Source organism: Solanum verrucosum, unplaced genomic scaffold (genome assembly GCF_900185275.1).
Source record: "Solanum verrucosum unplaced genomic scaffold, falcon-dt-bn FXZP01000136.1, whole genome shotgun sequence".
NCBI lineage: Eukaryota > Viridiplantae > Streptophyta > Magnoliopsida > Solanales > Solanaceae > Solanum > Solanum verrucosum.
The window spans coordinates 1050187-1122275 of NW_026020145.1; the positions used below are offsets into that span (position 1 = coordinate 1050187).

General features: G+C 34.9%; 1 protein-coding gene across 1 annotated transcript; it reads left to right on the plus strand.

The window, feature by feature from the left end:
• The first annotated feature begins 10973 nt into the window (after nucleotides 1-10973).
• Nucleotides 10974-41757, plus strand: LOC125828018 (uncharacterized). The gene is made up of 19 exons (XM_049507324.1): nucleotides 10974-11341; nucleotides 14657-14798; nucleotides 27267-27489; nucleotides 27855-28011; nucleotides 28261-28397; nucleotides 28544-28647; nucleotides 28796-28891; nucleotides 29496-29589; nucleotides 31763-31883; nucleotides 31997-32190; nucleotides 32491-32594; nucleotides 32666-32721; nucleotides 34595-34684; nucleotides 34776-34875; nucleotides 35022-35126; nucleotides 35216-35288; nucleotides 39666-39829; nucleotides 40054-40111; nucleotides 41575-41757. The coding sequence occupies exons 1-19, from the start codon at nucleotides 10974-10976 to the stop codon at nucleotides 41658-41660; spliced, it is 2472 nt and encodes an 823-aa protein (XP_049363281.1). The 3' UTR covers nucleotides 41661-41757.
• Nucleotides 41758-72089: the final 30332 nt, after the last annotated feature.

Genomic DNA, 72089 nt, shown 5'->3' on the forward strand with positions numbered 1-72089 from the left:
TACCGGAGTCACTCCCATAATAACCAACACCTTGTAGACCTCATCGATGAACTCTTAAGGATCTTCATCAACCTTAGAGCCGTAGAATTTCGGAGGATTCATCCTAGTGAAGTCCCTCACTCTAGATGTTGTTGTACCCATATTTGGGTTCACTAGGACCACAACCTCTATATTGGCTTGGGTCGTCAAGCTTGATCCAACACTTGAAAAGCCATCCTAAACTCCACATTCGTCACTTGCTCAGCCAAATGGTCAATCAAAGTTTTGATGAGCTTGAGGAAGAGCTTCTTGACCTACATTGTCTCTTTCATTCCTTCTAGCAAATTCCCTTCTAGTAGTCATATCTTATAAACCATCATGTAAGCATTAGGAGAGAGACTTTATATTAGACTCTATCGCATAACTTAGAGTGAAGAAAGAAGTGAAGTTTCTTAAACACTCGTAGCCTCTCATTCATAAATGTAGCGCACTTCACACTTATGAACAAGACTGTACTTGACGTGGTTTTGAGACATCCTAAAACCATTCTAAACATTATGCTCTGATTACCAAGTTTGTCACGACCCAGGGGTACCCCTGGATATAACATAGCGTACAAGACCCCGAGAGGCCTCATACAAGCCACTTAGCTTTCATAAACAAGATAGTAGAAATGAGCGGAAATTTAAAACTTTTTCAACCCAATCAAAGTTTTATATCAAAAGCAGAACTTTATTACACTTTGTCTCAAAACCATCTAAAACCTGAAGATCTTGGGACACAGCCCATACAACGGTGTTCACAAACTAGAATAAGAAAACATAAGGAAATAGTGGTCAATCCTCGAATGTTATGAGGACTCACCAATCTTCAGGTCTTGCTTCTACTAAGATCCTAGCCACGGGGATTAGAATTGGTATGGCTGGACCCTACATTTGGATAAGAAATATAGGCAAAAGTATGCGTTAGTACAAAGATGTACTAAATATGATAGTTTGCATAAACAACATAAATATAAACATTAGACAACATAAGTCATAAAGCATAATCGATGCACATAATAAATCATCATAGCATAGGAGGAATACTTCTTGAAGTAACCTTAATTCATCCTTACTCATCATGGAAGGCAATTCAAGCAACAATCTAAGCCAATCATTCATCATAGCATTTTACATCTTTAGCTTACTTTTAAAGATTTGGGGAATCGCCTATTTGCCTAACTTATAAAGGCTCATAGGTATTCGCCTCTTGCCTTACATAAAGGATCATGGGTACTCGCCTATAGTCCAACTTACATTAGGATCATGGCTACTCGCCTCTAGTCCAACATCATATGACATTGGTATTCGCCTATTGTCTTTCTACGAGGAATCATGGGTACTCGCCTCTTGTTCAACTTCATGGAATAAGGGTAGTCACCTCTTATTCAATATGGGTACTCGCCTCATATTCTATCTTAATTTAGAGGTCGAGGGTAATCGCCTCTAGCCTCATCAATTTTGTAATCTTTTAACTTAGATTCATTTTAGGTGAGAAAGTCTTTCAACCTATAATGTGAGAAAGCCTTTCACATTGATACATTCATAAAGGAAATCATGAGGGAATAATCCCTTCCACAAGAATCACATCAACAATCAACAATCAACAATAATACATGAGCTTCACTCTCAAAGTTATTCACATCATAATTCATCATATATGCTTCAATCTCAAGGAAATTCTAATCATAAATCATCATATATACTTCAATCTCAAGCAATTCGTAATGTATCTTATCAATCCTATAAGAATACATCTAAACCCATAATTTCTCCTTTAATATCATAAAACTCATTTACATCAACTTTATCTAAAAAGCATGGGTTAGGCCCAGTACATGGAATTCATCATAATATCATAGAATCCACTCAATTCATGCATAAATGCTCATGATTCACTCAATTGAATCAACATATACAAAGACCCACAGCTTAGAAGAAAACCCTAACTCAATTTGGGGAATTTCTACTTTTTAATTGGGGAATCTTGAGCGCACCATGGATGAAAGGATTCCATGGATGAAAAGCCATCATACCTTAATAACAAAGCCCACAAATACTTGAGGAATGGAGACTTGAACTTGACCCTAACTTCAACTCTTTCTTCTTTTTCAATTTCTATAGAGAGAAATATTTTGGAGAGGAGAGCCCAATTTCTTTTGGTGAGTTTGAGAGAATGGGTGAATTTTGGGGTTAAAATAGCTTATATAGGTGTCCTAGATTTGGGTAAAATGGCTTAGCTTTGATTTAATTAAAACCAGAAAAGACCCGAAAGCCCTTAAACTTTAAAACTATCGAACCCACCTACGACTCCACTGACGTACCATGGACTGACCAACGGTCCATCCTAGTCAATCGTCACTAACTTCAGAGATTTTTGGGTCGACCTATGGTTCCCTAGCGACGAGCCGTGGACCCATCGACAGTTCGTGGGTCCTGGTCATGGTTCCTGCCCTTCACAATTTTCTTGGTGCCCATCCACGGACCCACCTACGGTCTGTGGTCTCATCCACGGGTTGTGGTTGGCCTTTATGGGATGGCACCTTGAAGTTCTAACATGTTATTGCCCTCTCTCGAATCTGAGGCGTTACATCATTCATCAATGAAGAAAGATAAAATCGTTTAGTATAGTTGAAGTCAAGGATAATGAAAATCATAAAGTAGTTTCAAATTCAAAATGTTAACTGTAATGAGATTAGATATATATTTTTCTTTTCAGAAAAATCGTGTATTTAAAGTTTTTTTACCTTTTATGTTTGTAATTTTTATCGTCCATAATATATATATTTTTCTTTTTGGAAAATGTGGCAATAAAAAATTGAACTAAAAATCGTGTTTTTCATTTTTTTTTCCTATTTTGTTTGTAATTTTTATTTTTCTTTTTGGATTTTAATATCAATCTAGTTAATTTAAAAATAAATTAAGATTATTATTGTTATTATTACTATTAAAATCAATATTATATAGATAGATTATTATTATAAATATTATTTAGATTTTAAATTAGTTTAGTCAACTTCTTGTTGTTGTTGTTGCTGTTGCTGTTGCTGTTGTTGTTGCTGTTGTTGTTGTTGTTGCTGTTGCTGTTGTTGTTGTTGTTGTAATGATACTGATAATAATAATTTTGTTATGCAATAAAATCAAGTTGAATCAACATATTAAAAGGCATCGTCTTAAATTATAAATATTATTTAGATTTTAAATTAGTTTAGTCAACTTCGTGTTGTTGCTGTTGTTGTTGCTGTTGCTGTTGTTGTTGTTGTTGCTGTTGTAATGATACTGATAATAATAATTTTGTTATGCAATAAAATCAAGTTGAATCAACATATTAAAAGGCATCGTCTTAATGAAAGACAACAATTGGGAGAATTTTGTGAACAATTCGCTTTGGATATCCCTAAAGCAACTTCAAAAGATAAGAAGCATTCTTCTAAGAACAAATCTTCCAAAAAGGATTATAAAGAATGGAAGAAAAGAAGAATTGAGAAGAAAGAAAGAAGAGTTGAACCTTATAAGGAAAAAAAGAGATTTTATAAACCTAGACGAAAATTTGACAAAGCAGATACTTGCCCCAAGTGTGGTAGATTTGGTCATTATGTTAGAGATTGCAGAGTCAAAGAAAAAATCAAAAATCTTGATATTGATGATAATATCAAAGAATCTCTATGCAAAATCATGCTAAATTCTGATTCAGGAAAATCAAAAGCAGAATATAGCAGTCATGAGGAATCCTTTACAAGTGAGGGTCTTAAAGCTCTACACCAAGAAGATTATATGTCATCAGATGATGATTGCTTGCCTTGTCAACAAGGATTAAGTTGCGAAAAGGAAGGGGAAGAAGATGATATTTATAAGATCTATTCCCAATTCAAAGAATTGAGCATCAATGTCATTGATAATGACAAAGTCATAGAGCTTTTACAAATTGTTAAAGATCCAGAAATAAGAGCTCAGATTATTGATAAAATCAGCAATACTTCCACTTCTCAAAATCATATTACAGAAGATGTCCCTACCAAAGAAGGTTCATACACCATGGTGGAAGTCAAAAATCGCATGTTAGAAAGAAGAAGTTTATAAGTTCTCCTACTACTATCAGTAATCTGAAGCAAGAGATTAATAATCTCAAAGAGGACATTCATCGTTTAAAAGAAAAGAATGTCACTATAGAAATTAGACTTGATAATATCGAAGGTCTTAAGGATTTAGGTAATAGCTGAGAATCATCTTCTTATGAAGAAGATAGTAAAGATCTTGATTTTCTAAAAACTCTTAATTTTGGTAATAATAAAGAAGATTTTTTACAAAGTTTGAGAGCTATCACTTCCCAAAAGTTTTATACTAAGATTACTCTTCTCATAGATTATAATTACAAAAAAAAGAGTTTACTGCTATAATAGACAATGCTGTTGATTTAAATTGCATTCAAGAAGGACTTATTTCTTCAAGATATTTTCATAAAACTACCCATAGCCTCAGATCAGCAAATGGTAGTAAGATGTGAATTGAATATAAATTGCCCAAATCTTTCATTTGCAAAGGAAAAAATTGTATTCCTCAAAGTTTTGTCTAAGTAAAAGATATTACTAACCAAATTATTTTGGGAGTTCCTTTTATAAATGATATGTTTCCCCTTACTTACTGGGATGATAAAAAAATCATTGAAACCTGAAATGAAAAACCTTTTATATTGGAGTTTATTACAAAACCTTTTACGATGATGATTAATGAATTATCTTCAAAATTGGCTTTAAAAAATAATCAAGTCAATTTTATAAAGGGAGAAATTAATAGCATTGAGATTGATAATATTCTTCAAAATCCTAAATTACAGGATAAGATTGTTATTTTAAAGAATAGTTTCTCCATTCATATTTGTGGAGATCATCCAAATGCTTTCTGGAATAGGAGAAAGCATGTTGTTAGCCTTTCATATGAGGATAATTTTGCAGATAATATTCCTACTAAATCAAGACCTTGCCAGATGAATTCTGATTATCTAAATTTATGCAAAAAAGAAATTGACTCCTTACTTCAAAAAGGCCTTATAAGGCATTCTAAATCTATGTGGTCTTGTACAACTTTTTATGCTAATAAACATGCTGAACAGGAAAGAGGTACACCCAGGTTGGTTATCAAGTATAAACCTCTTAATAAAGCCTTAAAATGGATCAGGTATATTGGATAGAGTTTATGATGCAATTATATTTTCCAAATTTGATTTAAAATCAGGTTATTGGCAGATTCAGATAGCTGAGTCAGACAGGTATAAAACAGCTTTTAATGTCCCTATGGGACAGTATGAATAGAACGTTATTCCATTTGGCTTAAAAAATGCTCCCTCTGAATTTCAAAAAATCATTAATGATATTTTCATGCCCTACAGTAATTCTATAATAGTTTATATAGATGATATTCTTGTATTTTCTTAATGTGGAAACTCATTTTAAACACCTTGATGGGTTATGGTGGTGTCCTGACCCAATACTGTCCAGATGATAAATATCATTATATTATTCAGTTCTATTCTGGTAAATGAAACGGTTCTCAGAAAAATTACGCCAGTATAGTGAAAGAAATTTTGGCTATAGTTAAGAGTGTTTTAAAATTCCAAGGGGATCTTTATAACCAAAAGTTTTTAATAAAAACTGACTGTCAAGCAGCTAAATTCATGTTTAATAAAGATTGTAAGCATGATGTTTCAAAACAAATGTTTGAAAGATGGCAGGCTTTATTAGCCCCATTTGATTTTGACATCCATTATTAAAAAAGGTTCAAATAATAGTTTGCCTGATTTTCTTACAAGAGGATATTTAAACTAATCTTTGTTTTTCATCTCAATGACAGGATGAGACCTTTATGGCCTCCACCCTCGACTAGGGGAAGAGGAAAAACAGGAATCGGAAGAGGTAATTTCCTCGCTCAAATGGGAAACCAGAAATTGATAGTAGTAAATATTGCTTCTACAAGTGGTCTTAATACAGACCGTCCAATGTACAAGGAATTTTTGGATTTTATGAAATCCCAACAAGGAAAGGATAATGTTCCTTAATCTTATTCCACAGTTCTCACAGATGAAGAGAACATAGAAATATTTTATCAAAATGATAAAAAAGAAGTTATACTTCTTCTAGAACAAAGTGATTTGCGATGGAAAAATGACCCTTGGCAAATAATGCACAGGTATCTGGATTCAGTTTCTTATACTACATCTTCTTATAAATATAGGATGCATTATGAGATGATACTCTCAGCAACAGGATCTGAGGAATTCCAGCATTTTTTACCCAGCTAATACCAAAAAAAATTATAACTTTTCAAAAATCATTATAAAAAGAGTTATGGCCCCAAAAGAATGGGGAATGAGCCTATCCATCCAGAGCAAAAGGTAGTAGTAAAATACAGTTACTGGGACTATATGGATAGCTTTAATAATGTTTTATTAAATGAAACTGCTAATAAAAAGCATTCTTGGTTTATAAAAATATGCTCTCATGTTTTTAATCAACCTATTCCAAATTGATTTTGTCAATGGTGGACTTTATATGATTCCTAAGTAAAAAATTTACCTTACAAAACACTATATTTTGAATGGGTGGATGTCTCCCCTAAACTCAGGAGTTTAGAACAAGATAATATATTCGTTAAGGGTGTGTCCTTAATGTATTTCTTTATAGAATTCTCAATCCCATGAATTATGAGATGGTCTGTAGAGGCTGATAATACCTTTAAAGGATTTCCATGTTTACAGAGAACTTTTTATACAAAGTTTTGGAACAAATTAATACAAAAAGATCTTGAAGGAAAAATTCATGGTCAAGAGATTATAGATTTAATAAATACAACCATGGACAAATACCAAAATTCAGAAAGATCAAAACCACAGTTAAATGATCTTAGTCCATTCGTTTGCCAGAAAGCTTCAGATGAAGAGAGGAATAATATCCAAATCAGAAGCCATAGCCATTTATATGGAGGAAGTATAAAGAATTTAATGAAAAATCTCGATATAGATATAAGGGATGATATATCCATGAACTCAGCTAGCCACACCAATGATGATGAAGAATCATGCATGGCAGGAGAAGCACAGAGTGCTAATAGCAATGAAGATATTGACATCGATACTCTTCTCCAAAGACTCCAAGACCAAGTGGAAGAATCTTCCAGCAACACCGCCTGCAAAGGAAAAGCAAAGGTGTAAAACAAGAAGGCCCAACAAATTGAAGGCCATATTTCAAAGTGGAAAGACCACGTCTGTTTGTCGGTCTTATCTTTTTCTTATTGGCCATTGTAAATTGTGTGGGCCACCTTATCTTACCGTTTTAGATTTTTTGACCTCTATATAAAGAGGCGAAACTCTCTTTAGTGAGGCAGGTCTTAGAACCTCTCTCTCTCGCTAGTACTACTTTCTTTGTAAATTTTTGAGTTTGTTGAATAATAAAAGCTTTCAGCTTGGTGTGTACATCATCCTTGTATGGAGTGCTACTTCAGGTACTATTTAATTTTAGTTTTTCTTTATGTGCTTAGCCTAAATGATAGGCTAGATCTTTTGTGTTGAACTATAGCATACTAGGTTACTATAAGAAATGGCGATTATGTCTATTGTTGAAACATATTGAACAGTTATACTTAGGTCAAGTCTAAGTGATCCAGGCAGGTTCTTGAAAGGCTGTCTAAGGAATCAGTTGGATTACCAGTTAGCCAGGAGGGCGTTAGGGCGGACCCGGATAGTAGAAGTTTTCATTAACTATTGTCAGGATTGTTTATACTTGTAAATGCACCTTGAGTAAAAACTGAACGATCCGTTGAAACTATGGTGAACAAGATAATATATTCTTTGAAGGTATGTCCTTAATGTATTTCTTTATAGAATTCTCAACCCCTTGGATTTTGAAATGGTCTATCGAGGTTAATAATACCTCTGAAGGATTTCCCTATTTACAAAGAATTTTTATACAAAGTTTTGAAACAAACTAATACAAAAAGACTCTGAAGGAAAAATTCATGGTCAAGAAATCATAGATTTAATAAATACAACGATGGACAAATACAAAAATACAGAAACATCAAAACCACAGGTGGATGATCTTAGTCCATTCAAACAAATTGCAAGGAACCTTCAGATGAAGAAAGGATTAATATCCAAATCATAAGCAATAGCCAATCAGAATTAAGCATGATTTTGCAAAGAGATTCTTTGATATTATAATCAATATCAAGGTTTTTGATTTTTTCCTTGACTCTACAATCTTTAGCATACTGACAAAATCTACCACACTTGTGGCAAGTATCTGTTTTGTCAAATTTTCGTTTCGATTTATAAAATCTTTTATTTTCCTTATAAGGTTCAGTTCTTTTTTCTTTCTTCTCAATTATTCTTTTCTTCCATTCTTTATAATCTTTTTTAGAAGATTTGTTCTTAGAAGAATGCTTCATATCTTTTGAACTTGCTTTAGGGATATCCAAAGCGCATTGTTCACAAAATTCTCCCAATTGTTGTCTTTCATTAAGACGATGCCTTTTAATATGTTGATTTAACTTGATTTCATTGCATAACGAGATTATTATTATTATTATTATTATCATTATTATCATTATAAGTTTTATTTAAATATAGAAGAATTTTAGTAAGGCTTCTCGACTTGGTTCTGAGATTGAGGTACAGTCAGATCTAGTACTACTTTTATTGGCTTTGTCTTTATGACTCCGTCTGATGAGCCGTGGTTTTTAGCCCGAAATTGAGTTTAATAAGTAGGGCGCTATATACCCGGTTAGAACTATCAAACACATGGGCTCAATAAAAGTATGTATTAGCTTCTTGACAGGCCCTTTGCTTGGGTAAAATAATTAAACCATGCAGTCTGAGAAACTATATTAAAATTCTTGCATATTTCGATTCTTATGTAGTTGGACTACCTCTAAGGATATTGACTTGTTTGATCTATGACTGGGCGGCCCACCGCCAGGCCAGTGATCCTGTATCGTTGGTATCAAAGCCTAGAAACTTCCATGGTATATATTTAATTGATGTGAAGAATTTCGGCATAGATATATTCTCTCTTTTATGGATCAAGCAGATATTAAATGCACTCGACTAGAAGAGGTAGATATACCTCAAAACCTTGATTTCTTAAACAAATGGATTATTCCGAAAGTTAATATTAAAACCATTTATGATTATGGTTGGTTTGATAAGATTTCTAATAAACAGTTGATTAAAACAACTGAACAATCCTTGGCGTTAAACTCGTCCGAACAAACTATTCGTTTATTAAATAAGCGTGATATTGAATTATATAAATCTCAGTATAAGTATTTGCATATTGGCATGGTTCAAAATGCATTTAAACCTTTAACTCTTAAAGGGTTACCAGAGACTTTCTTAGCTGCTCTACGAGATGCGAGGAATTTAAATTTTCATCAATCCTTGATGGGTTCGATAGAATCTACGGTGGCTTATGGTCCAGTTTATTTTAATGCTCAGCCCAATTTGCAGTTATCTTTGACTGATTCTAATATATTAGATGATTTAACCTTGAATATTAAAACGCATGGTTATAACTATGCACCTGGATCTGAATTAATTTGCTTGTCGTATAGAATCTACTATAAATTACTTGCTACTTTGAATCCTAGATGTAAGTTATATGATACATCTGATCAAACTATTTTAGTAGAAACTAATTTCGCCAAATCTAAGGTCACTACTAGAAGACCTATAAAATGGGAAGAAATTAATTTTCCTACCACTTGGATTTTAGATTTTGTTATACCCCCTGAGCAAATGACCGATGTTGTCACTAATTCTGAATATTCTCATATTAGTCAAAATTCTGATGGAAAAATTTGTATGCAGTTTGATGAAAAAAGTGTTCCTTATAGTAGACATTTTTTTGCTTCTGATAGAAGACTGGCTATTCAACATATTTCTCCAATAGAACCTTGCTATGGTCCAGCTAGAAATCGCGCTGCTTCATTACATACTTTATCAACAGTTATATCTGCAGAAAAACAAAAAATTAAAATTGATCCTCGGTTAAACATTGTTCAAACGAATGATAAAGCATCTGATATTTCTGATAAGGATATTCCTTCTGTATCCGAGATGGATTTTAATCTTAATGATACTTAATGATGAGTGAACATCAAATTGATTTTAGTCTAGGTTTGCTGGCAAGAAAATATATTCAAAATGAATTTTTAAATGAAAAATGGAACCGGTTTAAAACTTGGTTTATTAACACTTATAGTAAAGAAGATTTAAATAATATTTCTCAAGAGTTTTATGAAACTTGTGCATTACATAATCATATTATGTATTTTGTGCCTTGGTTTATAACCACTTATTTGCCTTTATTCATCAACGTTCTTGAACGATCTTACAAAGATGAATCAGGTAATATTATTCAATCCATTTATCTTCCTCAAGCTCCGTTTATTTTACCAAATAATACTGGCATTACTTTTACGGCTTTTCATAAATTTATTGATAATGATGTCGCCACAGTAAGTATAAATGAAATTAATCGTCTTATTTCACAAAATAATTATTTGGTTCTATATGTCAAAGTTATTGGTGAACATATTTGTTCTCTAAACAAAAAATTAGATAGCCTGTCTAATCTGATTGTTCAAATTGATAGTAAGCTAAAATCTGTTAAACAAGTTTCGGAACAGGCTTCTTCGTCAAAATAGCCTGATGTTCATATTCAAAGGCCTCCTGAGATTCAAGATTTTATTCTTAGACCTTTGCACGACCTTGAAAATCTTCTTGATAAAAAACTTTCTCAATTTGGTGTAAGTTCGAAACCGATAAGTCTCGCTGAAGATTTTGCAGATGAGATGGAAGCCACTTTTGATTTCAAAACTCAAATGGAAATGGAAGTTAATAAACTTCATGGATATCCAAAGAAGAATAGTGGTAATACTGCTTATGCTAGAAAACCTAGCATGCAAACATATTACTATCCCAGGCCTACTCCTCAAGATGTTTTAATAGAGGAAAGAGATTGGAATCCAACTAACACTTCTTATAGTGAAAGTGAGATTTATGAATGGAATCTTGATGGGTTAACTGATAGGCAGTTGACGATTATGGTTCATAGGATGCTTATGTATGATACTATCTGCAAAAGTATTAGTAACACTGACAAGACCATTTACAAGATGATTATTGCAAGATTTACCGATCAACTAAGAGGATGGTGGGATAATTATATGCCCTCTGATGCGAGAGCAGCGGTAATTAATGCTAAGGCAGTAAATGAAGGAGTTGATAATTTAGGCTTTGCCCTTGTTCAAAATAGAGAAGACGTTGTGTATACACTTATTTTGACTATTCTTGAACATTTTAGTGGTAGATTTACCAATCAATATGAAACCATTAGATCTCTTCTAAATGGTCTTAGATGTAGACATTTAGGTGAGTTTAGATGGTATAAAGACAATTAAGTCGGGTCATGGAACTTTCCGAAAATGGTTTAGAATTCTGGAAAGCCAAATTTATTGATGGCTTACCTTCTTTATTTGCAGAAAGAGTAAAAAAGACTCTTAGAAATCCTCAAGGAATTATTCCCTATAGTGATTTTACTTATGGAAAGCTTATTGGGGCTTGTACGCAAGAAGGCATAAATTTGTGCAATTAGTTAAAACTCTCAAGACAGCTTAAGATGGATAAGCTTAGAGAAAAGTCTCAATTAGGAGATTTTTGTACTCAATTTGATTTACCGGATGCTTCAAAAACCACCAACCGAGAAACTTCTAAATCAGAATCTCATAGATCTCATCATAAGAAAAGAAGATCTAGAAGAAGGACAATAGAAGAAAGAGATGAGCGTAGGACTCATCGTAAATCTCATAGATTTACCAGGAATAGGTCAAAGCGAAATCTTGATAAGATTAAGTGTTATAAATGAGGAAAATTTGGGCATATAGCTCTAAATTGTAAGCTGGAAAAGCTTAAGACTCTAGAACTTGATGATCATATTCAAGAGAAGATTTATAGTTTTCTATATACTTCTGGTTCCGAATCAGATTATGATGATTCTGAAGTAAGTTATGCAATAGAGGATGAGCAACCTGAGCCTTCTAAGGTTCATCAAGATTCGAATGATGCTTGCAAATGTCATGGTGATATTTGTCACTGCGAACATGATGAATTTTACAAGCTGCAATCTCAGTTTGAAGATATGAATATGTTCACTATCACTACTGATAATGTGATAGAACTTCTAAAAGAAGTTATCGATAATACTCTTCGTGAAAAGATCATTCAATTTGATGTTAGTAAAACTAGCTCTTCAACTAGTATTCCTAACGATAAAAGGGTTAAAGATGAGTTTAATTATTCTGCTCCTTACTCCTTGTCTGAAGTTCATAATAAACTCTCTTCTAAACAAATCATGATTATTCGTGATACCTCTTTTGATGATTTAAAAGGAGAAATTGAACATTTGAAGGAAGAAATTAAATTTCTTAAACAAAATCATATTATTTGTGATCACCGTCTTACTCAGATTGAGTCTGCTAATAGCAAAGGAAAAAATAAGGTTGATGAATCTAATGCTGAAGAAAATACTCTTGCCAACACTTTGAATATTGATCCGAAACAAAATATGTTTTTAGGAATGATGCAAATTGTTACAGCTCATAAATGGTATATTAAATGTACTATATTAATTGATAATATTTTTTCTATAACTGCATGGTTTAATTATTTTACCCAAGCAAAGGGCCTGTCAAGAAGCTAATACATACTTTTATTGAGCCCATGTGTCTGATAGTTCTAACCGGGTATAAAGCGCCCTACTTATCAAACTCAATTTCTGGCTAAAAACCACGGCTCATCAGACGGAGTCATAAAGACAAAGCCAATAAAAGTAGTACTAGATCTGACTGTACCTCAATCTCAGAACCAAGTCGAGAAGTCATACAAAAATTGTTCTATATTTAAATAAAGCTTAGATCCGTTCATGGTCTATATAAAAGAGAAGTTAGTTATCCGGCATAGATATAAATTTTTAGCCAGACATAGTCACAGCTTCCAGATCGGAGATATAAAAAGATTTAAAATTAAAAGTAGAGAATTAAATTACCTTGTAATAATGGCCAACAGGGCCGATGAAAAATATCAACAACTTTATTTACTTCCGGCGAACCTCCGGCAAACCGAGAGCTTTACAAACTAAGAGAAACAAACAACTTTAAAAAAAACTTTAATGAAGAGAGAGTGTTTTTCAACACCCCTCCTTCAAACTACAAAAGACCTTATTTATAGAAGAAAAAGGGATCTATCTACAGTGATCTACAGTGATTTACAGTGACCATGGGTCCCTTATCAATGGGTCCCAAATGTACAGTAACAGTTTTTCTATTGTGATTTAACAGTGTATCTATTGTTAATCAATAGTGGTCATCTTGTCTTTCTTTTTCAACTCCCTAAGTAAACCTTCTGCTTTAGACAACATATCTTCTGTCACGGGTTTCGCCGATTCACAAGACTGGGCCTCTTGAGCATCATCTACGATATCATCACTTGTTTCACTTCTTATTGAAGTGTCTGATTTTTCATAGTGAGTGATATTGAGGAGTAGATTCCTCCTAATTTCATCAAAATACTCCTTTATCATTTCTTCTTTATTTCCATCTTGAATGGAAATTCTTCTGGCAATATGTTTGACGGAGTTGTCAGCAATTATTCCTTTGTGAGGAATAGTACCATAATCTTGGATTCTTTGAGAAATAGAGTCCAATAATTCTTGGCCATATAATGATTTAGTCATGGGATCCTTCTTCATTAATTTATCCCAGAAATTATTATAATAAATCTGATATAAGCATGGAATTTGTTCTTAAGTAAAACCTACTTCCGGGGTCTATTTATGGATCCATGGAATCGAGAATTCTATGAAGAAATAAATTTGTTCAATTTGTTCTATATAACAAACATAATCTGAGTGGTATAAATCATTAAGGTCTGGTGAAACCTTAACCCAGTTTTTTTATAACTTTAAAAAGAGATCAGGTAAAATCTTTACCGTCGGTCCGTGGTATGACCACCAGTTCAAGAACCAGTTAGGAATTGGGTCAACAACTATATTTGCACATACCTTGATAAACCAAGTATGTTTATGCCTTTCATTGTTATAATAAAGGATTTTGCTGAAAGCGTTAATATAATCCCAATAAGTGAAATTGGTAGGGATTTTATTGAGGTTGATCTGCCTTTCTTTCATTGAGGATATACCCCAATCTTCAATTGATATAATCTGCTTTATGATCATTTTGGAGAAGTTATAAACGTTATCGCTGGTGTTATAACCTGAGAAGTGCTGAAATTCAACACTACCTGTATTCGTTAAAATAGTCTCGTAATACAAGCGGGTTTTGTATGACTCTCCTGGGAAGTATAATCCATTAAGTAAATATCGCTAGAATATCTTCCAGGGTTCTTCTTTTCTCTGTATCTCAGAGTTTTCAATAAGAAATATCATTTCTTTCTTTACTACCCTTGCATAGGATCTAATATCTTCAACATCTTCTTTCGCCACCGATGCAAAAATATCACTTTGCTTTTGAGATAAATATGCTCTCAATTGGGCGTATAATGGATTATTTTCTGGAATATCATCCAGATGTATCGAAGAAGTAGCTTCTTTTGAAAAGCTTGTTAGTTTTACCAAGCTCATTCCTCCCCTTTGTATAATTGGAGAGCTGGATGAGGATCCATATGACGATCCTGATGTTTTTGAGGAGGATTATCTTCCCCTTCCGCAAGTATAACTGCCCCTTCCTCTAGCCTTGGTTACCTAAGGAGGATCCATCCTGCAAACATAGCATTTAGTTTTAATCATCTAAAAGGTCATAAACTTCAGAACAATAAAATCTTTCATATAACTCTTGTTCAATCATGTAATTAGTGACAATATTCATCACCATTCCGTCTATAATTCTCCATAAAATACATTCCTGTAAATCTCTATTAAGAAGAACTGTCTTCAAAATTGTAACCAAAGTAATATCAGTAAAGAAGTCAAGAAAATCCATTTTTTTAAGAAGAAAGATATTCTCTAGATAAGAAGTCTGGGAGGGAATTATCACCTCCCTTTTTATAATGAATTTCGAAATCAAAAGGGGCTAATTGTGCCTGCCACCTAGCAAATATTAATTTGGATGCATCATGTTTAAAATCTTTATCAAACAAATATTTGACTGATTGAGCATCTGTTTTTATCACAAATTGTTGATTGTAAAGATCATCCTGATATTTTAAAACACATTTAACGATAGTTAACATTTCATGAGCTACCGTTGCATATTTTTTCTGAGCACCACTCCATTTTTCTGAATGAAACCGAATAAGGTATTCATTTTTATCATGCGGGTTAATCTGTTTTAATATTCCACCATAACCTTTATTGGACGCATCTGTCTCAACGATCTTTGGCCAAGCAGAATTAGCTAGGGTTAAACAAGGCAAAGATTTAACTCTTTTTTTAATAGTCTTTACAAGATCTGTGAGACTAGTAGTCCAAGGCTTCTTATGATCTTTTTTTAGTCTGTCGTATAACAGAGCTAAATCTCGAGACAATTTTTTGTAGAAGGGGGAAATATAATTTAAACTTCCCAGAAACCGCTGCAATTGCGTCTTATCTGTAATAATATCAGGGAATTTTGATGCGAATTCAATAGATTGCTGAATAGGAGTCATTTTTCCTTGACAAATCAAATGACCCAAAAATCTAATTTTTGTTTGAAAAGGACTCATTTTAGGTTTAGATATGACCAAATCATTTTGAATAATTATTTTCTTAAAAATGTCTAGATGCTTAATATGATGAAATCCAAATAAGGATTATTAAGCATCTAGATACCAAAATATCATCAATATAAACTATGATGAAATCCAAATAAGGATTAAAAATATCATTCATAATTTTTTGAAATTCCGAGGGAGCATTTTTTAATCCAAAGGGCATTACATTCCATTCGTATTGTCCAAACGGAACATTAAATGTCGTTCTATAAGAATGGTCTTTAAATATTTGGATCTGCCAATATCCAGATTTTAAATCAAATTTTGAAAAGATATTAGCATCATATAATCTTGATAATAAATCCCTTTTGTTTGGAATAGGATACCTAATACATTTTAAAAATTTATTTAAAAGTTTATATTTAATTGCTAACCTGGGAACGCCTCGTTCTTTTTCTGCTGCGTTATTAACATAAAATGCAGTACAAGACCAGGGTGACTTGGAAGGTTTTATTAAACCCTTTTGCAATAAATTATCAATTTCTTTTTTGCAGAATTCGACCAATTCGATATTCATCTGACAAGGACGTGATTTGGTAGGGATATTTTCTTCAGAGAAATCATTCTCATATGGAAGAGTTACAATATGCTTTTTCCGATTCCAAAAAGCACTAGGATGATCAGCACAAATATCAATGGCCATTTTTTCAGAAATGAGTTTAATCTTTTCCTGTACTTTAGCAGATTTTAAAGTATCGAATATATTCATACTAAATATCTCAAGTTGTAAATAATCAACATGCTTTTGTTTCATTTCAATTAGAACATTAATATCTCTAGAAATAGGCTCGGTGATAAAAGTATAACTAATATCTTGATTTTTATAAGTAGCAGAAAATCCTTTAGCATTTATATTAGTAAAAGGATAAATTGCATTTATAAAAGGAGTTCCTAGAATAATAGGAGGGTATAACTAATTTTTTACTAAGAAAAAGAAGTGAAGAATACAAACTTTATTCTGGCAAATTCGAGTATTAGATAATTTATACTTTATATCCAAAGCATGACCAGATGCAGATTTAACCATATGAGTTGTTTTTTCAAAATATTTAGTAGGTACTAGACCTTCTTGAATGCAACTCACATCAGCGCCACTATCAATCATAGCAATGTTAGTTATAGAAAAAATATTATCAATTAATATAGTACATTTAATATACCATTTATGAGTTGTAACAATTTGCATCATTCCTAAAAACATATTTTGTTTCGGATCAATATTCAAAGTGTTGGCAAGAGTATTTTCTTCAGCAGTAGATTCATCAACCTTATTTTTTTCTTTGCTATTAGCAGACTCAATCTGAGTAAGACGGTGATCACAAATAATATGATTTTGTTTAAGAAATTTAATTTCTTCCTTCAAATGTTCAATTTCTCCTTTTAAATCATCAAAAGAGGTATCACGAATAATCATGGTTTGTTTAGAAGAGAGTTTATTATGAACTTCAGATAAGGAGTAAGGAGCAGAATAATTAAACTCATCTTTAACCCTTTTATCGTTAGGAATACTAGTTGAAGAGATAGTTTTACTAGCAACAAATTGAATGATCTTTTCACGAAGAGTATTATCGGTAACTTCTTTTAGAAGTTCTATCACATTATCAGTAGTGATAGTGAACATATTCATATCTTCAAACTGAGATTGCAGCTTGTAAAATTCATCATGTTCGCAGTGACAAATATCACCATGACATTTGCAAGCATCATTCGAATCTTAATGAACCTTAGAAGGCTCAGGTTGCTCATCCTCTGTAGCATAACTTGCTTCAGAATCATCATAATCTGATTCGGAACCAGAAGTATATAGAAAACTATAAATCTTCTCTTGAATATCATCATCAAGTTCTAAAGTCTTAAGTTTTTCCAACTTACAATTTGGAGCTATATGCCCAAATTTTCCACAATTATAACACTTAATCTTATCAAGATTTCGCCTTGACTTATTCCTGGTAAATCTATGAGATTTACGATGAGTCCTATGCTCATCTCTTTCTTCTCTAGTCCTTCTTCTAGATCTTCTTTTCTTATGATGAGAACTATGATATTCTGATTTAGAAGTTTCTCGGTTGGTGTTTTTTGAAGCATCCGGTAAATCGAATTGAGTACAAAAATCTCCTAATTGAGACTTCTCTCTAAGCTTATCCATCTTAAGCTATCTTGAGAGTTTTAACTCATTGCACAAATTTATGCCTTCTTGCGTACAAGCCCCAATAAGCTTTCCATAAGTAAAATCACTATAGGGAATAATTCCTTGAGGATTTCTAAGAGTCTTTTTTACTCTTTCTGCAAATAAAGAAGGTAAGCCATCAATAAATTTGGCTTTCCAGAATTCTAAACCATTTTCTGCAGATATAACTGTTGATAAAGTATGTAATGAAGCAGCGCGATTTCTAGCTGGACCATAACAAGGTTCTATTGGAGAAATATGTTGAATAGTCAGTCTTCTATCAGAAGCAAAAAAATGTCTACTATAAGGAACACTTTTTTCATCAAACTGCATACAAATTTTTCCATCAGAATTTTGACTAATATGAGAATATTCAGAATTAGTGACAGCATCGGTCATTTGCTCAGGGGGTATAACAGAATCTAAAATCCAAGTGGTAGGAAAATTAATTTCTTCCCATTTTATAGGTATTCTAGTAGTGACCTTAAATCTGGAGAAATTAGTTTCTACTAAAATAGTTTGATCAGATGTATCATATAACTTACATCTAGGATTCAAAGAAGCAAGTAATTTATAATAGATTCTATACGACAAGCAAATTAATTCAGATCCAGGTACATAGTTATAACCATACGTTTTAACATTCAACGTTAAAGCATCTAATATGTTAGAATCAATCAAAGATAACTGCAAATTGGGCTGAGCATTAAAATAAACTGGACCATAAGCCATCGTAGATCCTATCGAACCCATCAAGGATTGACGAAAATTTAAATTCCTCGCAGAGCAGCTAAGAAAGACTTTGGTAACCCTTTAAGAGTTAAAGGTTTAAAAGCAATTTGAACCATGCCAATATGCAAAAATTTATACTGAGATTTATATAATTCAATATCACGCTTATTTAATAAACGAATAGTTTGTTCGGACGAGTTTAACGCCAAGGATTGTTCAGTTGTTTTAATCAACTGTTTATTAGAAATCTTATCAAACCAACCATAATCATAAATGGTTTTTATATTAACTTTCGGAATAGTCCATTTGTTTAATAAATCAAGGTTTTGACGTATATCTACCTCTTCTAGTCGAGTGCTTTTAGTATTATCTTCTTGATCCATAAAAGAGAGAATATATTTATGCCGAAATTCTTCACATCAATTATATATATACCATGAAAGTTCCTAAGCTCTGATACCAATGATACAGGATCACTGACCTGGCGGTGGTCCGCCTAGTCATAGATCAAGCAAGTCAATATAACGATACAGGATCACTGACATGGCGGTGGTCTGCCCAGTCATAGATCAAGCAAGTCAATATCCTTAGAGATAGTCCAACTATATAAGAATCGAAATACACAAGAATTTTAATATTGTTTCTCAGACTGGATGGTTTAATTATTTTACTCAAGCAATAAATTTGGCTTACCAGAATTCTAAACCATTTTCGGGAAGTTCCATGACCCGACTTAAATAAGTGTCTTTCAACGATACAGGATCACTGACCTGGCGGTGGTCAGCCCAGTCATAGATCAAGCAAGTCAATATCCTTAGAGGTAGTCCAACTACATAAGAATCGAAATATGCAAGAATTTTAATATAGTTTCTCAGACTGCATGGTTTAATTATTTTACCCAAGCAAAGGGCCTATCAAGAAGCTAATACATACTTTTATTGAGCTCATGTGTCTGATAGTTCTAACCGGGTATAAAGCGCCCTACTTATCAAACTCAATTTCAAGCTAAAAACCACGGCTCATCAGACGTTGTCATAAAGACAACGCCAATAAAAGTAGTACTAGATCTGACTGTACCTCAATCTCAGAACCAAGTCGAGAAGTCATACTAAAATTCTTCTTTATTTAAATAAAGCTTAGATCCGTTCATGGTCTATATAAAAGAAAAGTTAGTTATCCGGCATAGATATAAAGTTTTAGCCGGACATAGTCACAGCTTCCAGATCGGAGATATAAAAAAAATTAAAATTAAAAGAAGAGAATTAAATTACCTTGTAATAATGACCAACAGGGCCGATGAAAAATATCAACAACTTTATTTACTTCTGGCGAACCTCCGGCAAACCGAGAGCTTTACAAACTAAGAGAAACAAACAACTTAAAAAAAAAAACTTTAATGAAGAGAGAGTATTATTGTATTTTTGTGGTGGTGACTCTTTTTAAATAAGAAGAAGTTGTGGAAAGATAGTAAAAATACTTAGCATTAAAAATAGACTAACTTTTCAAAAAAAAAAATACGTTCTTTTTAAATTTTTTGTTGCTATAAAAAAGGAGTTATAGTTTTTCTTTTGAAAAACTAGTTCTATATATAATTGCTTATTTTATATTCAAGTTAATTTATATACAGATTTACAGTTACATCACTCTATTTTTTGGAACTGTTTTAAAATTATTTTTCATATAATTGTAAACCTATTTTAAAGTCATTTTAAAAATAAACTAATATAGATACAGATATATAGATTTTCAAAGATTATTTTGAAATTAAATATACAGAGATAGATATAAAAAAAAATTGCAAAGATATTTTGAAATTAAAGAAATATATTATTGTATATTAAATGTTATGATTTTTATATTAAATGTTCATTAAAAAGGAAAGGCGGAACTCATCGACAACCCCTTAAAGTTGGCACCAATTTTCACTTAGACATCTCAAGTAGGCTTTGTTCATTTTAAACACCTCAAGTAGGGCCTAGCTATGTCATTTTGACCCTTTTCTGACAATCAGCTAAAATTACAAAGTGTGTGTAATATACTTGTGGATGATATGGCATGATGACTAATTAGAAGTTGACATGTGTCATTTGAGTGTAAAATATAATAATTTTAAAATAAATTATTTAAAAAAAACTAATTTTCAATAAAATAAATAAATAAAATTACCTATTTTCTACCACTCCCACCCCCACCTTACATCACCTCGCCCCCCTCCCATCAACCTTACTTCCGTCATTTTTGCTTCCCCAACCCTCCCACCATTTTTTGGTTATTCTTTCTTTTTTTTTTATAAAAAAAAAAAATCATTAGATTTTAATTTTTCTTTTCTTTTTTCGTTGTAAATTGATTTGGAGAACCATTTTATCGACAGTGAGGTGAGGTTCTGACAAACATGACATTCTTCTTCTATTTTTTTTTTATCATGATTTTTCATGGTGGAAGGTGGAATAAGTGGTAGGGATAAAGAGTGAGGAAGAAGGAAAAAATAAAATAAAAATTCAAAAAAAAAATACTCCTCACGCGCTCAAAATGGGTGCAGCACACCCAATGTGTGAAGTCAGTAGAAAGTATCAAAATGACACAACGGGACTCAACATGAGGTGTCTAAAATAAACAAAGCTTAGTTAAGGTGTCTAAGTAAAAATTAATGCAAATTTTAGGGGGCCACCGATGGGTTCAGCAAAAAAGAAATAAGATTGTCAAAATTTGTGGAAGAAAAATTAACCGTATTTAAGTTCATTTTTTTAATATTATAAATTATGTGTATTAATTAAAAACAATTTTACAGTTACATAGTCATAATTTTTAAAATTGTTTTAAAATTATTTCCATTTAATTAATTATTATTTATATTTAATAATTTTAATTATTTAAAAATGTGTTTTTTGTGGTGCTGGCACGTGGCACTTTTTCCTCTCCTATTATATATAGATAGATTTGAGATTATGTCTTTAGTTGATTACTTGGTTATAAATATGAACATAAATCAAAGAAGAGTTTCATATCTAATAAGAACGGTAACATAAAGAAAAATATCGAACATATCTACTTGAGTATCAATGTTTTATTTGAAATTTGTAGACCTCTTAAAAGTCATGATTTCACTGTTTCATGTGTTCTAAATCTCAATGGAATTCTTCAATACAACTTTGAAGAAAAATGTGATTTCAATGTAGATGTAATTCTTAATTTGAAATATGATAAAATTTAAATGAGTTTAAAGTGTGTGCAAATTGTATATCTACAGATATATGTGTTTCGTCAAATAAGCAATAATAGAAGTAAATATGAAGTTCAGGAAAGAAATTTTAAATCAACATAAAACTTGGATCAAATAAAATTTAGTATTTCAAATTCAAACAACTGAATTTCGTTTGCAAAGATGGAAGCAAAATATCCCTATAACCCACCGTGTTCACAACATCATAAAAAAAAAATCATATTTTAAAGAACTGTGAAATATAAATAAACAATCTAGTAAATCACATGGATACGACACGACAGTAAAAGACAAACGAAAAAAGGAAAGCTGATGAAAAGTTGAAAAAAAACTCACCTAAAAAGATAGATGAAATTTTGAAATAGAGAAGGAGTATCAAAAGAAAATTGTGAAGAGACTTGTAGTTGGCCAACACTATTATCAATTCATAATACGGCATTAACATTTATTTCAGCCATGAATTGGAGAATTAAAAGACATGTGAAGGAAATATGAACAAAAATAGAAAGAAAAAAAACATATCTAAAATTAATTGTAACACCCAATTGACAAGACGAAAAAACTAGAACAATATAATTATCCTTCCTCTTCTTTAAAATATACAAACAATAATCCGTGCAGATAATACTTTAGGGTGGTATGACTAGTAAATGTGAAGACAAATGAGAATTTCATTTTAAAGATTATTTTGACTATTATCTTTGTCACGATCCAGACCGTCGTGATTGGCACCCACACTAACCCTCCGATGGAAGAACCATTACTACAACCCATCTACACAACTTAACGAAAACTAGAACATTTAAAGATACGGAAGCAAGTTTAAATGTAGAAATAAACTGGAGTTCCCATAAACTCTGAAAGTTCAACAAACCATTACTAAAATTTGCGGAAACAACACCTAGAACCTAAAAGTCAATGTACCAAAACTCTAAAGTTCAACAAGTCTAAGAAAATGAGGTACAACCCTGAAATTAAACAAACGAATATCTAAAGTACTAATCTAAGTCCAAAGAAAATGGACTAAGCAAAAGGAGAACTCATGGCAGCCTAGAAGAACTGGTTCACCCTTGAATTCGGTCTCGATCACTGATCTCCTAGGTCTATCAGTAGCCTCCTAAAGATGCTTTGTACTCAACAAAGAACGAGCAAGTGCAATATCAGTACACAACCACAATGTACTGATAGGATCACGCGGTTATTCCAGTAAGCGAAACATACATAAGCAGTCACAACATAGTAAACATGACATGTACATAACATATATACACATTGGTTATCATTTCAGGAGCAATGTACAATTACACATTCTCTATAACAAGTAGATATGACAATTCAATTGTCCTCTCATGGAACCCATACCCAAATTGTTAGTGTGCCGGAACGTTACACCCGATCCTAATTAGTGTGTTGGAACGTGACACCTGCTATAATATAAGTGTCGGAACATGACACCCGATCCTAGTTAGTGTGTCGGAACGTGACACCCAATCCATTCAACACAACCACAATCACAATCACACTCATATGTACATACTCATAATCATACAATCAAGTGTTGAATCATGACATACATTTGTTCATTCATACTCATTTCATTAGGTTTGATCAACAAGGCTTCACTCACATACATAAATGCATTACGATGAAGCAATTACCAACATACATCACGCAAAACATGAAATCAAACCATCACATACCTCGAAACCAAGTTTGAATCCCCCTAAGGCACTTGAATCTTCCCTTTCCGGATTCTCTCAGCTTGTTTTAGGTCTACAAACAATTAATATGACGCGAGCAATAAATTAAGGTCTAAATACCCGAATTATAACAAACCCAAGACCAAACCCATGATCCTAAGGTGCAGCTAGGGATTTTCTCCCACCATCAATTCCGTCTAAATTAACCTCTCCCCCAATAATAAATTCCCATGAATCTAAATTCTACGGATCGAAAAAATGGATTAGGGGAGTAAAATCCTTACCTTTAGCACCAAAAGTCGTGGAAAACTGTTAAGAAATCGCATGGGATCGTCTCTAAGCTCTCAAGAACGAAACATGAAGAAAAATAACGTTTTTGGGGTTTTCCCCCGACTTAATTCGTGATTGAGCCAATCGGCGGACCCCATCCCGCCACAACGGCTTACACGGAGATAGAGAGTCGAAATTTGAGTTCCAAACTGTCATTTCACAATACACCTTCAACTCATGACATTCAAAACCTACTCGTTCACGCTAAGGTCAGTTTCGGGAGTTCTACTCTCCCGAATTCGATCTTGTAAAGTCGTAAGGGTATCTTAACGTCTTAGCTATCTACTCATGTGGTCAAATTCATAATTAGATCCCCCATGCATTACCAGATTTCCCTAGACCTCACTGACTCAGATTTCGTCCAAATCTGGACTAGACTAGGAATTTTCAAGTCACTACTCAAAAGTTTTCTTTCCTCATTGACTTTCCCATAACGACGGTAATAGGTCGTTACAATCATTTTTTTATTTTAGTTAGTTATTACTTCTTTCAAATAGTAATTATAATACTTTTTTCTATATTAATAACTATTAATACCTTTCTCGAATAATAATTATAATATTATTTTCTATATTATTGATTATCTATTAAAATTTATTTGTAAAATTATCAAAAAAATTACTTTTACTTATTTTCTTAGTAATAAATTATAGACTGAAGTCATCGAGGGCCTTTTAAAGTTGTCCGCATAATTCATTTAGACACCTTATCTTATACTTGTTCCAATTGAACACCTTATGTGTTCAAAAATGATTCCTACTAGACACAAAATGTTGACATGACAAAAAAAGTGTATTTAATTCTCCTTAAGCGCGTAAAGCCATTAGAAATAATATTTTTTTCTTTTTCTTTTTCTTTTTCTTTTTAACTTAAACACCTGTATTAATATAAATAATAATAAGTTTTTTCTTCAAAAAAAATTCTTCTCAATTCTCCACCATCTTCCTCACTGTAATTGTTCCATTCATCTCTTTTATATAGACCCACCCCCTCCACCTCTCTCTTACCCTCTCAAATTCTTCTCCTACTTTTTCCTTCTTCTTTTTATATGTAGGTCTAATTAAAATTACAAATATTTCGATGAAGCTTTATTGTTTTCGAATATAATAATACTTTAGCGAATCAATTAATTATTTTTTCTGCAAGAAATATTATCTTTTCTTGTAATTGTGATAAATGATTACTAGTGGAAAGAAGATGAAGACAACGACTGTAAGATTTTCATGCTACAAGAATGAAAGGTGAATGAGGGGTTAGCTTAGATGAACAACAATGTTGTATTATGGTAAAAGAGATAAGATTTGATGAAGAAGAAAAAAGGGGTGGAGGCGATGGTTTACTAGCAAGGCACAATGATCCAGTTGAAAGGGAACGAAGAAGAAGAAGCATGGAGGCGATGATTTACCCATGGACGTAAATCAGTGGACAGGGAAATCGAGTTCGGCGGAGAAGAAGAAGGAGGGTGGGTTAATTAAAAATAAAATTTTATTTTCTTTTAATTGTTTTTGGATTATTTAAATAGATTTTTGTAAAGAATCAATCCAATCTCCACGTGTCAACGTTTCTTTGGTCCATTTGCTATGTATAATCATGTGTTTGATATGCACACATGTTTGTCTTTTTATTCAATATCATTTTGTATCAAATATGTAAAAATTTGTTAAGATTTAAGTATTCAATAAGTATAAATTTAAATTGAAGTGTCTAAATGAAATATGAGAACAACTTTGATGGGGCTACATATGACTTAAGCCTAAATAATAAATAAATTATAAATAAAATTGAATATAAATGACATGTGATTTCTTGCTTCATGCCCACCTTTTAAAACAAAGCTAAGGGTGTATTTGGTATGATCCAATTTTCTCATGTTTGGTTGAGTTAAATGTTTTGGAAAATGATTTCCAAATCAACTCATTTTCCTCAAATTTAAGGAAAATTACTTGATCCCTTCAAAACTTAAAGAAAATATTTTCCAAAACTCTCTTCCAACTTCAAATTACAATATTTTTTTTTGTTGAAAAAATCAATTTATTTTGTCCTTACCCTCAACCCCCCCCCCCTCCCAACCAACCCCATAAAAAAATAATTTAAAGCTTGTTTTTTAAAAATGTTTTTAACTTCAATTTTTTTACCCCCCCATCCTCACCCCTAACCCAGCCCTCTACCACCACCCCCAAAAAAATATAATAAAAATTATTTTTAAAAGATATTTCTAATTTAATTTTTTTATTTTTTTATCCCCCACCTCCTACCACCCACCCCACTACCAGCCTCCCCACCCCCAAAAAAAAATTTAAGTTTTTTTTAAAAAATATTTTCAATTTCAAAAATTCATTTTTTCACCCTATCCTCGAACCCCCCCCCTCCCTCCAACCACCCCCACCCCCCAAAAAAAATTTAAGTTTGTTTAAAAAATATTTTCAACTTCAAAATTTCATTTTTTCGCTCCTACCCTCGAATCCCCCACCCCCTAAAAAAAAATTAGTTTATTTTTAAAAAATATTTTCAACTTTAACATTTTCTTTTTTCACCCTTACCCTCGACCCCCCCACCCATCCACTCCTCACCCCCCAAAAAAAAATTTAAGTTTGCTTTTAAAAAATATTTTCAACTTCAAAATTTCATTTTTTCACCCCTACCCTCAACCCTTCTACCCACCCCCAACCCCCCAAAAAAATTTCAAGTTTGTTTTTAAAAATATTTTCAACTTTAATTTTTATTTTTTCACCCCTACCATCGATCCCCCTTCCCCCCACTCCGAAAAAAATTTAGATTTATTTTTAAAAAATATTTTCAATTTCAAAAATTATTTTCTACTCTAGTAAAAATAAAATATATTTCTCAAAAATATTTTTCATTCATAAATCAAACACTAAAAAAAAATTTCAAAAAATATTTTCTACTCATCAATTAATAATAAAAAAATAAATCAAAAATCTACTTATTTTCTAGGAAAACATTTTCCTTTTCTTAACAAAAACACCCTAAAGCTATGATAAATTGAAATGTTATGGTTTTCTGGTCAATTCAAGTAGACGGAAGCTGCTCTGAGTCATCACATACTAATTTGTTTTCCCCGTCGAAGCATCGGTGAAATTGTAAAACATTCCCTCCAACTTGAACTTTCCGGAAATTTCGATATTTGTCTTCCTTCCCCACTCTGCAACTTGTGCTCCAGTCTCTTCAATGGTCCTCTATGATATCTTTTTACTTTCCTTCTTAATTTTGCGAAGCCATCTCTATTGGGTTGACACGTTTTGTTTAATCACAATTTCAGGAAGAACAAGCTTCAAGCAGTAGTAGTAGTACTGGGGCATCATCATCTCAACTACAACCTTCATTAGATGATTGTTTGAAGCTACTCAGAGGAGAAAGGGATGAACAGAGGTTAGCGGGTCTACTTCTTGTTACCAAATTTTGCAGTAAAGATGACCATACAGCCATTCGCAAGGTTTACGATGCCCTAGGACCTCAATTCCTACACCGACTGCTTCGAACTGGTAAATGCTCTTTTTCTTCAGCCAATTTTAGATTGCTAGTTAACTGTTCACAATTTCATTTTCAGTGGTCTCACTCTCATTGCTTTCCATTGGGTTTTTTCCTGCACGCCGTAAAACTGTAGTCAAGTGTCTTTCTTATTCCTTTTTGGGCCAAAGCTGTCAAGCTTGTACTTTTAGAATGCAAGGTTGCTTCCACTCCATCCTCAAATTTGTATGTAGGGTTCATTGTCTTGATTTACCTTAAAATATAAATTACTTACCAGTGTGCGATGAAATGACCCCAATTAGAGTGTTCAAGTAGCTGTTTGGGATTGAGTTGTAATTTATTGGTTGGAATTTTTTAATCTGAAATTGCTTCCTTATAGGAATAGGGAAAGGAAGTGATGTCGGGAGCGATAATCGTGATGCCTACTTGCAATTGTCAATCACAGTTCTTGCAGCATTTTGTAGAGTTCCCCAGATTGCAGCTTCTGAAGAAATGATTAATAAGATTCCTCTCATTCTAGAGACAATATCCAAAGAGTATGTTTTCTACTGAATCTTTCGTTGGCAATTTCAGTTCTGTAGTTGATGATGCTGTTATTAATTGGTGAGAGATTCTTTTAGTAAATGCATGGTTGGTTCTGTCATCTCTGAAGAAGTTTTCTATTGTGCCGGAGAGCTCATGTGATCCAGTGAGATGTTTGGTGCATTTTCTGGATTACAAGTACAATTGACTTCTCCATTCTCCTTCAAAATGTGTAACACTTAGCATTTTGTTTACTCTTCCAGAGCAGGATCACCTATCATTGAAGACTGCTATGAATATTTGTTTTTGGTCTCAACGGCGAGTGAAGAAGGGGTTCAAACCTTGTACAAATCTGGTGGCTTGAACGTGCTAGCTTCGCAAATGATGATTCTACCCGATGGTATTTAGTTTGATCATCGGAAACATGCTACTTTTCTATGGATCACAGTGGCACCTTTTTGCTTCAAGCTTTCCATTGTCTCTACATAGATTCAACCTGATTTTGTTTCTGAATTTGATCCTTCTTTATTTTTGAATTGTTTTCAGGTTCTCATATGATTGAACTTGCTCTGAGACTTGTGCAAATCATTGTCATTAAGCTACCCTCAGAATATGTTTATTCTGAGCATCCAACTGACCTGTCAATGGTGGTGAGTCTACCAGAACTGAGTCCCTCTGATAAAATCTTTTGGTGCAGTTGTTGGATGCTCAATTTACAGCATACTGTGCGTTTTCATGTATTTCTGTCTACACAAATTTTTGTGCACTAAATTTGTATGTTATATATGTTTGTGGTAGGTGTGTGCAGTGGCAAAGCAGTTTGCTGTACTACAGAATGCACTGAAATTTGAAGCGCTTCACCTCCTATCAACTATCCTGTCCAACAGATATTCTGTATGTTAGTTACTTTATATTAAGCACATGTATCTGTACTTCTGGTGTAATCTGGTCATGTATCCTTACTGGCACACTAGCAACTATATTAAATTTTTTCAAAATCTTCTGTTTTATGATTATCCTTGTTTTGGATAAGCCAATAGACTGATTCATTTGTCGTTATCAGTACCATATTTACTAGCAGTCCCTTCTCGATCTGGCAGCCTCTCTAGCTTTGTTCTTTATAATGTCTAGAAATGTTCATAATATTTGTATTTATCATTCATATTAAAAAAGCTTTTGAAATGAATGTCTTAGAAATGCTCGTATATCCTTAGGAATAGAATTGTAAAAGAATAAAGTTGAAAAAGTCAATCAAAATGTATGGTTGTATATGTAGAGTGAAAATTGATAGATAAACTGATTGATGTAGCACATTCCTACTTATTGGGATATGCTCTTAGTGATCTTTTACAATATATAGTTGACCTTTTGAAGAAGGTTTGATACATTTTATCTTGCATTCAGTCACAAGTTCCGTGTTTTCCTTGAACCCCATGTATGCTCCTTTTTCATGTCTCTATTGTTTGGAATCTCACTGACCTTTACACACAATTTACAGGCACCTGTATATGATGCTCTTCGCTTAATGGAAAATGACGTTTGGTCAACAAATTTGCGGATTGGTATTGTGGCTATCTTGCAAAATCGAGTTGGTATGTTAACATTAATGTATAAATATATTTCTTTGTCCTTTTTGCATAAATTCGTCAACTTAAATATAGTACAATGTTTTTCATTTTCTCCTGTGAAAATGATTTTTGTTACTTTAAGAGAATATGTGAGTGAATGTAGAGGCCTAGCACATCTATAAGATGAGTGTCGTAGAAATGCTGATGTTGAGATAAATTGTACTCAGAGATTAGTGAAAATCATAATTATCATATCAGACAGAGGGTGCAAGTAGTCACTAGTCACATAGAGGATAAATGAGAGTAGGTCGCATGAGATGATTTGACCATGTCTTACATAGTGCATTTTCCATAGGTGTAAAATTGTGATGATTGAAGTTGCTAAGAGGGGATGAGTTAGATCCAAAATCATGTGGACTAAAGTTTCGTCAAAAGACCTACCATCTCTTGGAATCAATATGGGTTTAGGTAATAATAGAACACATGGAAGCAAATGATCATTTCTAAAGTCGCCTGAGCTACTTTTAAATGGATTTCTTGCTTGGTTTTTGGATCAAAATTAGCCATGCTTTGGTTAAAGTGTATAGATCCTCTCTTTATTGATTATGACTAAATTAAATCCACCAAAAATGGGATTTGATTGTAGTCTGTTCAGTAGAAGCCTAAGTTGCTCGGACCCTTCACTTTTTGTGCCGCACTTGTGTCGACACGACATGGGTGTGGGATTTGTGTCCGATTTGGTCAATCAATTTTGGGTACTTTGACCAAAATCAATGGGGAAAGTCTGGACATTAATGATTTCTGTAATCAAATACAAAACTAAGGTGAAGTTGAAGAAAATGGAATACCTTTTATATAGAAGTTTCTATGTCACTTCTTTTCCTTTGATCTCCTTACAGGATTCTCCTCAAGTTCTCCACGTAATATCTCGTAATATCTCATAATTTAGGTTTTATAACTCTATTTTTAGATATTTTAATTATTTTTAGGCAAATCCTCTCACCCATCCATATATGGATCCATATCCCCCAATCTTAAAAATTAGATCCTTTAATTAGATCATGAAGGATCTGACCTCTGGATGGGACACCCGCACCCGAGTCCGAGCAACTTAGGTAGAAGCAAGGATGACTCGATAGAATATATGATCTAAAACAACTATTGTGAGTAGGCTTTAAATTTGTTTAATAATTTTCTTATAAATTTTGAAGGCAAAGGGATCAACAGCCAGAAGATTAGAATCCAATGCCTTAGTTTACTTTATTTTTGGTGTAAACAGGATGTGGTAGGGGATACGGTAGACATAGTTGACTTCATAGGTTACTTGTAAAGTTTTTCGTTGAGTAGTCTTCACTGTGGAAAGTGCACACACCAGGTGTGAATTGTAAAATGTTCCTCATTATCTTTTGTTGATGAGTTTTTTGTGAATACAAAATTACGTTTACTCAATTTTTTTTCTTAGATAATTTGAAGTTTATTCGTATAGATTCTTAAAATGCCAAATGAAGTAGTTGATCATATATTTATAATCAATTTCTTTTTCTCATTGACATGATAGCCAATTTGTGTAATATTTCTTGAGATGTTGATAAGTAAGATTTTATTAATTTTTGTTTTGAAAAGTTTTAATTGAGTTAACTATTATAGAAATTGTTGAAATTATATATAAGCAAAGTAGATATTATCGAAACTAAACGTTGTATTATTTATTTAACACTTGTGCCAGTAACAGAGATTTATGTTATGAACCAACTGTTGTATTAGTTATGCAGAATTGTATTTTGGGATTAACTGGACTAATAAACCATCCCTCAATGTTTAAGGTCAAATGTGCTTAATGAGTAGGCCCTACTATCATAAGGTTAAGTTTTATTTTCATTTGTTTTGTTGTCCCTTCCATTTGACGTTGCTCTATATTTTTAGAGAAAAAATATTTGTTGAGTTGTTGTAGCTGGGGAGTATATCACTGATATTCTTGTTCATTAACTGTTGTGTAAAACTTTCCAGTCGCCTTCTCAATGGTATATGAGCTTAATCGCATCAGTAATGACTATCCCATGCTTCCTAAGTCGGGAATTTTCCCATTTCAGTGAAATTGTGCATGATTTTGGTCAATATTAAGTTGCTTTGAGGTCCTTCTGTGTTTTGTGCTCTTTTTTTTTTTTTGTAATTCTCCTTTCTCCTCATTTCTATGCAGCACCTTCACATAAACTTCATGCTCTTGTTCTGGCTGAGTGTGTCATATCAATTGTTGGTGAACGGTGGCTTATTGGGGAGATGAACTTAACTGGTTCTCAGGTTTCCCTGCCTGCTGACAGGTAAAGCAGAATTTCATGGTGTTGAATTTGTCTTTCTCTTGCTTTAACTTGCCTCCTCCCTGGCTTTTCTTTGAGTTTGAACGCGGAAAGCACTAAGTGTCTGCATTTTTTAGGTGCATTCTGCTTATTTTGGAGTCGTCAAGGATTGAAATTGCTGTTCTTCTAAATGATCTGGCATGCTTAAAATATGATGCCTCCAACGCATCCTCAAATAGAGAGAACATTCTTGTGAAGCAGAGGAATCTTGGTGTAGCCTTCTCTTTGGTTGAAAAAATAATTAAACTTATTTCTAGTTTTGGTGGAGAAGGTGTGTGACAATATTTGTGGTACAAAAACATTTCTTATATTTTTAATACTTTTCAGAAAAATATTACTGAAAAGATTAACATGTAACATGATTTATGCTGTAATAGTTAAAATTTTAAAAACTAAGGTCATCTCCACTTGCACTACCCTTTATCGTTAATATTTGTCAAATAGGGAGCCTGATCTGGGACAGAGGGTGTGTTTCATTTGCATGTTATGCTTTGCTGTTATTTCTTGATCAGTAAAGAGAGATGTTAGGAGGTGACTTATGAGCTGATTATTTAATGAAAATCATTTGCAGAGTCAACTGCCAATGCTATTATCAGTGAGAACACTTTCACAAAAATCATTTCTGGGCTCAATGAGACAATTGGTGTTGTTTTGGACTATATACGAGATGCTAAGGTACTATTGTCCATCAGTACATAGGAGAACAATTATAGCAAGTCTGCTCATGCAATAATGATTCTTCACAGGAGCATGGACAGATGAAAGGGGATGATCTTCTAGCAGCAGTGCGAGTAATCGGAAGGTATGAATCCCACCTTTCCTTCTGTGTGCATGTTGCAAAAAGAAGTAAAAAAAGTCGGTCTGCATAAAAATAGTCCCTGAGAGAACTGTCGGTTTTGGCACAGTAGTTAATATCCACCATACCTATCCTTATAGGTGATATTCTTAGAGAAAATAAAGCCTTCCAATGAACAGATTTAGCAAAATCCATGCTAGATAGCTTTCTAGTTTTTCGTTCTTAAAATTGGAATCAATTGCTCCTTCTGCTTGTGTTTGACGGCCTTCTTGTTCTTGTTCTTTTCAATGCTTTTCTGCTATTTACTTGCACTTGTTTCTCTTTTCTTTGGATGTATTGGGTCATAATCATATCTGCTGACAAGCTTTTTTCCTTATTTCATTGTTCATTCAAATAGGAAATTCTTTTACTTCCAATTCAACTTCTTGTTGTAAATGGATGCAATTGCATATCTGTACATTGCAGATGACTTGAACTCTACAAGTCCTTGTTTCATATGCTAGCTGGAGAGTTGTAGATTTCCTGCCATCTAGAAATTTGTGAGGAAGTTGAAGTTTAACTGGTTCCAATAAAGGCCTGGTGCCATATTAATGTAATGGGGATTGAATTAGTCACTATCCAAAAATTGGGGAAGTGATGACACCTATGACAACCCCCACCGATAGATAAGCCAACCTAGTCACAATCCCAAAACGAAAAATCAAACATGCGAAAGTAATATTTAAAACCAATAACCAGTGTTTTCAAAAACGTTTTTGGGGCAAGTCTCGGAGCGGGGCGTACCAAAACCGCTCTTGAAGCACAAATTGAAGACGTAGATCAATAGGGCGTAAGTCCTAGAATTTGAGGCGTAAACTCCGAGCGTAAAAACATAAGTTCTGGGCGTAAAAATATACGGCCCGACGTTAATTTTTAATTTTTTTTTTAACCTTTTTTTGCTTTAAATCATTTTTTTTTAATCTTTGGTTCAATGATATTTCTCAAATACTAATTATAATTATTTTTTCTATATTATTGATTATTAATACCTTTCTCAAATAAACCCTCAGGGGTTGGCCTGCTGGCAATTGACTTGAGCCTTGGGGTTTGCTCCCTTTCAAGGTCTCAAGTTCGAAACCCACTAGGTGCAAACAATTTCTGAGGGCCATCGGACTGGGTAAAACCTGAATTAACCGTGGTGCACTTGCGGGAAACTCCTTGCCGAGGGCCTGTGCACCCCCGGGATTAGTCGGGGCTCAAAGAGACTCGGACACCCGGTGCAAAATCAAAAAAAAAAAATACCTTTCTCAAATAAAAATCATAATATTTTTTTCTATATTATTAGTTATTTATTAAATTTTATTTGTAAAATCATTGAGACTACACCCCGTAGATCCATGGGACTTACGCCCCGTGTCTCGGGGCTTACGCCTCACCTGTACTGCATAAAAGTCCCGCCTCACGCCCCCGCCTTTTAAACACCAGTCATAACATTATCTTTTTCATAAAAACTCATAACAAGGTGGAAAATCCATCCAAACTCTTCCCAAAACCTGTTGTCACTAGTACAAACCTTAGAGAATTCGAATACAACTCTATAAAGCTCTCTAACATCTGTAAAGAAACAACATAAAATGAAAAGATAGATGAGACAGAGGAAGATTGTGGATCAGCCAGACAACTACCTTGGGATCTTAATAATATGCTCCGGACATGTTGTGAAGGAATTAGGAGAGGTAAGGTAGTAGAGGTCTTGTATATCCCGCGCCAATCTTCTGTCCTGTACTGCGGTTCTGCATAACAAAAGAATCATCAAGAAGTATTATAGATTCCTAGTCCAATAGATTTGATTCCATGAGGGAAATTTTTTATAAGTAATGAATGTCTTTTGTTCTTTCAGCTATCTTGCAGAAGCACCAGATGCATGTAAAGATAAGGTCATAGAACTCCTAGGTTATATGCTCTCAATTGAAGGGGAAGATGAATTGAGGTTTGGCATTGCATTTCTGTTACTGTTTTTCCAAGCGCAAATATTTCTCTCAATCTCTTGAAACTGCAGCTGACATGGTTTCAAATGGCAGTCCTTTTTATTCCATCTGTTTTTTGCTTCCCATGCTGTGTCAAATAACTCTCAAGACTGGAGGATGTAAAATTTTAGCTTCCTCAGGTGCATTTAGAGAAGTGAGTCTCACATTTGTTCTAATTTTTGAAATCAATACAAGCATATTCAGTCTCTATGAACCAATATTTTGTATGATAGCTGGCAAGCCATTAATATGTCCCCTCTTCGTCTCTTGATTTTATGAGGGAATGTATTTAATTTGCAGGTTGTTGGTTACCTCATTGCTTTGATTGACCAAAACAATTTTACATCTGAGGATAATGGTTCTATATTCTTGGCTTGCGATACAATTTTGAATCTTCTTCTAAAGGTAGTTTTCATGCTGTGCTGCAGTACCTTAATTGATGAGTTAGTTATATTTGTGAAATGTTATTGACAATCATGCCTTCTCATGAACAGCAGGAACAAATTGAATTTCCCTCAGATGATCCCAGTTTTATCAGACTTTTAGTAGCATTGTCACGTTGGGCGGGTAATATCTCTAACTCAGATTTTTGCACTTGCCGAGCCTGATCTCCTTATTTCAACTGTTGAAGTTTCTTGGTTTCTTTCCTTTCATATTTCCTGTCTGTAGTAGCATCATCCAAAAAGATGAGCAATTGATACCCATCAGCTTTTAGCGAAGAGGTGTAACCTTTAAATGGCCCTGTCCCTAGCTGCAGTACATTCTGTGCTAATTATAGATTAGATAAAAGAATGCTCAAAGTCTCTCAAAATTGGTAATGTTAAGATGCTGCTTGAAGTCAGTTAATGACTTACTGCTGCTTAATATGATTTGAACCAATGTACTTTCATGTTGAATTTGTTAAAAGCGGGAAAAGGGTCTCTTTGACATAACACAAAGTTGCAATTATGTTCTAATTGCATTATATGCGCAAATAGGCACATAGTTCCAAATATGTTTTGAGTGCCAACATAAATAGCACCATTTTTATGGGTACTTCAAGTCTTGTCTATGAGTTTCATCAAGTCTACACTCGGACAAACTTTGAAGTAGTGGTCATTTGTAGACATGAAAATTTTGTGGGACTCTACAAGAGGTGTTCAATTCTAGTTGAGACTTTACAAGATGTATTCGATTTCAGTTATAATACTTGGACGCTATTCTATCCTAAACCCTAGCTTATGCCTATATGATGGGTATTATATTCCCTTTAAGAGATTCTCGAATATCTCGTCAACTCTTAGGATATTCATAAAGAGATGAAGATATGCCAAAGTCTTTTTGATAATCAAATCATTTAAGAAGATCCACAAATCCTTTCGTGGTGATCAAAGTCCAAATCACCTTAGTTCGACAAATACGCCTCTAATGACCTTTGAATCATGGAGAAATCTTAAATCTTAAGAGAGAAGAATCAAGGGAGGAACAAATTTGTGCCCTTAGTATTTATAATAAAACTATGTTCATATTTTATTTGTGATTGAAATTTATTTTTTTATCACTTTTAAATTTGTTGCAAATAACACATCCTCCTCAGAAGATTCTCAGTGTGTGTGTGATGATCCTGTTCCCATGGATACCTCCTCTCTCTCCCCTACATTCTCCTCCTGAGACCATCAGGGTTTATTCAGAGCTTCTTTAAAGTCCTTTCTTCTCTAACCAGCCTGTTTTTTCTTGTCCCTTTGGCATTTAATTATTGAATTTCCGTTGCTTAAACATAATAGCTCATTCTCTATATTCTTTTATGCTCAATATTTCCGTTTTCCAATAAGCTCATAATTGTTCCATAACTTGCTCCTACGTATGAGAAGTATAGATAGAAAGGCAGAAAAGGAGGTCCCCCTATTAATGAAGCTTTCCAGTTTTGAAACCAAGGGTAACCAACCCTCATTAAAAGCATTCTCTGGCACTATAATAACTGCTCTGAAGGCCCCTGTAACCGCAATAACTGAAATAAAGCAACCAAATTTGTTGAATTTCATGGAGCAGAACAAAGACGTATCCTTGTCTCTGCTTCTCCGTGGCTTGTAAACCCAGCCCTTGAAGTTAGATTCCTTTCTAAGTCTCCGCGACAACCAGAATAGAGCCTCATTGCTTAGTGTCATTTTCTGATGTAAAGCCTAGAGATCTCAATCCATTCATACCATATCTCTCTTAAAGACGATGACTCAGTTATGTCAAAGGACATCCCCCCAGATCTACGATTATCCATGATTGATAGAAGGCTTAAAAAAGAAAAACAAAAGAGGATTGAGAAACTCCAGCAGTCGAATACCACCGGAGAAAGGTAGTTAGAGATCCAAAAGGGGAACCTAGCTGACCACCTCAAAATAGTGCATGAGAGCCTCAATTCATTTTACCATAACATGCACCACTTACTCTAAATTTCATTAGACCTCGACCAGCTTTTCCAGTTGGGAAATTTTGAGTTCCTTCTTTTCTTTTTTATAAATGAACAACCCACACTCTAAGGGCACATTTCAAGGGTACACTAATCTAAACAAGTTTATCTCCCAGATTTTGGCAACAGAATATATCAGAACTGCTAAAACTAAAAGTACCTTTTCTTTTTTCATTATTTTAAATACATAATAGTTCACTTCTTCTTTTTATCAGGAAGTCACTTGTCACTTCTGTACAGATTTTTCTCCCCAAATGAAACTAAACCAAACAATTGATATTAAAATTAACATAGCAAGCTAAATAACCATTTTAATTTAACTCAACGCTTGGGTTAGGTCTTTGGGACATAAGTCATGACCAAGTAATAAAAAGCCTTACTCAGGTGTAGAAAGATAATGTTCTCTAGTTTACTAGAAAGCTGGATTTACAATGAATTGGTGTATGTTTTGCTTGTCCAAATCAACAGTTTGGTCAGGTTTTTGGCACACAAGTCATTGTTGATTCCGACATCAGTGGGCATTAGGGTCCTTGATCTTCTTATATGGTCTTGGGCAATTCTTCCTCATGAGCTAGCTTTTGGGTTGAGTTAGGTCCAAGATTCATTTCTTTATCATGGTATCAGGGCTAGGCCCAACCCGATTCATTATTTCGTTCGAGGTTGAGCCCCCATTTTATATTGTCTGCGCCCTGGATGTCCAGTCCTAGGCTTGCGGGGGGGTATTGAGTCCCACATTGGTGGGCATTAGGGTTCTTGGTCTCCTTATATGGTCTTGGAGACTTGGACAATCCTCTGAGCTAGATTTTAGGGTTGAGTTACGCCCAAGATTCATTTCTTTATCAGTCATGACCAAGCAATGACTGAAAAGCCCTGCTCAAGCGTAGAAAGATTATGCTTTGTAGTCAGCTAGAAAGCTGGATTTCCAATTAATTGGTGTGTTCTTGTCCAGAAAAAGGTAAATTGTGTGCCAACTGCCAAGAAGTAAATTAATCATTAGGGGATCCTAATTCGTATCACATATAGATGACACAAATTCATCTGTTTTTAACTAAACCAATGAAAATATCTACTATCTAGAGCACTAATGTTTGTGTGGACTTCAAAACACAAGTACAGTACTCCTCATTACCAGATCAAAGAAAGTGTCAGCCAGTAATTATTCAATTCAAAAAGAAACAATGATATGGGGAAGTCTTAAACAGGAAACAAAAATTCTTAAATTAGCTTTTATAAAAGAATGTAACCAAAATGTCTTAAGAGCTAGAGCAGAAAAGTGGAACCTTGATCTCTCCAGAAGAAGATCTTTTCTTCTCCTTCTGCCATCTAACAACTATAGATGACTCTGGACCTAATGACAGTTGTATCTGAAAATAGAAGTATCAAAGAGGCCCATAAGGCATCATAATTCCTTACTCCTAATCTTCTACTTCCTCAAAGTAGGAAAAGGTTTCTGTTTAGCGGTGGTTCATTGATGTTTCCATCAAAGTAACTTCTGATGCTTCAAGTCTTAAATCTCAGCTATCCGGCTGTCCCTCCAATATGTGAGATTGTGAAGCTTTTTTGGTTGATCGCATGTGAGCACAAGAAGTAAATATCAAAGGCAAGGGAGGTAGAGCTTGTTGAAATTTATTTTCCATTTTTCCTGTTTCCGTGTGATGCATGTGTTCAACATTACTGGGAGGATTTGTAGATTCTGAGCTGGGTAGAGGGATTCTAAATAAGTAGAGTAAAAGGACGACGATGGCGAGGATTGAGTAAAGGGACCAGAATGTGGTGTTTTGTAGAGGAAAGAGGATGAGGGGTATGAGTTGCTTAGTGGGACTATATCTTCGAGCTTGGAGGATCCCTTGAGTGAGTAAGAGTTGCCTAAGTGTAATCATTGTTTTTGAGAACACGAAACAGGAAAAAGAAACAAAGGCGTTCTTTGCTTAAAGAAAGAAGTGAAGCGCAAAGTTTCAGAAGAATATCAAAATGATGCACAAACAAAATAGAATATCTTAATAAACAACTCAGCAAAAATAATACCTATTAGCAAATCCTTCAATTTAAAAGTAAAGAGCTAATAATAATGATGTCGTTATTCCCAGAAGAGAATTGGCTCTTTAAGAAATAAACAGTGATAATGAATTATTTTGTAGGGATGTCAGAGAAACCTTAACGAAATTCTGGCTTCATAATCTTCTGGGTGGATTTCTGACTTTATTTGCCAATAATTCCAGAGCGTGTTATTGTCAATTTGAAATATATTTATGTTAAAATAAAGAAGACCCGTACCTGAGTAACATACTGTTCCTCCATGTCATCACTAATTTTTCAGTTATTTGTGACCACCAAGAATATAGCACATTTTTGTATCTATAAATTACTGGTACTAACAAATTGCACTAGAGGTGGTAGATGCTTGGCTTCTGTCTCTTGAGACATACTGTCTCAACTATCTTTCACTTAAGTTGGCTTTTGGTTGCTTTCCAAAGGTTGCTTAAATTTATATATTTGCATTCCAGAGGGTATGGATGATGCATCTATTATCATGATGGCATCAAGCATCTGTTCGCTTATACTCGATTTGACATCAGAGGAAGCTCTTCTAAATCATCCAGACTTCACTAGTGGCGATATTGGTAATCTGTCAAAGCTCATTAGACGAAGCTTTGTGATGTGTGGTCAGGTAATTCACTGGCTTATGCTTCAACTGTTCTGTTGTTGCCTAAATTGACTGATAGCTTTTTCATAGTTTGGGATTACTCATAAGCAATCTCATCATCTGATCTTCCCCACCCTCCCCTTCACCCCATTTAAAATGGACGTGACAAAATAAACATGCCAAAGAAATGATCTTTAACTGTGTTTTTGATACTCCAGTTGACAAATTATTGTTCTGACTGCACTCAGGACTTGATATCCGATGATGCTAAAGCTGAAGTAGATCTTTTTCAGATAATTACCTCAGGTTCGTAGTTCTCTTGCGTCATTTGCTTTACTTCATGAAGGTCTAAATGTTAATAAATCAAATCTCGGTCATCAAGTCGGATTGTATTTTGGGTCTAAATCCTGTCTATTCAAGGATTCTACAAAGATGTCAGTTCACCACCACTCCATTTACTTTTATCGCTTATGATGTTGTTACGGCGACTCACCATTATCAACTATCACCATCCAGAACCCAGGGGCAGATTTTCACGGAGGGGCACAGTTTCATGTGAACCCAATATGGAACCCAGGCACAAGAGTGCACCTTGGCCCATTGGTGACATTGTGCACCATTGCATACCAGGTCTTGGGATCGAATCCTTCTGGCCATATTGTTTTTTAAGTCTTGTCTTTTCTGATTCTCTTTTTCTTTCCTTTTCTTCATTTTCTTTTTTGGCACCTTTGCTGTTCTAACCGCGTTTTCTTTTTTCTCTGTTTTTCCCTCCTTTTTTGGTTACCTAACTATTTCTTCTTTTTTGTATCTACTTTCTGTTATGTTTCTCTTCTTTTTTTTCCAGTCCTTTTCTCTTTTTGTCATTTCTTTCTTTTCTTTTTGGTTCATTCTTCAAGTTTCAATTTTTTCTCTTCCTTTTTGGTTCCTGATTTACTGATCGTTTTTTGTCATTTCTTTCTTTTCATTTTTACTTCATTCTTTCCATTTCAGAAGTCCCTGAAAAATCGAAAAGAAAAAAAAAACCTCCGGACTTCTCTCTCCGCATCTGTTTTAAGCAACAATTTTACGACTAATGAGCACACTTCTCCTAGTTTCTTATCATATCTTTCTTATATCTTTTCTTTCAGTATTTTTTTCTTAATTTGTGAAGTAAATATTTTTGGATAATAATGCTATTAATGATCGCTTTTAAATATGAAAATTTGTTAAGACCAATTATAAATTGAACGACACCTTTTTTTGTGATGACAAAATTTTATGGAATCGGACCAAATGATGGTGTAAAAGCAGTCATCCTCTAAAAATCCTGGATACGTCTTTGTCCACCACCACTATGCAACCGAGCACCCATAGTCGGTTGTCACCACAACTAGCTACTATTTATAATTATCACCGCTAGCACCACTACCAGTTCCATATATCGCTATCATTAACTATCAATATATATCGTCCATCACCTTCGCCATTCATTACCACATTATCTATAAGTATTATCTACCACAATTATCAATTGCCACTAACAACTACCACCGTTGTTATCTACTACTGCTAGCCACCATCACCGCTTGCTACAAGCCATGGCCACCATCATCCTCAATTGACACCCACAACCATCACCGCAGGCCATCTCCATCATCAACCTCCATACAAGTTTTATTTTTTTTTGTTGATATGGTTAATAAGGCCTAATATTTCAATGTTTTACTCTTTTTTCTTAGCTTTGAAAAGGTTGAGAATTATTCTATTTGTGTTGTCTGAATTTGGTGTAGCATATTCATCATGGGCTGATCGGTTTCCTAGCATTAAACAAGCTGTGGAGAGCTCAGGGCCTTTTGGATTTCGATGTGTTTCATAGGACTCTTGGAAATTGGGGCACTGATCAATTGAGTTATAGTACACCTTGGATGAAGGGTATTGTCTTACTGCAATCACTCATGGCATTTCGTTCCTGCATTTTGGGATTCCCATGGCTCAAGGAATCTGGAGAAGTAACAGTTATATTTATCGCCAGCTTTGCAGTAAAAAGACATTAGTATTGGCATCTTGTGAGGGGGAATACAGTTAAACATTTCGGATGGACTCGAGCTTTTCCTAACATCTATATGGCAAGCTACTAGTCTTTTCTGTTGCTTGCAGGATGTGGTTCATCACATAGTATTGGAAGCAAGTTGCTTAAATTAGTTTGTTACTACTATTTCCTTATGTAAGTCTGTTAATTACATCTCTCCATCGAATGTGCTTGGGTGAGACACTTCATATCATGTGCCAAAAGGAATCTTTAATGTACCTTCCAAAATAGTTCATGTTCAATCATTATTAGGAAAACAAGTATAATGTGCTGGTTCGACCCATGTGACCATAATGTATCTACTACTATCTCCCTTCGTTTCAATTCGTTTTTCTTATTTAATTCTTCTACTTCATTTTTAAAAATGGCATTTTCTTTGATAATTTTTTAATTTTTAAATGGAGGGAGTAGTACAATATTTGCCTTTTGGTCCCTGGCCAAGAAAATAGTCTTGAAATACTAAAAATTGTTTTATCCTTTTTCAACTTCAACTATTTGTTTGGGTGGGTTGTTACTTATTGTATTGTGTTCAGCAGTGAACGCATAATTTTTTTTGTAAAAGTATTCGGCTTTATTAGTTTGCACTTAATGGAGGTTTGAATCTCAGACATTAGGCTATTAAGTGCGGTTGTTTTTTCTACTTTAAAATGTCTGAAGGGGTATATTAAATTTGTGAGTCTCTTATTCTCATCAGATTCTTTAAACGAAATTTTTATTTTCAGAAAAAAATATCTTCCTTAATTTCTCTTCAGAAAAAACTCAAGTTTCTCAACTTTATTAGTTATACAAATTATTTTCTAAACTTTTAATATTTGTTGTTCCTGCTTGTTTATCAAGAATTGATAAATTTTACTGTAAAAACTTTATTTGATTAAAGTTCAAAGTAACTTTATAAATATGTGTCGTTGAAATTGGATGATGATGTTTTTATTTTATAGAAGAGTACATGGGCAAACAAACATAGGGATGTTTCAGTTATTTCTTTGAGATTAATTTGTGTTGAATTTTTATTTTATTTTTTAAAAACATTTTTCTAATAATTATTTTATTATTATAGTTTATATATGTAGTTCATGTAGTTCAATTTATTTTTATCAAACTTGAAATATTTATATATAATTTAAATATCTTAACATTTATCAAAGAATGACTTTTTAAAAATATTTTGTTAACGTATGTAATATTTAACTATTATTTTATTTGAATTAAGATATATATAATCATTCAGATGTGCATTTAGATTTAGACTTCTTAATCTTAATGAAAAATCACACTATATATAGAGCAACTTTCACACACACACACACTATATATAGAGCAACTTTCACATATAACAAACATAAAAATCATATATGTATGTTATAACTATAGTTTGTATAATTGTGCTCCATAACAAACTTTATGTTTGCTATGGAGCATCAGATTGTATAACTCGCTGGCAGGAGCTTCAAATTTGTATAATTTCACTGGCAGACCATTTGTATAAATCGCTGACAGTCTCTCAATTCAATTTTATGTGTTTGTCTATCTGCATAAAATTTGAATTTGTATACAATTGAATCAATAAAACATTTGTATATCAAATTTATCTCTCTCTTGATTTATACAACACAAATTATACATTGTAATTTGTATAATCATTGTTGTATAAAGCGAGAAAGAGAGAAAGGCAAAAGAGAACTGGCAGGGGAAGATCTATATTTGTATAATTATAAGTGTATAGAACGAAAATATATGTATTTGTATTTGTATTTGTATATACAGTTTTTCCTCACTTTATAGTTACACAAATGCATTTTATACATTTGTGTTTGTAAAAAACGAGAGAGACAAGGGAGAGATTGGCGAGAGCGGCTAGTGAAAAACCTAGGGAGAGAGGCGAATGACAATTGTTTGCTACGGGTTACAATTAAATCAAACTATAATTATAGCATTTAATTTGAATTAATAGTTTGTTGTTTATACAATTTTACACACACTAGGACAAGGGTAACCCGTGCTGTGCACGAGCCCAATATTTATTCATAACTTTATTTTTAAGTGGTAATTAAATTATCACATTAAGTGTAAAATAAATATTTATAAATATTATTAATATTGATAAATTTTAAATGATATTGATTAAATAATTTTAAAATTTGCTTTAAAATAAATTATAATATATATTTATGTAGGAATAAATCATCTCATTCTTTTGTCGCGCAAATCTATTGTGAAGAGGACCATTGAGATATCCATAGTTAAAGTATTTTTCTCCATCAATCGTTAATTTTTTACTCAAAATATTTAGAAAATAGACACAATATTATCAAAGGCGGAATGACCTGGGAGACCGTCGTACTTGGCTAAGTTTGTCACCTAGACCCTTCTACTCATCAATTTGCCAACCGAGCACTTAAAGTTATTAAAACACATCATTTTAAACCCCTCTGAGTATGAGTGTCTCTCAATCACACTGATGTGGATGACACGTCATTATCCACATCAGATAAAAATTGTCAGATAGACAAAAATTGCCATATCATTTTTATCATTACAAATAATTTTTTAAAAAAAGAAAAATCTCATATTCATCTTCAAAATCAGCCTTTTGAAATTGATTCACCGGAAAAAATGTCTCTCCGGCCACTTCATTAACAGATAGCCACTGTTGAGGCAGTCATTGCCGCCGACGAATTGTTTGGCCGAAAGATCCATCAAAATTGAAAGTGGAGAAAATTTTAATCCTTCTAGAGTTTTATTTTTTTTCTCTCTTCTAAACTTTTTCATCTATTTGTCATTTCAATCTTGTTTTCTCTTATTTGTTTCTTGTCCCTTTTATTCTCCGTAAATTTCTTGTGTTAGAAAGAGGAAAACAAAAAATAACTATCATAGAAAAAGGGTGGAGAAAGATAAATGAAGTGGGGGAGAGAGGAGGGGGAGGGGCAACGATGATGGTGGCAGTGGTAACTTATGAGGAAGAAGAAGAAGAAGAGTACCAGTAAAGGAATGGGGAAGAAGCCAAGAAGGGGATCTTTTCTCTTCTTTTTTTCACTATATAATTTTTTTTATTTCAATATTTTTTAATTAATTTTTTTGTCTTCACTTGCTTTTAAACGCGTGTAACCACACATTTAATCCCATTCAACAAATAAAACGCCACATAAGCTTGGTCAACAGTAAGATGGGTTTAAAATAACGCGTTTTAATCACTTGAAGTGTTTAGTTGACAAACTCGTGAGTAGAAGGATACAAGTGACAAATAGAGCCAACTTCAGGGGTCTCTCAGGTCATTCCACCTATTATCAACATTCAAAATAATAAAGTTATGACTAAAAGATATGAAGTTAAAGTTAAAAATCATAGCTAGTGGTCCCATAATTTTGGAAAGATTATACGCTAATTAAATTAGAACAAAATAGAAGAAACAAGTTTTTTTTTTATATTTTATTTCAAAAAATGTCCTCCTTGAAACACACACGTCGATGGAGATGTTTTAATTATAAATTTAAAACATGTCATATTAATTGGTTGAGGAACTGAGACTTTTTTTTAAAACTTTGGTAGAATTGATTGAAATTATTAGCTAACTTCAATATTTGTTCATAACTTTATTTTTAAGTGGTAATTAAATTATATTAAATTATCTCATTAAGTGTAAAATAAATATCTGTAGATATTATTAATATTGATAAATTTTAAAATTATAATATATATTTATGTAGGAGGAAATCATCTCATTCTTTTATCGCGCAAATCTAACGTGAAGAGGACCATTGAGATATCCATAGTTAAAGTATTTTTCTCCATCAATCGTTAATTTTTTATTCAAAATATTTAGAAAATATACACAATATTATCAAAGGCGGAATGACTTGGGAGACCCTCTTACTTGACTAAGTTTGTCACCTAGACCCTTCTACTCATTAATTTGCCAACCGAGCACTTAAAGTTATTAAAACACGTCATTTTAAACCCCTCTGAGTATGAGTGTCTCTCAATCGCACTGATGTGGATGACACATCATTATCCACATCAGATAAAAATTGTCAGATAGACAAAAATTGCCATATCATTTTTATCATTACAAATAATTTTAAAAAAAAGAAAAATCTCATATTCATCTTCAAAATCAGCCTTTTGAAATTGATTCACCGGAAAAAATGTCTCTCCGGCCACTTCATTAACAAATAGCCACTGTTGAGGCAGTCATTGCCGCCGACGAATTGTTTGGCCGAAAGATCCATCAAAATTGAAAGTGGAGAAAATTTTAATCTTTCTAGAGTTTTATTTTTTTTTCTCTCTTCTAAACTTTTTCATCTATTTGTCATTTCAATCTTGTTTTCTCTTATTTGTTTCTTGTCCCTTTTATTCTCCGTAAATTTCTTGTGTTAGAAAGAGAAAAACAAAAAATAACTATCATAGAAAAAGGGTGGAGAAAGATAAATGAAGTGGGGGAGAGAGGAGGGGGGAGGGCAACGATGATGGTGGCAGTGGTAACTTATGAGGAAGAAGAAGAAGAAGAGTACCAGTAAAGGAATGGGGAAGAAGCCAAGAAGGGGATCTTTTCTCTTCTTTTTTTCACTATATAATTTTTTTTATTTCAATATTTTTTAATTAATTTTTTTGTCTTCACTTGCTTTTAAACGTGTGTAACCACACATTTAATCTCATTCAACAAATAAAACGCCACATAAACTTGATCAATAGTAAGAGGGGTTTAAAATAACGCGTTTTAATCACTTGAAGTGTTCAGTCGACAAATTCGTGAGTAGAAGGGTCCAGGTGACAAATAGAGCCAACTACAGGGGTCTCTCAGGTCATTCCACCTATTATCAACATTCAAAATAATAGTGTTCTTTTTTAAATTTTATTTCAGAATTGTCCTTGAAACACACACATCGAGGAGATGTTATAATTATAAATTTAAAACATGTCATATTAATTTGTTGATGAATTGAGACTTTTGTTTTTGTTTTTTTAACATTGGTATAATTGATTAAAATTATTAGCTAATTTTATAGTTTAATCAAATTGTTAAGTACGCGTAGATAGAAAGAAAACAATGATCAACTTTTCAAAGGCCTAACTGTGTGACACGTGGAGCAAAAAGAAAAAATAGACTCACAGAAATTGCAAAGAAACTAAATATTGATATGGTGATTTTGTCTCATTACAAGATAGTACATGATCCGAACCGCAAAGTACAATAGACTTGAAACAAGATATTTTGAAAAATATCAAAATTACCCCTCTGCCTAAGCAGACATATTGACAGGGAGAAGCTTGCTTAAGTGCAAATTCCCTCTTATATAATAAGAGAATATATATATATATATATATATATATATATTACTCCTGTGATGAATTTTTATTTTTAAAATATATTCAAAATAACTTCATTAGAAATTATACTAAATATATTTTTCTATATAAGGCACCAAACAATTACTAAAATAGTCATTATTAATTTGATTTCACAAATCGATCTTAATCAATTTTATTTATGAGAGTAAAGTGAAAAACAAATATAGTACAAAATTATTAATAACATCCTTTCTTAAGCGGTTTAACTAGAAATCACACAAGGTGTCCCTTAAAGTGTGTGATCTTAATTTTTATCATCCATAAGAAAAGTCTTTAAAACCTAGTCTTTCTTTCTTTTTATGTATAAAATAAATACACTTTTATCTTTCTACACCTCAAATATTTTAAAACAACTTTCTATGTTCAATTGCCTCTCAGTGTTTACTTTTTTTATTTTTTTATTTTACTCTTTCTTTATTTTCTTTTATTTATAATCTTTTTTGTTTTCTTTTTTCTTAACTTCTTTTCTTTTCTCTTCTTTTTCATGTTTTCCTTTCTTTATTTTTCTTTCATTTATTATTTTTTTTCTTTTTCTTTTTAAAGATATTTTCTTTCCTTTCTTTTTTAACTTTTTAATTAATTTTTGCTAATGAACCAAAAATTCAGTAATTCATAAAGATAATCTTCTTTTTTAACATGTAAGCAAACTTAAGGGTTTTATTTTTAAGTTAATTAACAACGTCTGTAATAGGAATCAATCACTTATCTGATGTAGAAAAAACGATGTATGTTAACATCTAATTAATAAAGTGTTTATGGAGAAGAATCTCGTAATTTCGGAATAGTGTTGTCCATGATGCATATGCTATTTTTAAGCCTTGAGCTATGTGTTGCCTCTAGGGTAAGAGTTAGAGAGTATCTCAATAATACCCCGACTTTTCAAAATTTCCAAATTAACCCATACATTCATAGCAAGACTGTAACACTTCAGATTTGAGAAAATAAAAAAAATTGCAGCTTTCCAGACCTGGTGCAAGAACCACGGAAGCCACCGACGGTCCGTGGTCTGACACATGGTCCGTAGGTGGGGTCTATCGTTGAGGACCAAATATTTATGGTCTTTGATCCTACCCACAGTTGACCAGTACGGTCCGTGGTTGGACCTACGGATCGTAGGTGAGGGTCAACAACAAGTTAGAGGGAAATTGTTGTTGGGTCAACTTCAAATGGTCATAACTCTTAGCACAAAAGAAATTAGGTGGCCCATAACCTACCAAATGAAAGATAATTGAATCTTCTTTCCAACGCCACTAAATTTGCTAAAATCCCATTTCAGAGTAAAAATTTATGCTCGTTTTAGTGAAGCTCTATCGGGTAGATCATGAACGACGAACCCAAACGACGGACCGTAGGTCTCTCCGTGGATAGGCTTCATTAGAATTAAGTTAGGGTCGTTCTGGTCCTATCTCCTATGCATTGGGCACTTAAGCTACATCGTTTGATCCCTAAACTACGTTGTTTTACTCAGTTGAAGCCTAATAACTTAGTCAGACATACCTAGAACCTTTATTCACCAAAAATCATCCAAGCTTAGAACAAAAGAGGAGAAAAAAGGCGACCCAAACCCTTCCAAGAACGCAACAGGTTTTCTTCAATTCCAGCCCCAAAATTGAAATATTTCTCCGTGAATTTCGTCACCAGGTATGTGGGATTTCACTGGTGGATTCCTTTCACCCACCAGGTCCCTAAAATTCAGTCAAATTCTTGATTCCTCTATCTTGCTTAGACCTAGGGTTTCTAAAACCTTAGATATTAGTTGTGATTTAGCTGTTAGAGTATTCCTAATCAGATTATCATGTTTTCGTGGAATCGTTGCTTAGTTCTTTGCATGAAACTCAGAACCCTAATTGTGTAGATTCTCTTAGTTCATGAATTACACATGCTATGTCAGTTAAACATATATACATTCTCCAGTTTCGAATGTCCCATTATTAGTATATAATTGTTACATTCTCATATTTGCATGTCATTATTTTGAGATATTCAGTATTTCAGTCATAATGTATCATATACATATTTAGTTAAGAGTAGGCTTAGCATCGAGTTGACTAGGGTTTCAGCATACCCTCATAGTCCCAGAACTACGTGCCCCCATAGGTTAAGTCCCCTCTGTGGGCATCAATTTTAGTGATCAAGTCAGTCATGCCTTTATACCCTTAGCAAGGTATAACAGGCCCTTCGATGAGGCGTATACATCGGACACCACAATTAGCTCACGTGGTGGTTATGTCGGTTATTAGTAGCTCCCAAAGTCAGAATCTAGTGCATTCGACCAGGGTTTTAGTTATATTAGTATTCAGTCTCAACATGTTATGTTAAGAATCAGTACTTGGTCATTGCATTCAGTTCAGTTCTTTTCAGTATATTTTTGTATTTCCATCATGTTCAGATTACATCATTGCTCAGTTATGCTTTGTTTAGCTAATGTGTTTTGTTCAGCTTTTATCCTATCCTGCATACTCAGTACCTTTCAAGTATTGACGCATACTCTGCGCTACGTCGTTTCATGATGTAGGTTCAGGTCCTCTACATTCAGATCACGCGTAGATTAGTTCCCGATCCACATTCAACAGCTTCAGTGGTAAGTCATCATACTCCGAGGACAATAGACATGTTTTCAGATTTAGTCTTTCATTTCAGTTTCAGTTTTACTAGGGTTAGCTGGGGACATGTCTCAGCAGCTCTAGTCAGTAGAGGCTTTTTCAGACATAGTTAGATTCAACTTTAGTTTTTGAGTGATTGTTCAGTGTCACTAACCTCTTAGTATATTATATATATTCAGACTAGTTATGGGTATTCCCTACTATTGGTTATCTCAGATTTTAGCTTCCGCATTAGTTCAACTTTTGACATATATATTCAGTTTGCTTATGATATGCTAGCTCAGGGTTAGCTTGGGGTCACTCGTGATCCCAGGTCTTGTGTTTACGCCAAAGGGGTAGCCTCGGGGGATGACAAACTTGGTATCAGAGCATTAGGTTCAAGAGTCCTAGGATGTCTGAAAGCCGCACTAAGTAGAGTTCTTTTCATGGGTGTGAAGTGCACCACATCTAATGATAGGGAGCCTACGAAGTGTTTAAAGAAAAAACTTCACTTTCTTTCTATTCTTATCGTGCGTGGGTATGATCTCATTTCTAATCCATCGTTATGCGTTTCAGATCATGCCTCGTTGTAGAGCTTACCCAAGGAATGCTAATGCACGCAATGCTAATGCAGTCCCTCCAGTCCCAGACCATGAGGTTTCAAATGCAGAGTTTCGGAATGCTATCCAACTTTTGGCTCAAAGTGTAGCCAACCAGAACAATCAGCTGGTCCTAGTTCCTACTAATACCAATGGTGGATCAGTGGCAGCTAGAGTATGATATTTTGTTAGAGTGAATCCGCCTAAGTTTTTAGGGTTGTAAGTTGGTGAGGACCCAAAGAACTTCATTGATGAGGTTAAGAAAATCTTTGGAGTGATGCAAGTGACTGGTAATGACAGGTTAGAGTTGGCATCCTACCAGCTTAAGGATGTGGCTCACATTTGGTTTACTCAATGGAAAGAAAAACATGAGTGTAGATGCAGCTCCTCTGACGAGATTATTTTACCAGAGCTTTTTTTTGGACAGATTCTTCCCAAGAGAGTTTAGGGAGTCTAAGGCACAAAAGTTTATGAATTTGAGGCAAGGTTCAATGTCAGTCCAATAGTACGGACTTAAGTTCACCCAACTCTCTAGGTATGCTCCACATATGGTTGCCGATCCCATGGCACAAATGAGTAAGTTTCTGTTTGGAGTATCCGACTTAGTGAAGACAGAGTGCAAACATGTTATGTTGTTAGAGGATATGATTATCTCTAGGCTCATGATTCATGCTTAGTAGGTTGAGAGAGATAAGCTTAAGGAATAGTTAAGGACAACAAGAGACCTAGAACAGGGAACTATGAGTACTCCCAGGAGAAATTCAGGTGGTGGAAATTACTCACAGTTTCGACAAGATTAGAATAGTAGAGCACCAGGCTCTAAGTCTCAGGGGAGTGTTTAAGAAATAGGACCTACCCAACTTGTCCAAAGTGTGGTAAGAACCATCCAGGCGAGTGTCTTGCAGGAAAAGAAGGATGTCTTGGGTGTGGTCAGTCCGGCCATAGGTTGAAGGAATGCCCTTCTGCCAGGCAGGGGCAAGGAGGTAACAATAATAGGGATCAGTCTACAGTTCCAGCAGCACCATCAGATCACCCAACTCAGCAGGACACTTCATCTGGTGCAGGTGGCGGTCAACGCCTATGCTCTCCAGGCTCGCCAGGACCAGAAAGATTCTCCTGATGTGGTCACTGGTACGTTATGAGTCTTTCATTTAGATGTTTATGCATTGTTAGATCCAGGGGCTACTCTTTCTTTTGTAACTCCCTTTATAGCAGTAATCTTAGGTGTCAGTCCAGAAACTCTTTCAGAACCCTTCTCAGTCTCTACTCCAGTTGGTGACCCAGTTATAGCTAAACGGGTATACATAAATTACAATGTCACAGTCTCTCAGAAAGTCACCTTAACAGATCTTGCAGAGTTAGAAATGGTAGATTTAGATATCATTCTAGGCATGGATTGGTTACATTCCTGATTATACCTCAGTCAATTGTAGAACTAGGATCATTTGGTTTCAGTTTCCAAACGAGCTAGTCTTAGAATGGAAAGATAGTAGCTCAGTGCCTATAAGTCGATTTATCTCTTACCTTAAGGCTAGAAAGATGATCTCTAAAGTGTAGTGTGGCACATGTTGAGGAAAAAGGGAAGGAATTAGCAAAAGATGTTCATCGGCTTGCTCGCTTAGGAGTTAGTCTTACGGACACATCAGATGGTGGTGTGATAATCCAGAATAGATCATAATCTCCATTGGTAGCGGAAGATAAAGAAAATCAGATAGTGATCCTATACTGCTTCAGTTGGAAGGTGCAGTTCATCAATAGAAAGTAGTGGTTTTCTCCCAAGGAGGAGATGGTCGTGATGTGAGGCCAAAATACATATTTTTAATCATTATTTGTCTCACATTTATTATTTTTATTTGTCCTTTTTGAGCATGAATTTTATGAATTGTGCTAAATAATACATGTTATTTATAGGATTAAATTGGTGGGAAAATGAAGAAATTTGGAGCTAAAACGAATTAAAGATGGAAGATTAAAGAAGAAAATCAAGCAGACAGCTTAATGGATTAAAGTTAATAAAATAATATATTTATATATATGGAAAGGGCCGCAATTCTCAAATCAATTTACTGCCACGTGGCAGCCATTAAGAGACCAACTCTTCATTGAAGGCGGCGGCAACACAAATTTCAGAAACAACAAATAATTTACGGAAATCAATTCCTTCCGAGTTTTGATTTCCTAATTTGTCTTGAATTCAATTATTTTATTTAGAATTTCTATAAATAGAGCATGAAAAAATATTCTTTATGGGAGATGATTAATAGGAGATACTTTTGAGGGTTCTTTTCTTTTTCTTCTTCTTCTTATTTTGGGAGTTAGACATCATTGTATACGTTTAGTCTTTGATATTTCTTGAGAATTAACTTGCAAATTTTGGCAATTTGATTTCCTAATTTTGATTTATAAGATTTTTACTTTGAATTTCAATTGGAGATTACGGGTTTCTTCTACTCAATACGTAAATTCATGAATTCTTCTTCTAAAAATATGAATTGTGTTCTTTCAAGCATGAGTAGTTAAATCCACAACTAGGATTGAGAAATCATGAGCAATTAACAACGTATGCATAATAACTAAGTAATTCTTGAATTGTGTTGAAGCATGTATTGGTAATTCTTTCGTTTAGAAGTCTTTTTAACGGTGACCAACGTTAGAACTCGCATTGTTGCTACTTGCCGGACCAAGGAGGTAGTTAATAAGAAAAGAATTATCAACAATGATTTAGTATGATACTATCTAATAGTCTAATGTCAATTGGTGCGAGGGTGAAAACTAAGCCATACATTGATGTCTGAGGTAAAGGAAGGGTTAGTAAATTATACACACGTAGCTGGACCAAGGTGCGAGGTGAAATTCCCTATTTGGAGGACCAATCACTTAGGGATACCTAACGTACCAACTTTGCATGTGATACACTAGGAAATGATTACTATTATTAGGATTACCGCATTAAGAGCTTATGGGGAACACATACACCCTAGTTTCTCTCTCATTGATAACAACAAAGTTCAAATCTTACTCAGTTGTTACTTAACAACAATCAGTTATTTGTTTCACAAATCCCCCCCCCCCCCTCCCCTTTACTTTCTTGTCTCGAAAATAACTTGACTAAACAGATATAATAGTGAGTTAAGTTTAAGTGTAAACCATATTCCTCGTAGGATCGACCCCAACCTACAAGTTAGGTTCTTTACTTGATAACGACCGGTTATACTTCTTTAGGGAAGTGTAATTTGAACGTATCAAATTCTGGCGCCGCTACCGGGGGATTTGGCTTTTAGATTAAGTTTAACTAAATTATTGAATTTTAGTCGAGTATTTCTTGATTTTACGTTTTTTGTTTTTGTTTTTGTTTTCTACAGGTTTCAACTCTAGTGTATGTCAAGTACACGAAGTCTAGCGAACCCTTGACCTCCAACGATTCTGAACTATGAAAGACTTTGAAAAAAATGGCAAATCTAGGGATACACAATAATCCAATTAGAGAGGGTCAAGGAGATGGAACCGAGTAACTAAGGTGTCTGCGTCGTGCCACGATGTTAAATTAAGCGCTTATTGGGAGGCAACCCAATTAGTAGTGTAACTTCTTATTTTATTTTTTATTAGTGTCACTTTTTTTCTTTTGGTCTTGTTTTTTTTTTGCAGATTAGTGGAAGTCTGAGTATCCAAAAAATAAATCAAGGAGCACGTTTGAGCTTAAGTGTGGGGTGCGTACGACCCTTGATGAAAAATAAGAGAACATGCTACTAGCTAGGCCTAGAGGCCTTAGGAAGTTTTCCTAACCCTTGTTTTAAATTTTATTTGATGTTTTGGGGACATAGCATCTTTTTAAGTGTGGGGTGGAGGAATGAATTCCTAGTTTATATTATTTTATTGAGTCTTTTCTTTTCTTAGGATGGATTCCTTGGCTTTTGTTTTCGGTTATTTTCCTGAGGATAGTCCCTTTGAATCGAGTGTCTTTTATTTTTTTAGGAATAAGTGTTCTTTTAATTTTATTTTATTTTGAGAGAAAAGAAAAGACCCTTTTGAGTAGTGTGATCCATGTTATTTAGGCCTAAATTCTTAGTAGTACTTTCTTGTGAATGCTTGATTGATAAGAAAATTACAGACTCTTTGACACCTAAACTCATGGTTGTGACTTTGTATATAACTTATTTTATTTTGTTGTTTGTTATTATCATGTCTCTCTTAGAAGTTGAATTGATCCATCTTGATTGATACTTGTGCCATGTGTGGTGAGAATTTGTTTATTTCATGTTTTGCATCTTAGTCTAGAACTTGCCCTGCATGTTATTGAAGCGAGATAAAAAGTGTTGTTTTGTTTAGGAGATGAAAATAGGCTTTCTTTTATTTGTCTGACAAATTTTAGCCTTTTCAGATATTATATCACTAGTTAACCCTTTTGAGCCTTTTAGCCTATATTTTTCTTGTAAACCATATGATCGAGCCAAATCCCCTTTTACTGATACCATAATTCTATTTGAGCCAAAAAAAATCCTTAATGCACTATGTAAGAAGAAAAATGAGAACAATGGTAGTAGTAGAAAAGGATGGAAATGCTTGGTTTGTAGCTAATAGAACAAGAAGAGGTAAAAGATAAGAGGGCCCATGATTGAGATCCACACATCTCACGTTTCCCTAGAAAAGTTGTAAAACTCTGTGTTGGCCCTGGTCCTTCCTTGGACATTGTGCACTTTAACTCGGGATGAAAGCCTAAGTTGAGGGTGGCTACTTCAGAAGTTACCTTGATGATGACCCTGGTCCTTCCAAGGACATCGTACACCTTAATGCATGTAAAATACGTAAGTTGATGGTGGCTATTATGAAGGAAAACTAGAAAAAAAATTATTGAAGCATTCTTGAGATGATGAACATTACTTGTGAAATAATTGTTGAAGAGAGGATTGAAAATAAAGAGAAGAAAATAATGGGTGATGAAGTGTAAAATTGCAAAGTGCTTAAGAAAGTGTAAGTCACTATTATATAGTTTTTCTATCCGTCCCCTAGCCTACATTACAACTCGTTAAAGTCCTATTTGATTCTATTCAAACATGCTTAATTAGTGGAGATGTACATTATGGGCAAGCCTAGGTTCTTTGTGTATACATGTGAAATTTATTTGTAATTGTGAGAGTGGTTCTTGATATGAAGTCCTTAATTTATATTGAATCTTTTGAATCGAGTGTGTGGACTATTTCTTTTTGTGAGGGCACTTGTTTCATGTTAGATAGATGATTTTATTAGCTTTCTTTGATGAGAGTAGGTGAACAAGCTTAAATTTGATGATTTCAAAGTCCTTTTTTGAGGTTAGGAGGTTAGAGGTTTGTTGTGTTTATTTGGATGTCTTGCGTAATGATTTAGAAGTCTACTTGATGTTTGGAAATTGGTATATGACCTAATTGTTTGTATTAATCAAAGTGATGACATTTCTATTTTGATGAGCTTTAATGTTTGCTCGAGGACGAACAAAATTTTAAATGTGGGGTGTTGATGTGAGGCCAAAATACATATATTTAATCATTATTTGTCTCACATTTATTATTTATATTTGTCCTTTTGGAGCATGAATTTTATGAATTGTGCTAAATTGTATATTTTATTTGTATAATTAAATTGGTAGGAAAATAAAGAAGTTTGAAGCTAAAACGAATTAAAGATGAAAAATTAAAGAAGGAAATCAAACAAACAGCTTAATGGATTAAAGTTAATAAAATAATATATTTCTATATATGAAAAGGGCCGCAATTCTCAAATTAATTTGCTGCCACGTGGCAGTCATTAAGAGACCAACTCTTCATTGAAGGCGGCGGGAACAAAAATTCCAGAAACAGCAAATAATTATAGGAAATCAATTCCTTCCGATTTTTGATTTCCTAATTTATCTTGAACTCAATTATTTTATTTAGGGTTTCTATATTTATAAATAGGGCATAAAAAATTATTCTTTATGGGAGATGATTAATAGGAGATACTTTTGAGGGTTCTTTTCTTCTTCTTCTTTTGGGAGTTAGACACCACTGTATACGTTTAGGTCTTGCTATTTTCTTGGAAATTAACTTGCAAACTTTGACAATTTGATTTTCTAATTTCGGTTTATAAGATTTTTTATTTGAATTTTAATTGGAGATTACGGGTTTCTTCTACTCAATATGTAAGTTCATGAATTCTTCTTCTAAAAATAATATGAATTGTGTTCTTCCAAGCATGCGTAGCTAAATTCACAACTAGGGTTGTGGAACCATGAGCAATTAACAATGTATGCATAATAACTAAGTAATTTTTGATTATTGTTGATGCATATATTGGTAATTCTTTCGTTTAGAAGTCTTTTTAACATTGACCAACGTTAGAACTCACCTTGTTGCTACTTACCAGACCAAGGAGGTAGTTAATAAGAAAAGAATTATCAACAGAGATTTAGTGTGATACTATCTAATAGTCTAATGTCAATTGATGCGAGGGTGAAAACTAAGACATAATTTGATGTGATGTATAATCTGAAGTAAAGGTAAGAGTTAGTAAATTATACACACGTAGCTGGACCAAGGTGCGGGGTGAAATTCCCTATTTGGAGGACCAATCACTTAGGGATACCTAACTTACCAACTTTGCATGTGATACACTAGGAAATGATTACTATTATTAGGACTACCGCGTTAAGAGCTTATGGGGAACACATACACCCTAGTTTCTCTCTCTTATTGATAACAACAAAGTTCAAATCTTGCTCACTTGTTACTTAACAACAATCAGTTATTTGTTTCACAAATACCCCCCCCCCCCCCTCCTTTACTTACTTGTCTCGGAAATAACTTGACTAAATGGATATAATAGTGAGTTAAGTTTAAGTCTAAACCATATTCCTTGTGGGATGGACCCCAACCTACAAGTTAGGTTCTTTACTTGATAACGATCGCTTATAATTCTTTAGGGAAGTGTAATTTGAGCATATCAGGTCGCTTATGTATTCCTAAGGTGGATGAGTAGATGAAGCAGCCTTGATTGAGCCAAATTCAGTTCATGATGTTATGGAAAAAGTTCAGCTCATCAAAAATAGACTTAAGACAGAAGTCCTATACATATGTAGGGAGAAGGAACTTAAAGTTTGAGATAGATGATTGGGCTTTCCTGAAAATATCACCAATGAAGGGGGTGATGAGATTTGACAAACTTGGAGGAACCAGTCTGTAGAGAGAGCTACTTGGGGAGCAGAAGCAGTCATGAAGGCCAAGTATCCTCACCTCTTTCCTTTCGATATCGCTTTAGCTCGAGATAATAGTTTCCTCTCCAGTCTCTCAGTTTACTCGTGCGTAAATTCAGTCTTAGTATATGTTCCTTCGGTTGTTCTTGCATTTCAATATATTTGCATGTTTTTGGAACTCAGTTCAGTTAGATATAAGTTTCTAGTACTTAGTGGTAGGGATTGCATCTTCATCCCTCCATACTCAGCTTGTTTAGACTTCATTCGAGGACAAATGTTCCCAAGGGGGAGATATGGTACCACCTCGGATTTGAGAAAATAGAAAAAATTGCAGCTTTCCAGACCTGGTGCAAGAACCACGGAAGCCATCGACGATCCGTGGTCTAACACACGGTCCGTAGGTGGGGTCTGTTATTGAGGACCAAATATTTATGGTCTCTGATCCCACCCACAGTCGACCAGTACGGTCCGTGGTTGGACCTACGGACCGTTGGTGAGGGTCAGCAGCCAGTTAGATGGAAATTGTTGTTGGGTCAAATTCAAATGGTCATAACCCTTAACAAAACATAAAATTAGGTGGCCCATGACCTACCAAATGAAAGATAATTGAATATTCTTTCCAACACCACAAAATTTGCTAAAATCCCATTTCAGAGTAAAAAGTTATGCTCGTTTTAGTGAAGCCTTGTCAGGTAGATCATGAACGACGAACCCAAACAACGGCCGGTAGGTCAAACGACAGACCGTAGGTCCCTCCGTGGATGGGCTTCGTCAAAATTAAGTTAGGGTTGTTCTGGTCCTTTCCCCTATGCGTTAGGCACTTAAGCTACGTCGTTTAATGCCTAAACTACACCGTTTTACTCAGTTTAAGCCTAATAACTTAGTCAGACGTACCCAAAACCTTTATTCACTAAAAATCATCCAAGCTTAGAACAGAAGAGGAGGAAAAAGGTGACCCAAATCCTTCCAAGAATGCAACACCTTTTATTCAATTTCAGCCCTGAAATCGAAAGATTTTTCTGTGAATTTCGTCACCAGGTTTGTGGGATTTCACTGGTGGATTCTTTTCATCCACTAGGTCCCTAGAATTCAATCAGATTCTTGATTCATATATCTTGCTTAGACCTAGGGTTTCTAAAACCTTAGATATTAGTTGTGATTTAGCTGTTAGGGTATTCATAATCAGATTATCGTGTTTTCGTGGAACCGTTGCGTAGTTCTTTGCATGAAGCTGAGAACCCTAGTTGTGTAGATTATGTTAGTTCATGAATTCCACATACTAGGTCAGTTAAACATATATACATTCTCCAGTTTCGAATGTCACATTATTAATATATAATTGTTACATTATCTGATTTGCATGTCAGTATTTTGAGCTATATAGTATTTCAGTATTTCATTCATAATGTATCATATACATATTCAGTTGGGAGTAGGCTTAGCACCGAGTGGACTAGGGTTTCAGCGTACCCTCATAGTCCCAGAACTGCGTGCCCCCGTAGGTTAAGTCCCCTCTATGGGCATCAGTTTTAGTGATCACGCCAGTCATGCCTTTATACCCCTGGTAAGGTATATCGGGACCTTCGATGAGGTGTATACATCGGACACCACGGTTAGCTCACATGGTGGTTATGTCGGTTATTAGTAGCTCCCACAGCCAAACTCTAGTGCATTCAACCAGGTTTTCAGTTATATTTCAGTATTCAGTCTCAACATGTTATGTTAAGAATCAGTACTTGGTCATTGCATTCAGTTCAGTTCATTTTCAGTATATTTCAGTATTTCCATCATGTTTAGATTATATCATTGCTCAACTATGCTTTGTTCAGCTTATATGTTTTGTTCAGCTTTTATCTTATCCTGCATGCTCAATACCTTCCAAATACTGATGCATACTCTGTGCTCATATTTTCATGATGTTGGTTTAGGTCCTCAACATTCAGATCATGCGTAGATCGATTCCCGATTCATATTCATCAACTTCAGTAGTGAGTCCTCATACTCCGAGGACAATAGACATGTTTACAGATTTAGTCTTTCATTTCAGTTTCAGTTTTGCTAGGTTTAGCTGGGGACATGTCTCAACAACTTTAGTCAGTAGAGACTTTTTCAGACATAGTTAGATTCAACCTTAGTTTTTGAGTGATTGTTCAGTGTAACTAAACTCTTAGTATATTTTATATATTCAAACTAGTTATGGGTATTCCCCACTATTAGTTATCTCATATTTTAGCTTCTGCATTAGTTCATCTTTTCACATATATATTCAGTTTGCTTATGATATGCTAGCTCAGGGTTAGTTTAGGGTCACTTGTGATCCTTGGTCCCATGTGTACGCCCATGGGTTAGCTTCGGGGAGTGATAAAGATGAAGAGTGAATAATAAATTAAGAATGATGTGGTATGACTTATTTGGATTTTTCAATGATCGTATTTTAAGTTTTGAAGTCAAGCAAGTCGAAAAATAAAATTTGGCTAAAATAATCTCAAGATCCCTTTTAATGATTTCTTTGAAATTTTGGTCAAATGTCCTGGAGATTTTCTCCTAATTTATAAAGAGTTAGAGGACCCACAACCTATAAAATGAAAGGTCTATGAGTCTAGTTTCTAGTACATATAAATGTCATCCATACGACCTTAGAATGGGGCATATTCACATTTTTGCATGATGATGCAAGTAGAACCGTCAAGTGGGGCCAAGTCGGTGGGACTTTTATATAAGGTCATCTTCTTCATTTTTTTTTGAAAATAACGTTCTTGAACAAGAAATCCAACTGCCTTAGACAAAAAAAACACTCTTACTCATCGATTTTTTTTGTCCTAAGTCTTTGACGGAAGTTGTTCTAAGCGTTGAACTCATCATCGTGGTATAATTTATTTCATTGATTTTGTAGTGTATCTCCATTGGGGTTTAGGCAGTAGTGGTTTTGCTGCATTTTGAGTGTCCATGTTCTATTCCAAGCTTCAGATCAAGGTAAGACCCTATTTTATTGATTCTAGCTTCGATAAGCCATAAATAGTAATTGACGGTGAAATAAGTATCAATTATCAAATTATCGTGGTACCTTGTATTTGTGTTTGATTGTAATCGTGCTATGTTGTAGTATCGGGAAGGAGTTTAGACAAAAGTTAATTTACTGCTTGAATTAATTGAAAAAGGTATGTTAAGATTATATTTTTTTTTTGGCATATTTCCTTAAAGCTTAGGAGTAATATAACACAGTTGTTATCATTAATGTACTCGTAGCAATAATTGTTGGTGGTTGGCTGCTCTTTGGTTATATTCCTCCTTTGTTAGAATTCTTATTTTGTTAGTAGCAGTCCTATATTGGGATCGACTTAGAGATTATTTGTATAGGTTGCTTATAGCTAAATTCCTCCCCTTTAACTTAGTGAATTATTGTTGTTTCCTTGAGGCTATTGTGGTTAGTTGCAGGAATGTGATCCTTGCATATAGGGATATACTGTTTCCTAAGAGGAGTATGCGCTTCCTGTGGGGCTATATCATTTCCTAAGAGGGTTATAGGCTGCCTACGCGGATCTATTATTACCTAAGAGGGCTATGTACTGCCTAATAGGCTATATTGTTGCCTAAAAGGGCTATTGCAACCTACAAGGTTATAATGATACCTAAGAGGGCTATGTGGATTCCTACAGGGTTAGGAGACTACCAATAGGGGTATATAGACCAACTGAATCTTCTTTCCAACGCAACCTTACCAACATGTATCAAAATCTGATATGAGCCTACATATCGGAGACTAAGCTTCCTTTTCTTACCAAACCTCATTACACCTGTCAAAATCCAGGGGTACCCCCTAGATGTAACATGGCGTATAGAACCCCGAAGGACTCCATACAAGACACTTAGCTCTCACAACATCAGAAATAGAACAATAAGAGTTAAACAATAGTCCAAGTCCAAAAGTTTTTATAAAAGAAAAGCGGAAGTCTAAAACACTTGTCTCATCATAGCCATCTAATACAATAGAATGAAATGGGGCCTAGCCCATACATCATGTCCAAAAGTAAAATACAAGAAAAGGAACTAAAACAATGAAAGTCCGTCCACGAAGCATGAGGACTCACCAAAGCTCAGAAATCTCAAACTCAATCTCTAGCCATGAAACTGATGACCCTGACTGTCGGACCCTACATTTGGGGAAATGTGGGCAAGAGTATGTGTTAGTACAAAACAATGTACCAAGTATGATAGCCATGCATAAGATATTTAAATCATGCTAGAAAGGGCATTTCATTTCATGACATGTAATTGACCAAGCTAAAATATGATATAAGAGAGTTAGAAAACATAAGTCATAAAACCAAGGTCAATGCAAGCTAACATCATCTCTAAAACCTTTGAACTCATATGCGATATTTCTTGAAGTAACCTTAGTTCATTATTAATATAAGGGATTATACTTAACCGACATAGAGACCATGTGAGCTATAACATGATCTCCGGTGTCTCCCACACCAAAGAGGGTTGTCCTACTTGCCAAGGTAGAACTATGAACTTCTAGCTTAAGTGGATCCACTAGCTAATGTCTACTTTATACAATCATCCTATGGGGCACATAGGTAAGGGATAAGGATATTGCATCTAGAAACCCGACCTCTACTAACGAGAGAGCTTCCATCTCAATAACCTCTCGGTGCTAAGCATAAATCCCACGAAATAATCATTTCTTCTTGTTCTTATTATCCATGGCAAGGCACGTCATCTTGCCAATACAAACTAAGTCATCATCCATGGAAAGGTATCCTTGGATAACCAATCCAAGCTAAGTTCATTAGGATAGCTCTTAATCTTTGATTCAATTAGGTGAGAAAACCTTTCAACCTAAGAATCCGTATTATTTGAGAAAACCTTTCACATCTTGCTCTTATGTGTATATGAGAAAATCCTTTCAGTAACACATCATGATCATCATCATTGATACCTTACTCTCAAAGTATCCTTAAAACATTTACATAGATTTCATAAGAAAATACATAAGTCCATAATTCACCTCTTGAGGTTTAAACCCACTTTCAATCATCAACACTTAGAAAATATGGGTTATATATGGATTTCATCATAAATTCATGTAAAGCTTGAAATACATGCTAAATTTCATAAAGCTCTTCCTTTACAATCAAAATCCCACATCACATGATTCACAACTTGAAAACATGGGGGTTACATGGGTTCATGGGGAAATCATCATAAAATCATAGTATTTCATCAATTCATGCATAAGAGATCATAATTCAACCATTTAAATCAATATTGAAGAGAACCCGTGACAATTGAAGAAAACCCTAACTCAATTGGGGAATTCTAACTTTGAAATAGAGGAATTTGGGAACTCTGTGAAAGGAAGGAATACATGGATGAAAACAATCATACCTCAAAGCCAAATGCTTATCTTCAATGGAGGAATTGAGGCTTGACCTTGATCCTTGCTTGAATCCTTTCTTCTTCTTCAAGTTTCTAGAGAGAGATATTTTTGGGGAGGAAGAACTTTGATTTTCTTTTGCGTTTTGGAAAGAATGACTTGAATTGGTGAGTTTTGGGGTTAAAATAACTTATATAGGGGTCCTAGGCTTGGTAAAATGACATAGTATTGATTCACTTAAAAACGAAAAAGACCCAAAAACCCCTGAACTAAAGCTGCCAACTCACCACCACGAGGGACAACACGGCTCGTCAAGGGTCACACGGCCCGTAGTGGTGCCCGTGGTCCCTTGACCAGTGGCTTGTTTTGCCACCCTCTTCCCCAAAAACCTAACTTAGGACCACGACCCCTCCCATATTCCGTGGTGGCCTTCACGAGTCGTCCAGTGGCTTGTAGGGAGGGTCCTATTTTGGGGTAACTTTGTTTAGCTACTGTCTAGCTTACCACGAACGGCACCACGACACGTGGTACCCACAACGAGACGTCATGGTGGTCGTGGAAGGTGAGGTAGTGTTGGTTTGCTACTGCCTAAGGTCTGCGGAAACCACCACGACTTGTGGTGCCCTTCACGACTCGTGAGGCTTTTATGGAAGGTGACAAGGCTAAATCCTAGGTTTGTAACCACTCACTTGGGTCTTTTTCTTAGGCTACTAAACTCTGAGGTGTTACAACACCCTTCATGGGTGAGATTTTCAAGTAAACCCAATCATGAACATCAAACTCAAGATCTCTTCTTTTTACATAGGCATACCACTTTTGTTGACTCTGAGTTGTTTTCAACCATTCTCTAATAAGTCAAACTTTCTCTATGGCCTCACGTACCAACTCGGGACCTTTTAAGGCAACTTCACCCACCTCAAACTATCCTATATGAGATCTACACCTCTTACCATACAATGTCTCAAATGGAGCCATATAAATACTCGAGTGATAGTTATTGTTATTAACAAACTCAATCAATGGCAAATGGTCATCCCAATTACCCTTAAGATTAATCACACAAACCCTTTACATGTCTTCCAAAGTTTGGATAGTACACTCCTCTTTCCCATCGGTTTGGGGATGAAAGGTCGTACTAAGCTTAACACGAGTACCAAGACTTTTTTGGAAAGACTTCCAAAAACTGAGAAGTGAATTAGGTACCATGATCGGAAATAATGGACAAAATACATTTCATGCAACTTTACCATTTCTCTTAAGTACAACTTGGCATAGTCCTCCGCCGAATAGGAAACTTTGACGGAAAGAAAATGAGCCGCTTTCGTCATTCGATCTACTATAACCCAAATCGAATCATGTTTTGCCGGGTGCGAGGCAAACCAACAATAAAGTCCATGTTCAAATCTTCCCACTTCCACGTAGGAATGCTAATATCTTGGGACAAACCTCCCAGTTTTTTATGCTCAACTTTCACTTGTTGGCAATTCGAACACTTAGCCACAAATCCCGCAATATCTTTCTTCATCCCATTCCACCAATAGACTTCCCGCAAGTCATGGTACATCTTGGTGGCTGATTAGCATTTCAAACACACCACATCCAATTCTAGGTGCAAATGATCGTTAAGCAGTATAAAACCCAACAAATGAGTTGGGGTTGAATCCCACAGGGAGCGGTACGTGTTCAAATTCAATTAAAAAGTACGAATGTGATCTAACTAGATTAGGAATAGAAATTATCGAAAAAGACATGAAACAAATCAAAAGGGTGACACAAATGTCAGATGAGGGGTTTTTGTTTGCAATTAACAACTACAATGTGGTGATACACAATTGGAATAACAATAGGGAGAGGGATTCTCGGGATGTGATCGATTATAGGCAAACTTCACTATATGGGTAATTGTAACTACTATACATAGCTAAATATCAGTGGGTAGACTAGACTATGAGTGAAATAGCCTTCTCTCGAACAACTATTCCGCTTCTAGTGATTTCTTTCGAACATCAACAAGCATAGCAATTGAGAACAGCCCACACCTTAATCCATCCACTCTCTCAAGCTAGATGGGTAGGATTGGGTTAAGGATTCACTCTCTCGAGCTGAACCCATATCAACCCAATACCTATAAACCATTAATCACAAGCCTTAATCCCATAACTTCTTTCTCTCTCGAGCAAGGTAAGAACATAAAGTTAGAATTGCATTTGCAACAACAATTCATAAATTAAACCTCAGCTAATGATTAAACCCACTTCAATATAGCATTTAAATTAGTAATAAGCAATACCCATAAGCTAATTCAACCCATAATCACATGATCACACCCCAAGAATTGGGGTTTTAGCAAAACATCATAAAAAGATAAAAACAGTTATCAAATCGACTATCCATCAATTGGGTAAGAGTATTCAAGCCTTTACAATGCTCAAACTTGAAGAAAATCAATAACCCACTTGCAAAATCTCCGAATTGAGTCTCAAAAAGTCTTCAAGTCAACTAGGAAACTATCAAATTTCCAAAAGAAAACTATTCTAAATGGTAGTACGCTAAAATCTAGAAAAAGAACTCCCTAAATTAATAGTTCAAAATTCAATTTATAGTCGCCAAAAATTAGCCGCGAAGGGCCATTAGGCGAGGTAAGTCGGGTTCGTCGAGTAGTTCGGAGAACCGCCCTTTGCTCTCTCTATCGCCTTTTTGCATTGGCTCTCAGCATCCTCAAGTCCTGTAACTTTGGACAATCACTCTTGGCATTGCGGAACTGATCGGCGATTCGCCGCTTGCCCCTTTCTTGTCGCTGACTTTGCTTCTTCCCTCAGGGCTGGCACACTGGAACTTTAGGCAGATTGAAGAGCCACTCGGTGAGTATCCGAGTGGTCTTGGCGATCATCAGGCTCGCCTTTCTCCACTTCTTCAGTTTATTTTGTTCCTTTTTGCTAGTTAGTGTCCTTACTTTGCTCCTCAATCCATATACATGAAAATCAAGGCTTTAACATCAATTTATGGCACAAATTAGGCATTTGAAGACACTAAAACTATATAAACAAAGACCCAAAGGAGTCCAAATCTCGGCCTTTAACCGGTTGAGTAACCGGGGAGGAGGACCCTGAACTGGTGGTGCGGGAACCATCGAATGTGCTGGAGCTGGGATTGAATTAAAAGCAGGAGGGGTTGGCTTAGAAATCCTTGATGGATCATGATGAGCTTTGGCATGAATCTCTGCTCGCTAGGCCTGTAATAACTGATTACCCTCAAGCTCAGAGAGTGAAGCCTGAGAATCATGTGACTCTCCCTCATTGCGGAGTATACTCCAGTGTCTTAGCTATGGGCTCTTTGCTCTTTCCCTTGCCTCCCTTCAAAGGTAACTTTTTGCTCTTTGCACTGGATGCAACTGCTTCCTCATTGATCACAATCCCTCGTGCCCGCTTTCGGGGCGGCATACCACTAACGTCCAAGTTTGTTCTAGCCATTTTTGCAAAACACATAGAAATGTATTAGAAATAATTCAAGAAAAGTGCAGGAATTAAGTTGCAGAAAGACTCGACGAACCAACCGGTGAGTTGCAGAGTCACTTAGGCGAGCCAGATCGGGCTCGTCGAAAGTACCAACTTGTAAAATTTCCAAAATCAAGACAGGTCGGTGATGTTCAAGTCCATTCGGCGAATTGCCTACACCAATCAGCAAGCTAGGAGTAGCCGCCGAAAGTTACAGTGTATTTTAAGGGTTAGGGGCGCAGAAAGGGCGATCAAAAAGACCTTTCGATAAGTCGCCGAGTGAAATCAGCGAGCCCAAACATCTCGCCGAAAGTTACAAAACAAAATCAACCAAACTATGAAATTAAGGGTGATCAAAGGGGGACTTTGGTGAACCGCCGAACCACTCGGCGAGCTCAACATAGCTCGCCAAACGGCCCAACGTGCCAATTTTCAACCCCAACCTTCAAAATCAATCCCGCAACTCCCAAATTCAAAATCAAACACCAACACTATTCAATTAAAGCAAGACCCATACGACCCATGCCCTCGGGGTACTCAGACTTCCCCCGATTTGGCCAAAATTGGCCATTTGACAACTTTTTCCCCTAAAAATGACGTCAAACTCTCCATCATTGGGCAAGTTACGTCATTTGGCACAATTCAGGGTTGCTTAGACTTCACCCCACTAGACCCAACACAAATAAACCGCAACCCAACACTTTATAACCAATTTCATCAAACAAGACACGAGAATCGAACAATTTAAACCTTTAGGCACATATTTCAACAAAATACGGGTAATCCAAATACATAAAAAACAATTAGAGTAATTACCCAACATACATCAACACACATTTACCTATTGCATTCGAGTTCAACCACAAACTTAGGTTACAGGGTTTGGAAAACCAACCTTTATGCTGAATATCAAAGTTGAAAATCTAGGAGGCAAAGTTCTCCAATTCCGAGCACGAAATCACACCAAAATGCGGGAAAAAAAAAACTAAAGGAGATCAACTATTAGGTGAGAGGGTACGAGAGTTGAAAATGAGAGAATATGAAGGATTTTGAAATTTTTAAACCGATTGGCCTTTAAAACCTTTTAGTCTGCGGAACAATCGGTGGAGTAAGTTGAGCTCGCCGACCCACTCGGCGATGCGCTGAGTAGTACTTTACCTCACCGAGTTTTGCAGGACTCCTAGACATTTGGGTGTTCAAACGACGGACAAAATCGGAGCTTGCCGACCTTTTCGATGAGTCGCCGATTAATCTTTTAGCCCACCGAGTTTTACAAATTTCCACTTCAAGCTTGGTGGGTTCAATGGCGGTCCAAGTCGGGGCTCGTCGACCTGTTCGGCAAGTCACCAACTGGACTTTGGCTCACCAAACAACCTATTTTCTAACACTTTTCACTTTTCAACCTGCACAATCAACACCCGTTATTCAAAATTAAAAACTAAAGCATTAAAAACGTGGGTTACCTCTCAAGAAACGCCTTAGTTAATGTCGTGACACGACGAAAGTACCTATTTACGGATCATTCTTTGGGTTTGCCAATATATCACTTTGTAGGCCCCTTTTTTGCCTTGGATTCAAATGAGAAGAAATTTGACCCATTTGGGTCTCTAATTGCTTGATTGACATGGAATGAGAGGTGACCGTCTGATTAAGTGTAGAGACATTCTCCTTCATCTTTTTCAACACTTTGTCCGATCCCTCAACTTTGTTGAGAATGCATAAGAGCATGTCTTTCGTATAGATATTTTCATATTCCTTGGGCTTTTGACGCTCATGGGGTGCGACGTACATGTCCTTATCACCCTTTCTTTCCTTCCAAGTGGCGTTACGATCACGCCATTCTCTGTCACGGTCTCTCCGTCCTTCATCTCTATTCCAACCTGGGTTTCCCCCCAGCCTTGGATAGTTTTGTTGATACCCTCCTCCTTGATTAGCTAGGAAGTTCACTTTCTCATTGTAAAGCGCTTCAAAGTGAGCATCCTCGGGATTTACTCCACCAACACCAACAACATTAACACTCTTCACACCACTACCCATGACATTTTTAGCCAAGATATCCAGCTGGGTCATCATTTTGGCCATGTTTTGGTCTCTCTCTTGATCCTTTTTTATCTTCTCTTTTGTCATTCTTAAAGTGAAAGGAGACACTTGGTCTTCACGAGTGTACCATTCCCTATTGATCTTGATCATACCATCAAGAAACTGAGACGCTACTTCCTAGGGCTGTTGCATTATACCACCGGGAACAAGTTGATCATCAACTCCTTTGGTCACCGAATCAAGGCTCCTATAAAAGTACTGCTGTAATATGTGATTCGACATCCCGTGGGTTGGACATTGAAGTACCAATTTCTCAAACCTTAGCCACGTCTCATGGATAGGTTCACCTTCCAAGTGTTTGAAACCTTGGATACTATCCCTAAGGGTTATCATCTTTGATGGGGGAAAGAATCTCACATGGAATGTAGTAGTAAGCTCATCCCAAGAACTGACGGAATCCCTTGGCAACTCAGCCAACCACTTACTAGCCCCGCCCATCATCCCAAGAACTGATGGAATCCCTTGGCAACTCAGCCAACCACTTACTAGCCTCGCCCATCAGAGAGAATGGGAACAACTTGAGACAGACTGATTCTTGTGATACGTTCTTGAATAAGAACGGACCACAAACATCCACAAAGTTTTAAATATGCTCATGTGGATCTTCGTGAGCCAATCATCCATATAATCCCTTTATTTGGAGGAGCTGCGGCATTGTGCTAGTGACATGGAAGACATAATTCCCTTCTATAGGAGGCAGACGTATTGCACCCACACCACCCAATGGAATTGGATCATTCACATTTGGGTCATTTATATCATTGAGGTTCCCAATATCGTCTTAGTGGCCCACTTGGCTACCATTGATCCTGTTTACGCTCATCTCTTCCTCTGTTCAACACAAGCAACACAAAACCAAAAACTAAAGTAAGTAGATTCAACTATAACTAAAAAGATCACAATTCAACTTCACTAAAAGAATTTTAAACAACACCACTCTCCGGCAACGACGCCATTTTTTATTAACGTTTCAAACACACCTCATCCAATTCTAGGTGCAAACGATTGTTAAGCAGTATAAAACCCAACAAATGATTTGGGATCGAATCCCACAGGGAGTGGTAAGTGTTCAAATTCAATTAAGAAGTATGAATGTGATCTAACTAGATATAGGAATATAAATTATCAGAAAAGACATGAAACAAATCAAAATTGGTGACACGAATGTCAGATGAGGGGTTTTTGTTTGCAATTATCAACTACAATGCGGTCACACACGATTGGAATAAAAATAGGGAGAAAGATTCTCGGGATGTGATCGATTATAGGAAAACTTCACTATATGGGTAATTGTAACTACTAATACATAGCTAACTATCAGTGGGTAGGCTAAAATATGAGTGAAATAGCCTTCTCTCGAACAACTATTCCGCTTCAAGTGATTTCTTTCGAACATCAACAAGCATAGCAATTGAGAACAACCCACACCTTAATTCATCCACTCTCTCAAGCTAGATGGGTAGGATTAGGTGTCGGATTCACTATCTTGAGTTGAACTCATATCAACCCAATACCTACAAACCATTAATCACAAGCCTTAGTCCCATAACTTCTCTCTCGAGCAAGCTAAGAACACAAAATTAGAACTGTATTTACAACTACAATACATAAATTAAACCTCAGCTAATGATTAAACCCACTTCAATATAGTATTTAAATTAGTTATAAGCAATATCCAACAGCTAATTCAACCCATAATCACATGATCACACCCCAAGAATTGGGGTTTTAGCCAAATATCATAAAAAGATAAAAACAGTTACCAAATCGATTATCCATCAACTGGGTAAGAGTATTCAAGCCTTTACAAAGCTCAAATTTGAAGAAAATCAGTAGCCCACTTGCAAAATCTCCGAATTGAGTCTCAAAAAGCCTTCAAGTCTACTAGGAAACTATCAAACTTCCAAAAGAGAACTATTCTAAATGGTAGTAAGCTAAAATATGGATAAAAGAACTCCCTAAATTAACAGTTCAAAATTTTGGATAAAAGAACTCCCTAAAGTAACAGTTCAAAAATCTGGATAAAAGAACTCCCTAAATTAACAGTTCAAAATTCAATTTATAGTCGCCAAAAATTAGCCACGAAGGGGCATTAGGCGAGGTAAGTCAGATTCGTTGAGTGGTTCGGCGAACTGCCTTTTTCTCTCTCTATCGCCTTTTTGCATTGGCTCTCAGCATCCTCAAGTCCTGTAACTTTGGGCGATCACTCTTGGCATTGTGGAACTGATCGTCGATTCGCCGACTGCCCCTTTCCTATTGCCGACTTGGTTTCTTCCCTCAGGGTTGGCACACTGGAACTTTAGGTGGACTGAAGAGCCACTCGGTGAGTCGTCGAGTGGTCTTGTTCCTTTTTGCCTGTTAGTGCCTTTACTTTGCTCTTCAATCCATATACCTAAAAATCAAGGCTTTAACATCAATTTATGGCACAAATTAAGCATTTGAGGATACTAAAACTATATAAACAAAGTCTCAAATGAGTCCAAATCACGGACTCATCAGTGGCTCCCGGGTGAATGAAATACCGCAAACGATGGGCTTCTGTCAAGATTTGTTCCCTCAAGTCATCAACATTTGGAACACACAAACGACCTTGATATCTAAGTACACCATCTCCCCCTTGGGCGAAAGCCTCAACGGATTTCTTAAGCACCGTTTCTTTCAATTCAACCAAAATTGGATTAAAACCTTGATTGGCTTTCACATCTGTCACAAAAGATGATTTCGAGCCGTTGTGAACCATAACACCACCCTTGGTGGAGTCCACTAACTGAACACCTAATCGGGCCAATCTATGAACATCTCAAACCAACTCTTTATTACCTTCTTCAATATGAGCAACACTACACATGGATAACCGAATAAGAGCATCCACCACAACATTAGCTTTTCTGGGGTGATAGAGAACACTCATATCATAATATTTTAATAACTCAAGCCACCTTCTTTGGCGAAGATTTAGATCTTTCTGATTAAATACATATTGCAAACTTTTGTGGTCGGTAAACACAAAAACAACCGCCGCTAATTCAAGGTCATGGGTCAGATAATTCTTTTCATGAATCTTAAGTTGCCTTGAGGCATAGGCAATGACTTTCCCATTTTGCATAAGCACACATCCTAGCCCAATTATTGAGGCATCATAATAAACAACAAAACCATCAGTTCCTTTCGGGAAAGTCAACACCAGAGCGGAAGTAAGTCTATCCTTCAACTCTTGGAAACTCTTCTCACACGCTTCAGACCATATGCACGCTAACATCTTTAAAGCCTTTAAACACATATGAGATACTTCTTGAAGTAACCTTAGTTCATTATTACTGTGGGAATTAGCCTTAACTGACATAGAGACCATGTGAGATATAACATGATCCCCCAGTGTCTCCCACACCGAAAAGGGTTGTCCTACTTGCCAAGGTAAGGACCATGAACTTCTAGCGTAGGTGGATCCACTAGCTAATGTCTATCTAGACAATCATCCTATGGGGGCACATAAGTAAAAGATATATAGATT

Coding starts and splice junctions, on each gene's coding strand:
- LOC125828018 (XM_049507324.1), top strand. CDS start 10,974: ATGCAAACATATTACTATCCCAGGCCTACTCCTCAAGATGTTTTAATA. Junction 28,892..29,495: donor TCCTGTCCAACAGATATTCT/GTATGTTAGTTA, acceptor CACAATTTACAG/GCACCTGTATATGATGCTCT. Junction 32,595..32,665: donor ACTATATACGAGATGCTAAG/GTACTATTGTCC, acceptor GATTCTTCACAG/GAGCATGGACAGATGAAAGG.